Source organism: Petaurus breviceps, unplaced genomic scaffold, assembly GCF_028583685.1.
Source record: "Petaurus breviceps papuanus isolate PSGF00001 unplaced genomic scaffold, PetGlider_PUasm1.0 90579, whole genome shotgun sequence".
NCBI classification, from domain to species: domain Eukaryota; kingdom Metazoa; phylum Chordata; class Mammalia; order Diprotodontia; family Petauridae; genus Petaurus; species Petaurus breviceps.
Window position 1 is genome coordinate 1,433,793 of NW_027187278.1, and position 72,089 is coordinate 1,505,881.

The window sequence follows — 72,089 nt, forward strand, 5'->3', positions numbered from 1 at the left end:
AATCAACAAGCATGTTTAAATACCTGTTATGTTCCAGGTACAGTGCTTCCACTAAAAACAAAAACAAAACAAAAATAGAAACAGATCCTATTTTCAATAAGATTCAAAATCTAATAGGTGGACAACATGCAAACCAGTATGCAGTATATGCAAGATACATTAGAGATAATCAAAGAGTGAAGGTTCTAACATTAAGGAGGACCAAGAAAGGCTTTTTTGTGGTTGCATTTTATCTGAGACTTGAAGCAAGCAAGAGAAGTCCTGGGATAGAGATGAGAAGTGAGAGAATTCCAGGCAGGTACCGGAGTGAGTGAAAATACTCAGAGTTTATAGAAGCTGAACCAAGATAGCAGGATAGAGGGAGCATGCAATCAAACTCTCTCATTTCCCTCCAAACAACTTTAAAATGATGTGTTAAATTATATTCCCAAACAACACAAACAGCAAAAGATCAGAGTAAGACTTTTTTTTTTAGCATATGACAACGTAGGGGGCTAGAAGGAGAGATCTGTAGCTCTGGGGGCAGAGGGTAGCCAAGAGGGCAGCATGGCTGTGACACCAACTGTAGGCCTTAAAGGTCGCTGCAGAGAGAGAAGCTGCAGCAGAACCTGAAGTTCTCACTGCCCAGAAATGGTAAGAAAATTTGATACGTGGTTAAAAAGAGATTAAAGGGGATGACTATGCTGTAACTAAGGACAGGACTGGCTGCCATTTGGCAACTCCAGAGTCTATTACCTAGTTCTGAGGTCTCAATTCCAGACCTGAGAGGAACACTTAATAGTCACAAGGTAGTAGGGTCCTTACGTGCATACAGGTCACCATTCCAAGGAGCACAGAAGTTGTAATTGTGAGAGACTGAGATGCTACCTCAGTAAGAACAAGAATATAAGCTGGAAGAGAAGTTACCACACCTCTTCTTGGATCACACACTTTGGAAGCAATGAAAATTTACAGGTACACAGAGCTATCTATGACAACTGCAAGGTGAGAAGGTCTTAATTTTGGTAGAGTGATAACCCTTTACCCCCATGTAGCAGCAGAACCCACAAAAGGATGAGGTGAAATAATTTTCCAGCCAAAGACAACTTAGACAGTAAGCAGGAAAGGTATGTCACATCCAGGTGAAAGTGGAGCACAGTACAACACAGGCTGTCCCAATGTAGACCTAGCCCTAGCAAACACGGAGCAGGTCTTTGGAGCCTGTGAATCAATAGCACCAACAACTACTTCCAGAGTTCTCAGAAAACAGATGGTAAGAGAGTAAAAACTGGTCACAAGCAGATTACAAGATTTTCTTTGCTGGCACTGGGGGAAGGATGCTGTTGTTTTACCAATACACAGATCTGGGTGGCAATCACAGAGAAAGGAGGAGCACAGGCACACCAGAGCATGTGGTAGCAGTGGATTAGGGCAGAAAACAGTGCTTGTGGTCATTCAAGGATCAGAGCACAGGCCAGGAAAATAGAAAATGCACCTCTAATTAGATCATACCACTTTGGAAGAACTGAAGGCTTAAAGGTTCCTAAAAGTGTCTCTGAAAACAGCTTCACACAACCCTTGAAGCTTGGGATATTGTGCCTCCACTCTGGAAGCAGAATCCCACTTGATAAAGAGTTAAATGTAAAGCAATATGATGGAAAAAATAAGCAAACATAAGGAAAAAAAAATATCTGATCATAGAAAGTTACTTTGGTGACAAGGAAGATCAAAACACACACTTAGAAGAAGATAACAAAATCATAGCTCTGACATCCATAGCCTCTAAAAAATATGACTTGGTCTCAGGACCATGAAGGATTTTGAAAATCAACTAACAGAGGGAGTAGAAAAATTGGAAACAGAAATGAGAGTGATACTAAAAAATTATGAAAAAAACAGTGAAGAGTTTGGTAAAGGAATTATAAAAAAATACTGAAGAAAATAACACCTTAAAAACAGACTAGGCCAAATGGTAAAAGAAGTACAAAAAGCCAAGGAGGAGAAGACTTTAGAAAGCAGAATTAACCAGAGGAAAAAAGAAGCACAAAAATTCACTGGAAATAAAAACTCCTTAAAAACTAGAATTTGCCAAATGGAAAAAAAGGTACAAAAGCTCATTGCAGAAAATAATTCCTTAAAAATTAGAAGGGAACAATTGGAAACTAATGACTCTATGAAAAATCAAGAAACAGTGAAACAAAACAAAAAGAATGAAAAAAAAGAAGACAGTGTGAAATACATGATTAGAAAAACAGCTGACCTGGAAAATAGATCCAGGAGAGATAATTAAAAAAAATTGGATTCCCAGAAAGACATGATCAAAATAAAAAAAGGCTAGCCATCATCTTTCAAAAGAAATTATCAAGGAACATCACCCTGATATTCTAGAACCAGAGTGTAAAATAGAAAAACTGATCCATTCCTGAATGAGAGCACCAAATGAAAACTACCAGAAATATTATTGCCAAATTCCAAAGTTCAAGGAGAGAATATTGAAAACAGTTAAAAAAAAAAACAAAAAGAATTGGGGTGGCTAAGGTGATGGAGTGAATAGAGCACTGGCCCTGGAGTCAGGAGGACCTGAGTTCAAATTCGACCTCAGACACTTAACACTTACTAGCAGTGTGACCTTGGGCAAGTCACTTAACCCCAATTGCCCTGCCCTCCCCCTTCCAAAAAGCAAAAACAAAATAAATTAAAGTATCATGGAGCCATAGTATGACACAAGATTGAGCATCTTCTACATTAAAGATTCAGAGAATTTGGAATATGATGTTCTGGAAGGCAGGGGACCTAGGATTACAACAAGAATCACCCGCCCAGCAAAACTGAGCATAATCCTTCAGGAGAAAAAATATATATTCAATGAAATAGAGGACTTTCAAACATTCTTGATGAAAAGACCAGAGCTGAATAGAAACTTTGACTTTAAATACAAGACTCAAGAGAAACACAAAAAAGGAAATGGGAAAAGGAAATCATAAGAAACTTAGTAAGGTTATATTGTTTACATTCTTACATGGAAGATGATACTTGTAATTCATAAAACCTCTCATTATTAAGGCATTTAGTAGTCTATATAGAAAGAGGGCACAGGTGTGAGTTAAATATGAAGGGCTGATATCTTAAAAAATAAAATTAAGGGGTAAGAAAGAAGAATGCACTGAGAGAAAATAAAAGGGAGAGCAAGAATGGGGAAAATGATCTTAGAGAAAAGAAGCAAGAAAAAGTTGTTACTAGTCCCAAACATAGTGGTTTCCTTATTTATGTGCATCCCTCATAGCTTTTTGTGTGTGTACCTATTCTCCCTTCACAGATAATGAAGGCATTGATGAGAAAATGTAACCCACCTTATCTGTGGACTGTTTATTTTGATTATTACTAATTTTGTTGTCTATTAAGTAAATATTATTGTTATTACTTTTGCTTTTTTGCCTTATTGTTTAGCAAATATAACATGTTTGAAAGCCAAAAGACAAACATATCAAGCCAAAACAAAAATCCACAATGCCCATTTTTATTAGTAATACTAGAAAGTACAAGAATAAATGGAACTCTTCTTAAAATGATATGTAGTATCTATTTAAAAGATGTAACAGGCATTATCTGTAATGAAGATAAGCAATGTTGCAGTATATAAAATAAACACACATAAATCTTCAGTATTTTTATATATTGCCAAGAAATCCCAGAATGAAGAGATAGAAAGGGAAATTCCATTTAAAATAAATGTAAACTTTCTAAAACCTTTGACAGTCTGCTGCCACAATTCACACAGGTACGATCTGAACACAATTACAAAACATTTTTTATGGAAATAAATACATATAAATATCTGGAGAAATATTAATTATTCATGAATAGAATGAGCCAATATAATAGAAATGATAGTGCTACTTAAATTAGTTTATATGTGCTAAACACACTAAAAAAGAGAGATAGCTAGGAAAAATAATAAACCTTATGTAGAAGAACAAAAGGTCAAGTACATCAAGGAAATCAGCAAAAAAATAATTTCAGCAGTCACTAGCAAACCAATATAGCACAGTAGAAGAAATAGAAATCAGTGGAACAGGTTAGGTAAACAATATATAGAAGCACACCGCCATAGAAATCTTGTGTTTGATAAAACGAAATATCTAAGTTTTTGGCATAAGAACTCACTATTCAGCTATTGTTGAGAAAAGTAAAAAAAGAATCTGGCAGAAACCAAGCCTAGACTAAAGTCTCACACCATGTAACAAGATAAATTCAAAATAGGTACCAAATTTAGACATAATGGGTGATATTGTTAGCAAAGTAAGTTAGGTTAAAAAAAAATCTGTTAGATCTATGGGTAAGGCAAGAATTTATGACCAAACAAGGCATACAAAAAACCAGGGGAGGCAAAACTTATAATTTTCATTACATTAAATTAAAAAGGTTTTGTACAAACAAAACCAATGTAGCCAAAATTAGAAGAAAAGCAAGAAACTGGGGGGAAATTACCTTCAATTTCTCTGAGAAATGTCACATTTCTCAATTATATACTTAGTATGGAACTGAGCCAAATTTGTAAAAAATAACAGTCATTCCCAAATTGATATGATTAAAGGATAAAAACAGCTTTCAGAAGAGCAAAGCTATCGGTAGGCACATTTAAAAAAATGCTTGAAATCACTATTGATCAGAGAAATGCAAATTAAAACAACTCTGAGGTACCACCTCATATCTATTAGATTGTCTAACATGACAGTAAAGAAAAATCACAAATTCTTGAGGGGATGTGGAAAAATAGGTACACTAATGCATTGTTGGTGGAGTTGTGAACTGGTCCAACTCTCTGGAGAACAATTTGGAACTAGGCCTAAAAAGCTAAAAATGTGGGTATATTTTTTGATACAGTAATGCTACTACTTGGTCTATATTCAAAATAGATCAAAGAAAAATATAAAAGATTCATACATACAAAAATATTTGTAGCAGCTCTTTTGGGGATGGTAAATTATTTAATTGGAAAATTTGGGGCTCCCCATCAATTAGGGAATGGGTAAAGAAGTTGTCTTACATGATTGTGATCAAATGCTACAAAAAATTTTTATACAAAAAATAAGAGTATTTTCAGAAAATCCTGAGAAGACTTATATGAACTGAGCAATGAAGTATACAGAACCAGAAAAATGTTGTCCACAGCAATGGAAATATTGTAAAAATTATCAGCTGTGAAAGACTTAACTACTTTGAATTATAAAATGATCCAAGACAATTCCTGAGAGAAAAGATTATTGATAACCAATTGATATTGGGAGATCCAGATGTTTTTCCCCTTTTTCATTTTCTCATTCAGAAACTACCCCCTGTCAGTCATTCAGTCCAGTTTCTGAAGGACAGAGCTAATGAGGAGATTGGGTAAATATTCTCCCCGATCTTGGGCAGGACCCCTTTCAATTGGGAAAGTTTATTTCTAATCAAATGGTAAAGAAGAATCTAATCTAATTGAATTCTTACTGTTGTTCAACTGCATAAATGATCTGGGTGGAGTTGGATTCCTTTGAGGTGGGTATAGTCTACATGGAAATTAGTTTCTTTGTCCAGGAGTGACATAATCAGAGTAACCAGCCCCTCATTATAATAAGCTCACTTCTCATTACAGTATTCATTCTCTCATTAGTTGGTAAAGAATAGGAGTTGATTTTTGTTTAATGGGAACACCTACTCTTCCAAAGGCATTTAAAAGTTCAGTGGCTCCTAAGGTTTGTCTTTTCCTTTACAAGAGAAATACAATAGCCTCAATTTATTTCATCATCATCATCATCATCATCATCATCATCATCATGCTATGTACCTGCACAAAGAGACCTAACAATCTCTGAGTGTAGATTGAAACATACTTTTTTTTTACTTTCTTTATATTTCTTGCTTTTTATTTTTTTTTACGACATTGCTAATATTGAAATATATTTTACATGAATGCACATGTGTAATGTGTATCACATTGTCTATTTCTTGTCTTCTCAATTGGTGGGAGGGCTAGAGAGGGAAAAAATTTGGAACTCAAAATTTAAAAAAAGAACATTAAGAAAAAAGAAAAGAAAATACTTAGAGTCAGGAGACAACAAATCTTGTATGAGATAAAGTAAAGAGGCCAGAGTTACTGAATAGTAAAGTACATGGTTGTGAGTAAAATTTAAAAATACTAAAAATGTAAAAAATGGCTAGTTTATGAAGGACTTTAAATGCAAGCAGTGGATTTTATAATGGATCCTGAAGGCATAAGGGAACCACTGAGATCTCTTGACTAGGAGAGTGCATTTGAATGTACTTTTATAGTGCAAAGGAAGATGGACTAGAAAGGATTGATATTTGAGGCAGGGAAGCAGACCAGAAAGCCACTAAAGCAGCTTAACTATGACATAATAAGGGCCTGCACCAGGTTATTGGCAGTGTCAGGGGTGAAAAGGATATATATGAGAAATGTTGTGAAGACAAAATCTGGTATTCTCTATTCCCATAGTAATTTTCTGAGATGGGGTTCTTTCTCCTTTGTCTACTCATTAAATATGTGTGTGTGAGCTTATTATTTGTGTGTGTGTGTGTGTGTGTGTGTGTGAGCTTGTTATTGTAATCATCTCTAAATCAAGGGGCTGGAGAATGGTGCCATTGACCTCAAGAACCCATTTAGCTCTTTGCCTTCTGCAAGTGTCCACAGCTATCAGTGTTCCTGCCCCACTACTTCTGCATTCTGTGGGCTTTCATGTACTGGTTTCTTCTTGCCTAGGACTGAGTCTCAACAGCAGAGTTGGGTATGGAGTCCCTTATGAACAGAAGTTTCCTCCATCTTTCCCTGCTCAGATGCTGGCTTTCCCACACTGTCCATGAGATGAAAATTTATCGGTGGGGGTGAGACTATATCCAACCCAGCTAGCCCCAGGGTTTGCTACTTGCTATTTCAGTGGAACCAACCTGGAGGTGCTTAGAATTCATAGAGACCAAACCTCAATCCTAGCTTTTTTTCTTCTATTCTCCATTTGTCCTAGGAGGACTACTGTTCTGTTCTAACTTTTATTTACTTTTGCTGCTCTATGTTCACCCTGCGATGCTATTTTTTCTTGTTTGTGGGGAGAAATCTGGAGAACTTGAAATATTCTGACCTACTCTATCATTTTCCCAGAATTCTTTCCTTAATTTTGTATTCAGCTCTGGTCTTTTCATCAAGAATGCTTGATAGTCCTCAATTTCATTGAATATCCATTTTTTTCCCTGAAGGAGTATACTCAGTTTTGCTGGGTAGATGATTCTTGGCTCCTTTTCCCCACAGAATATCATAATCCAAGACCTCCAAACTTTTAATTTAGAAGCTACTAAATCTTCTATTATCCTGAATATGGCTCCATAATACTTGCAATGTTTCTCTCTGGTTGCTTGCAGTATTTTCTCCCTGAGGTGGGGTCTCTGAAAGTTGGCTATAATATTCCTAAGAATTTTCATTTTGACATCTTTTTCAGGAGGTTATCTTTCAATTTCTATTGATTCTTTCAATTTCTGTTTTACACTCTGGTTCTAGAATATCAGGGCTGTTTTCATTGATTTCTGAAAGATGATGTCTAGGCTCTTTTTTTTGATCAAGGCTTTCCAGTAGTCCAAATGTATTTCAAATTGTCTTCCATTTTTTTTCTTTCTTTTGGTTTTGTTTTATTGTTTCTTGATTTTTCAAAAAGTCATTAGCTTCCATTTGCTACATTCTAATTTTTAAGGAATCATTTCCTTCAATGAGTTTTTGTACCTTTTTTCCATTTGACCAATTCTAGTTTTTAAGGAGTATTTTTTTTCCCCAGTGAATTTTTGTGTCTCTTTATCCATTTGGTCAGTTCTGCTTGTTAAGGCCTTCTTCTACTCATTGATTTTTTTGTACTTCTTTTACCATTTTGCCTAGTTTGTTTTTTTTTTAAGGAATTATTTTCTTCAGTTTTGTGTGTGTGTATGTGTGTTTACTGAGCTGTTGACTCATAGTTCATGATTTTCTTGTATCACTTCCATTTCCTTTCCTAATTTTTCTGCTAACTCTCTTAGTTGATTTTCAAAATCCTTTTTGAGCCCTTTCATGGCCCGAGACCAAGTTATATTTTTTTCTTGGAGACTTTGGAAGTCAGAGCTTTGACTTTGTTATCTTCTTCTGAGTATGTGTTTTGATCTTCCTTGTCAGTATAGTAACTTCTATTGTTAGACACTTTTTTTCTGATGTTTCCTCATTTTTTCCAGCCTACTGCTTGAATTTTAACTCTTTGTCAAAGTGGGGCTCTGCTTCCAGGGTGGTGGGTATACTGTGCCAAACTTCAGGAGTTTTGTGCAGCTATTCCCAGAGATACTTGTAAGGATTTGCAAGTTTTCAGTTCTTCCAAAGTGGTATGATCTAAGTAGAGGTGCATTTACAACTCTCTTGGCCTGGGACCTAGTCTTTGCTGGTGCAACCAGTGATGCACTGTTCTCCTCTCTCAACTGATTGCAACAGACCTTTACTGCTGACCTTCCAAGTTGTCTTGGACTTGAAAATTTTTTCATTCCATCTTTTTTATGGATTCTATGACTCTACAATTTGTTTAGAGTCATAATTTAAATGTATTTTGAGAGGTTTGATGGAAAGCTCAGGCAAGTCCCTACCTTTACTCCACCATCTTGGCTCTGCCTCTACGCCTTAATTTAAGCCCTTATTACTTCTTTTTTTTTTAAGCAATCGGGGTTAAGTAACTTGCTCAAGGTTACCCAGCCAGTTATTTCTGGGTGTGGTGCTGAGTATCTGAGCTCAGATTTGATCCCCAGGTCATCCTAACACTGGAGCCAGTGCTCTTACTCACTGAGCCACCTAGCCACCCCTAAGCAATTGGGATTAAGTAACTGTTACACAGCCAGTAATTTATGGGTGTGGTGCAAAGTATCTGAGCCCGGATTCGATCTCCAGGTCATCCCGACACTGGAGCCGGTGCTCTTCCTTGCTGTGCTACCTGGCCACCCCAACCCTTATTACTTCTTGATTATTTCAACAGGCTCCTAAAGGATTTCCATCCTTCACATCTCTCACCACTGTAGTCCTTTCTAGAAGCTACTACCTAAATAATTTTCCTTCAGTTAATATCTAATCATGTGACCCTACTTTTCAACCAATTCAAAAGTCTTTCTATCACTCTATGACAAAATATAAACTTCTCTGTTTAGCTTTAAATACCCTTCAAAACTTGGCCCAATTCTACATTCCAAACCTTAATTAATATTTTTACCTTTCCCACAGTTCATCATACAGACAAGTTGGCCTTCTTACTATTTTTCACCCATGGCAATCCATTTCACATTCCCATGCATTTATGGACATTTCCCTTTCATCTAATATACAACCTTGTAGTCATTTAATAAATGTTTATCAATTGATTCTAATTTTAAGATTGTAGATGTTGAACCAAATGGGCAGTAAAGACTATATAGTCTCCCTGATTTTACAAATGAAGAATCTGTAGTCCAGAGAGTTGATTTCCTCAAGGTCACACAGATAATAATCCTAACAAGTATTTGAACTAGACTCCTTTGATTCCAGAGTCAATGATCCTTCCACTGGACTGTGTTTGTTGACAGAGGTAAATCAGCCAGTAGAGAGAGGAGAGTGAATATAAGATATTTTGCTGTTATTTTATTTATATGGCATGTATCACTTAAGAGTCTCTGTTATGAGTTCTCTATCAGTGTCCCTTATGTTAAGTTAACTGTTTTCCTTGGCAATAAGTGTTTTCAAAGTTGCTCATTTAAAATATATACATTGACAATCAAATTTCTATGTGGTAATTCTATTAAAAACACTAGGGCCTTATGTTCATCTTATGTAGTAAAAAGAACAGTGTACTAAGTATACTTCATCCTCCCACTAACTTTCTGTGTGATCTTGGGTGGTTCCTTGACTCTAAAATGATATACTTCTATGTTTTCCTAAACCCTATGTTTTCCTATGTGTTTATAAATGCTTTTCATAGGGGGGTCAGAGAGGCTTATAAACATGTAGAAGGAACTAATACATTAGTTAAGAATTTATAATACAAGATAACCTCTAAGATCCATTAAACTTATGTAGTTCTCTGGTCTTATGGTCCATTAATTGATATTTATAAATAATGAATAATGGGTCGTGTTTAACTTGGAAGATTTTTCTCACTCAATGAATTACTTTTCTGTTTTTTACTTAACTTTTTTTAAAAGGTAGAATTCAATGTTTTTTTTCAAATATCCATTAGTTCTGGATGATATTTAAGTTTATTTTTAATACTGTAATGACAGCAAAGGGCAAGGAAGGATGCTTTTAAATAACCATTAGCTATTTGTGAGAACATTTGTGTGAAATTGGTTGTCTCATCTTTCTTCATCTTTTCATTTGTCATCTCTTACTTTTAATGTAGCTTAGTAGGATTTGATAAATATTTTATCCAGTTTTTAGAAGATATATTTATAGACTATTTATTATCATTCCAGAGAAACATTGTGGAGCTTTCATTTTTCAAGACTTATGTCTTAACATGATCTTATTTCTATTTCCAAGGGTAGTATGTTTAAAAAAATTATATAAAACTAATCCCATGGGATCATCCAAACCCAGTCATTCTCTCTACTATGCCTCTCCTACCATGGAGACCATGAGGAAATGGGACTGGGGTGGAATGAAAGATTCTGCTTTCTAATTTCCTAAATCTTTTAGTCATCAAATGGTAACTTTGCCAATTCAGACTTTGCTCACCTTGGTGAACCATTTCTCCCTTTCCTCCCAAACAACTTTTTCTTTCTTTAATAATTTTCTGCCCTCACATATTCTTAGATTTACTGGGATATCATAGCTCTTCAGGATAAAAAGAACTCTCAGACAAGACAAAAGCAGATTGTATGAGCTTCTGGGCTTTTAAAAAAGAGATTAACTTGATTTCTTTAGAATTCTGTATTTTCCATCTTTTCTTCCATTTTTGTTATATAAATTTGTAGAGTGCTCTTTCTACTTCCATAGCACACCCAAGGTCCAAGTTTCAGTGATTTGATTATTATTTTTTTTCTTCTTTATAGCAGAAGTAGGAATGTAGATATGAGAATTTGTGTTTTCTAACAATATTTGAAATCGATGGAGAATTTGAGGCATAGGAATATCAGAAAGATTTTTGCTAATTTTAAGGACTGTGTGGAAAAAAGTTCTCTTCTACTTCTGCAGCATGCTCCTGAATAAATATGTGACTTTTGTCTCTGTTGTATTTTGTTTTTTCTTTTATTTCTTTTCTAATGCTGTTATTTTCTTTTCAATAATTCAATAGAGGATATTCTGAACAGAATTCAAGTAAAGTGAATTATTCCCTATATATAGAAAGGTCATTAATATATTTGTTTGTAGAATATATTTTAGTGGTTATAATAAGCAATGAAATATTGTAGAAGTTTTTAAATGAGATTCATAATCTCACTGAAAAAATTTCCCAACTATCCACATAGAAAAACAAAGAAGTTGCCAATTTTTCAGAATATAGTTGTATTTTAGAGGATTGTTTGCAGAATTTGTAAAAAAATATATTTCTAAATACATACATATGCATGCTTATAAACAATTATATACATAAATGTATTTATGCATGCAAATGCATAGAGTAGCAAGTATTAATTGAGTGTAAATTTCTAAGGGAAATTACAAATTTTTTAATACCTGGAATCATTCCCTTAGGGGGGAAATATTATCTTTTTAAATGCCAATATTCTTTATAGAATCTCCAAAGAACTGAATTTGAGAATCATACAAAGGAAGAGGTATATGGTTGGTATGGCTAAGCTGTATAATATTATGAAAAAAAAAGCATCATGAAAGAGAAATAGAATGAAGGTTGTCATCTAAATAATATATGAATAAAAAAGGAGATAATGTTGTCACATGAGAGAAGAACAATAGAGAAGGATAGTAGATGAATAGTTTGTATGCTGCATTTTATATTGGAAATAATGAGAGGAAACAAGGAGAACCACTACCATATTTGTGGAATCTTTTCTGGAGAATTTACGGGAGAAAATAAGCAAGTATTTTATAAGATGAATAGAAGTGGGTAGGTTGTGATATCCAATACTGGAAGGAGGATCTACATTGATGAAAGCACAGATCCATTCAAGTATTTAGGTATCAAATATCTATATTTCTATAATACTAGACTGGGCTCTGATAGAGATAGTGTAGATAAGACATAACCCCTGCCCATATGGAGCTCAGGTTCTTATAATAGAATATGGATGTTTATAAAACATAGTTCACCACAAAATAAGAGATGATGGGTGCTTCATAGCTATGAAAAAAAATGGTAAATGAAGTCCAAGGGTCAACATATCATTACTTATTGCTGGGATAAGGGAAAGATATTTAGTTGATCTTTTAAAAGGAGATAAAAATTCAACAGGTGATGAACAGATCCACTTCTTTTCTAAACTCACCACCAGACTAAATATCATAGTTATGCAAAGATCTGATTCTTTCGAACAGTCCCAAGGTTTTTACAGTGAAGTACATCTGTCTTCATGGAATGATCAAAAGCACTTTAATCCTTCCAAATATTCATACCTATTTCCCACTGTTGGTTAATTAAACTAAGGTGTCAGGGCCTTCTGGAATTAATTGGTGTTGGTTATGGAATCTAACCTTTGCAGACTAAATGGAGAATGGGAAAAAAGGAGGTAGGAAGACTCTTTGTAGACTCTTTCAATAGTAGAGAATACTATCTGGTTAGTAATGGGTCCTATGTGAGTGTAGTAGCAGTAGGAATTGAAAGGAACAGATGTAAGAGAATGTGGAGGTGGAAATGACAGGACTTAGTAACTGATAGAAAAGGTTTAAGCATTCCATTAGAAATGGAACTTGACGAGAGAGTTATGCAAATATGCTTTGACAAGTAAAGAACTTGCTTGAAATGTTTGGGTTTATCGTTTCAAAACAAATAACTTCAATGGAATAAATTTATTCTCACTTGTTAGATAAGAATGAATATGATTCTTATGAAAGTGATCCTTAGGTTGTCCAACATTATTGTATTTTTAAACTTGACAATTCCCAGGAGAAAATATTCTTACACGTTCCTAAAATGTGGAAAATCATAAACTGGGTACTTGGTATAATAACTATAAGATGTAATTACATACACAAAAAAGCTTCTTAAATTAAAAACAAAAAAAAAACCCTTTTTTCTTATGTTATCTCAAATAATAAATCTATCCTCTTCCTATCTAAATTCCAACTACTAAGCTCCAAAGTCTTTGCATTTCATCTTTAATTTTCAGTTATAAAAAATATAATAAAAATACCCACCCTGACCATTTTCCACTGAGAAGTCATGATTGCAAGGTATCATGTAAAAAGTGCTTTGGTTTCTTTGGCTGAAATGTAATGTATATGCATGGCATTGTTTTTAATAATAATCAAGCTTTTTACTTCATTGTTCCAAAGAGGTTTAATTTTATAGTTATAAATATTCTCTCTTCCAGACACAGGTCACTACCCCACTGTGATTAAGCAGATCGTCTCTTTTGTGGCTACAACTGATCTTATGATAAACCTATAGATGAATGTCTCTCAACATAAATACCTTTTGTCCTTAACTGGCACTTAGCACAAAACCTGGAACATAGTAAGCACTTAATAAATGTGTTATCTGTTTCAGCAAATATCTCTGGAGCTTGTCACCTAACCTCATGCTTGAAACCCTTCACTCTAGCTGGGTATGATCTTTTAGTTAAACATCCCAACAGTGAAGCCTTTTGGTGCTCAGGGTCATCATTTCACTACAGCAGTGCTTCAGATCAGGCCTTTTTTTTAGATGATTAATAATAACAAGGGTAGCTGAAGATTTCAAAATTATCTAGTCTTTATTCAATTCAATGAAAATATGTACTGAAAATATTCAGGCACTATTTAATGTCCTGCAGGTAATGCAGAGTAATTTGGGAGGGGGGATTAATATAGTCAGTTAAAGAGACTGTTATATACTTGGGGAATTTACAATATTAAACTACTGCACCACTTATTAAATAAATACTGTAAAGTTACCCAGCTTCCACATTTAGCAGAACTGTCAAAGCAGAGTGTACAACTTAGATAATTCCTTTACAATCTTATTGAAAGAAACACCAGGAAAGCCAGTATCCAAAAAGGTCTCTCACTAATGCTGACTGAAATAAAACCTTTCCTCTTTCAGTTTCTTTGCCTGCAAGTAGCCTTAGTTGAAAGAAAAAAAATATTTAGGTCTTTTTAATTTATAGAAGTAGAATAGCTTTATAACTATAATTCCATTTCATTTTTAATTTATTAAATTTGGAATGGTATGTGTTTTGTCTATATTTTTAAATTTGTTACTATGACTTTCTCAGTATATACTGTAGCAACTATTTTCTATATTTCTCAGTATATTTTGTAGCAACTATCTTCTATTTTCTAAAGATTAGATTCTTATGTTTATGTATATAACTCTAGGTCAGTTTATTTAATAATTCATGTTTGTGAGATAATTGCTATTTACCATAGTGATACCTTCTCTTACCTTCCACTTATACAAATACTACACATTTCTAAGGTATAATTTAAATATAAACTTCTCCATGAGTCATCCCTGACCATTCGAGTCCAGAATGACTGCAAATCACTGTTGAATTCATAACAAATTCTCCTGCCCTGTAACATTTGTTACATATTGCATGCTTTATAAATTTATTTGACTACATATATGTACATACATATATTATATATATGAATGTTATATATGCAATATATATATAAAACATCTGTACTCACATTTTCTACTTTAAATTGACTTGTATAAATATATCTATAGAGAAGTAAAATCTGAAAAGAATTTGGTTCAAGACACAGGAGTGGGGAACCCACAGCCTTGAGGCCATATGTGGTCCTCTAGATCCTCAAGTGGGGACCTTGGACTGAATCCAAACTTTACAGAGAAAAGTTTGTGGATATGACCTGGAGATTGTGGGTTTCCTACCCCTGGTTTAAGTCCTGCTGCTGACACAGAATGTCTCCGTGACCCTGAAGAACTCCTGCCAATATTCACTGGTAAAGAAAGTTCCTCCCTGAAATTCCCTATTTGAAAGAAATCACAACTCAGGACAAAACAAAACAAAATTTAAAAAACTGCTTAGCTGTAGAGATGCAGTAAAGCATAATAGGTCAGCAGTTGTAGAGAATTTCCTTCACTGGTGTTATCTATACCAAATAAATGGATGAGGTTAAAATATGGGTTGTAAAAAAAAATAAAACAAGGCAAAAACAAAAATGCAATAAAACAACACTTCTATTCTAGCTGCATACATAGTATATAGCTCCTAGTACAATGTAAGATATTAAAACATACATTTATCTCCTATACTACCTTGCACAGAATAGGTACTTGATAAATATTTGTCGATTGATTGGTTTCTGTAGCAAAATTATTACTTAAAATTTTGCGTTTGCCTATTTTTATCTGGTTTCCAAGTCAATGTTTTTTGAAAGAACTCTAATTTTTACTTCAATTCAAACAACGTCATTAAGTCAATGGGGATCATCCAGGGGAGCCAGCACCAGAAAGTCTATTTTTTAATTGATTTCCTATTCATTATATATCTCATGTCTTATGATCAATAAAGTTTTCCTTTGACATACTTACTAAGACATGATATGAGCTCCAGTCTTCATCATCATCAATGTTAGTATGTAATTTGGTATGTTCTCCTCAGAATTCAAATATTTCTGATAATGTTTAAATCCTTTCATTTTCAGGATCTTTTAAAACTCCTTTCTAAACAGGGAGCATTCTAGTCTCATTCTCCAGGCCTAGGGTCTTTATCAAGAGCTCCTTGCTGTGATATTTCATAACAATTTTTCCCTTCATGTATTTCTCAAAGTACTTAGCATTCCAAGGCTTTGATCTCCTTCAATGGCTTCTTGATTTTTTGATGTGCCAACTATGCCTATAGATTTTGTCTGAAACACCCAACATAATACACAGGTTTCTTTTTTTTTTTTTTGGACTGGTTGGATTATATGTGTGTCATTTCCATTGGCTTGCTAATTTATCCTGCATTGTCTTAGGGCACCTTTTTTGTCTTTATTGATTTGTTTGTTTACTTTCAGTTTATACGATTCAGTTCCACAATCCCCCAAGTTTCAAATTTTCTCCCCTCCTTCTCTTCCCCCCTACCTCCACCCCATGGCAGCATGCATTAAAGTATAGGATCTACAAATACTTTCACGTTAGACATTAGTCAGGTCATAAAGAAGGATTGTACCCAAAGGAATGTACAATGGGAAATATGAAACAAAATCAAACAAGAAAAAAGGAAAGCAGGTAGTTTGCATCAGTCTGCATTCAAACTGTTCTTTCTAGTTCTTTCTCTGAATGTAGACATCTCCTTCCATCATGAGTCTTTTGGCGTTGTCTTATAACCTTGTACTGCTGAGAAGAGTCCAGTCCATCAAAGCTGGTCACCACACCTACATTGTTTCTGTAATTGTGTACAAATTTCTCCTGGTTCTGCTCTTCTCACTTCACATCAGTTTGTATAAATCTCTCTAGGTAAATACAAAGTCCATTTGTTCCTCATTTCTTATAGCATAATAGTATTCCATTATATTCATATACCATAACTTGTTTAGCCTTTCCCCAAATGATGGGCATCCCTTTAATTTCCAATTATTTTCCACCACAAGAAGAGCTGCAATAAATATTTTTTGTACATATGGGTCTTCCTTCCATTTCTATGATCTCTTTGGGATACAATCCTAGAAATGGTATTATTGAGTCAAAGGGTATGCAATTATTTATACCCTTTGGAAATAGTTCCAGATTGCTCTCCAGAATGGTTGAATCAGTTCACACCTCCACCAACAATGCATTAATGTTCCAATTTTTACACATCCTCTCCAGCATTTGTCATTTTCCTGTTTTGTCATGTTAGCCAATCTGACCTGTGAGATAATAAAACATATCACATAAACTTTTAAAAAAAAATTATTTTATTTTTATTTAGCTTTTTGAAGGGGGGAGAGCAGGGCATTTGGGGTTAAGTGACTTGGCTAAGGTCACATGGCTAGCAAGTGTTAAGTGTCTGAGGCTGGATTTGAACCCCAGGTACTCCTGACTCCAGGGCTGGTGCTCTATTCACTGTGCCACCTACCCACCCTATATCACATAAACTTTTGAAGACTACAAAGCACTTTCTGTATACCTATCCCATGAGGTGGTATATTTTAGTTCAATTTTATAGATGAGGAAACAGGATTTATACAAGCTATTTACAGGATAAATTGGAAATAACCAAGAGACTGAACTAGAGTTAAGGGGCATCAGGAAAGTATTCCTATTGAAAATGAAATTTTAACTGAGACTTTGAGGAAGCTAAGGAAGTCTGGAGATGGATATATGAGGAGGGGAAACATTCTGTTACACAGCTAATAAGTTAAGAAAAATACAGAAGGAATATGATCTTACATTTACTATCTGACATGAATTATTATTTAATGATTACAACACATTGTATTTATAATCTTGTTTGATCTTTACCACAGCCTTACAAAGTAGTTAGAGAAAGCAAGATGAGTAAACTGAGCATTGGACAAATTAAATAATTTGCCTAAGGAAATACCACTAATAAATGATGAATTTGGAATGAAATTAAGCTCTTTTACCTGAAAGTCTAATCAGAGAAAAATCCTCAGTCTCTAAGTCATCATATTGTAGTGGTACTTTCTAAATGAATTGGTTTTGGAGTTAGAAAGCCTAGTTCAAGCCTTACCTCTGCCATGTTTTCCTTTTATCATAGTGGTGAAATCCTATCTTTACACCTCAATTTTGTCTCTTGTAAATGATAGGATTGTGCTAAATGGACTTGGGATTCTTCCAGCTATAGAGTTATTATCCATTAAGCATCTAAACTGAAAGAAATCCAAAGCTTAAAGAGAATCCTTTCTTTTTTTTGGTGTTTAATAAGTTTATTGTCTTCATCTGAAAATATAGAAAATGTTGACGATTTTATAGAAAGATTTTGACATTTTAAATATCAGCTGTCTGCTCCTGGGTTCTGAGAAAACTTGCCTTCTTCTGAGCAACCCAGACTCTCTTCTGACAAGGGACATTTTGGGGGTGGTTCTATCTTTTCTTTTTAACTTCCCCATTGTGTGTCTTTTCATGTACTAGATTCTTCTGTATACCAGTATGAACTGTTTTGTGCATTTCGTCCTTCATGTTGGTTGTTATATTGTTTTTTATGCACTGTGATAATTATTTTTTATAAGCATATTCATCTTCTTCCATGGGATAATGCATATAATCTGCAACATTTTGACCCATGATATGTTTTGATGTACCTCATCACTAAATTCCTTGCTTTCTAAAACATACCCAGGGGAGCAGTTGGTACTGTGAAGAATAGACAGACAGCCATCCACAGCTCCCTTAAGGGCCCCAAAGACTTTGTTTTCAATGGTAGTTCTAGGAAGATCTGTATCGAGGTAGCTAGTAAAAGCAACAAGCTGACCATCAATGCTTTCCACATTGTCTGTACTTATCTCCAGTCACTTCCACCTCACTTTCATAGATCTTCTTCATGCCAAATCTGTTAAGAAGCCTGAGGGCAGCAGCAGGCCTATGTAGTAAGCAGCAGTATAATTTGTCAGGCCAACCTTCACACCATACTTTGGTGATGCATTGGCAGAAACTGCACAGACAATTATATCCTTTCTATATGGGCATAAGCAGTCTGGCAGATGATCACTCCGTTGGTGACCTGGACTATCATCCTATATTTTGTTGGTCCATACATGTATTTTATCCAGGATTACTAAACATTTCCACCCATAATAATGTTCTTTTCCCTTCTCACCTTCTCTGGAATTTCACACACACACACACACACACACACACACACACACACACACATATATATATATATATACATATACATATGTTGACTAGTAATTTCTGACTCTTTGTAACTCCATTTGGATTTTCTTGGCAAAGACATTGAACTGGTTTGCTATTTTCTTCTTGAGCTCATTTCGTAAGTGAGGAAACTGAGGCAAATAGGGTTAAGTGATTTGCCCATAGTCATATAGCTGATAAGTGTGGGAGACTGTATTTGAACTCTGGAAGAGGAATCTTCCTAACTCCAGGTCCAATGCCCTATCCATTGCACCAACTAGTTACCACTCCCTCCCTCCCCCATGGCAGCATTTGCATGTGAAATATTCCATAGTAGGGGTTCTTAGGCTTCTGCCAAATCTTTTTGTACTTACTCAGTCATATCCTATGGTCTCTCATATCCTTTGTCCTTATTAATTCTGATCTGAATCTGAATCTAATCCTCCTTATAGTGGCCTTAAAAGCCTGGTTACCTGTAAGAATTCAGTTTTCAGTCAATGAGTAGCTACTGAATATCTATTGCCTGTGATATATGTATCTATATATCTATATCTCTATCTATATTGATAGACAGACAGACAGACAGATAGATAGATAGATAGATAGATAGATAGATAGATAGATAGATAGATAGATAGATAGATAGATAGATAGATAGATATTTGATTTTTGGAGGGCAATTGGGGTTAAGTGACTTGCCCAAGGTCACACGGCTATTTTTTTGTGTTAAGTGTCTGAGGCTGGATCTGAACCCAGATCCTCCTGACTCCAGGGCTGGTGCTGCCTGTGATATATTTTCTAACAAAACCATCTCAGTGCACAGCCATGCTTGTACTTACAATCCAAGATTGTATTTCCTCTGGAACAAGGAATTTGCTTGATTCTTTTTATTCCCAATATCTAACAGTACCAGTGGAGGGGCCGCTGTCTCTTCACCAGTGCCATGCCCTCCCTCAGACCCCTTGTGAAGCCTAAAATCATCAAGAAGAGGACAAAGAAGTTCATCCGCCACCAGTCCGACAGATATGTCAAGATGAAGAGAAACTGGCGTAAACCAAGAGGCATTGACAACAGTGTGTGAAGGTGATACAAGGGCCAGATCTTGATGCCCAATATTGATTATGGAAGCAATAAGAAGACAAAACACATGCTGCCAAGTGGATTCAGGAAGTTTTTGGTGCACAATGTCAAACAGCTACAAGTGCTCTTGATGTGCAACAAATCTCATTGTGCTGAGATTGCTCAGAATATTTCCTCTAAGAATGGGAAAGTTACTGCTGAGAGAGCAGCTCAGCTAGCCATCAAGATCACCAATCCAAACGCTAGACTGAGAAGTGGAGAAAATGAGTAAAAAGCTTTGTACATTTTTATTTGTGTTAAATAAACCCAGAAACTACTACCAATAAATAAATAAATATCTAACAGTACCTAACACAATGCCTTACCTAAACTCTGCCTCCTAATATAATTATTTCTTTCACTGCCACTGCCTTTCAATATATTTGCTCAACCTATAACTTTGGAATTTTCTTGTACTCTTCCGAATTACTTCTTCTACACAATTAATTATCATATTCTATTAAATCTGCCTCCTGCAATGTCTCTCACACCTGTCTCTGCCTTCCTAGTCTCACTGCCCCTACTGTAGTATACAAATTCTTATTATTGCAGACCTAGACTTTTCAATAGCCTCCTAGATTTCATTGTGTTACCTCTAAAATCATCAGTCACAGTGCTTCAAGAATAACTTTTCTCATTCAGTGATTTGATCATATTTTTCCTCTGCTCTAAAATCTCAATATAGTACATTTCCCCTGAAGAGTAAAATCACCAATCCCTTGGGTCCAAATCTCCCCTAGTCTAATCCTAAGCAACCTTTTCAGCCCCATGACATATAGCTATTGTTTAAACCAGAGGGGTCAAACAAATGGCCAGCCAGTTACATCTCCCTCAACACTCTAGAGTGAGGTCAAACCAGATTAAAATGTAATTGGGAAATATTTTAATAAATAAAAACACAACAGAACAGAGATAATGTTAATATGTGATTTTCTAAATCAATATTCAGCCTACTGGTTTCCTCATATATGGCTTATTGAACCCCATTTCTATCTGAGTTTGACACCCACCACTGCATAGACAAATTGGTCTTCTCTCTATCCTCCACCTTCATGCATTTTTTGCTGTTCTTGCCCATGTCTAGAATGTTATCCTTTCCTCTTTAATAGTTGAGATGCTTCTTTTTACATGAAGCTTTTCCTGACATCCTAGGCCTCACTCCCAAGCTTAATAATAAACTTTCACCTTGGATGTAACGTCACTATATTTTGTATTTCTGTAATGCATTTCTCATGCACTGTTGTATCTTATAATTATTTATGTCTGTGAATTATCCCCCTATTATAATGTTGGCTCCAAGAGGGACAAGACTGGGTTTTATCTGAACTTGATATGTTCTACAGAGCCAAGCAAGGAGCAAATGAATGGATTTCTTGAATGAAATATGTATTGAAACTGACACAGGTGAGAAAGATGCTACAGAGTAAGGTGTTAAATGGTGCAGAACAGAGTGATATGGAGAATTGAGATAAGGTCCATGGGAGAGGAACGTAGATAACTAAAGGGTTGGAGAGTATGAATAAAAACAATACAAACTTTATCTCTCCTAATTATTCCTAAAAATAAATCTAATATAGATTAGTTTAAAATGCACTTCAAATGGATGTTCTGCATGTTGGATTAGTTTCTCCAAAGTGTTTTACAATTGGTTAGTGAAAGGTGTCATGTAATACAAACTGGTAGCATTACTACAGTGACATATCACAAAATAATAGCTACATTTAGTTTGGTTTCCATTAGTAACACAGTTATTCTTTTCAGGAGCAGTGATGGGCACATTTAAAAATCAAATAATGCCTCATCCATTTTCAAATGCATGGGGATGAAATTCAATAGACAGGATAGACAAAATGCATGGTTCTTTTGGTGCATAATAGAAAGCAACAGTTATATTTTTGCCTGCCTGCCTTTTTGCAGAGCTGGATATAATAACCATATAAATGAATGATATCTAAGTTTTGAAGAAACTAGGAAGCCAATTTTAAGTCCTTATCAATAAAAAGAAAATGAAGCCATTTCTTCAATTTTTTACCACAGGATTTATTTTATAAACTTATACATCAATCTAATTAAAAGTGTTGGGTTAGCATTTCAACAAAGGAATTCCATCAGTAAAATAACATATCTTTTCAGTCATTTCCTGTGAAGTTATACCAGAATATTTTTGTCCATTCATCCCCATTTTTATGTGGTCATAGTGTATAATCTGTTCTTCTCATTCTCCTTTTTCACTTTATTTCATAAAGTTCCTTCCAGATTTCTTGAAATTTCTTACACTTTTCCATTTAATTTAATTTTAAAATTCTATTACATTAATATGCCCCAATTTGCTTAATCATTCCAAAACTCTTGTATTTTAGGGTACTTCTAATGGTCCATCATATATAGTTCTAATCCATTGGTGGTATTTTATGACAGTGAGTCAAAAACACTATAGTAACTGTCAAAATTAAAATGAATATCATGCTCACGCTGACAAGGCAAAGAACAGGCATATTGTGGGTATTAGAACACTGGTACATGTAAGAAATAGGATCTTTGGATTCTTATTTGCATTGCTAAAAGATATTATTATGAAAATATACAAGCAAAAAACGATGGATGGATCACAGAATTATAGAATTTCAGAGTTGGAAGGAACTTTAGTAGTTCTCTAGTCCAACCTATATGTGAAACGAGCACCCATTGTAGCAGTGCCTTTTGTGTCTAGTTTCTATCTGAAGACATCTCAGAAGGCAGATAGGTGACTCAGTGGAGAAAATTCTGGGCCTGGAGTCAGGAAGACTCATCTTCCCGAGTTCATATCCAGCCTCGGACACTTACGGGCAAGTCACTTAACTCTTTTTGCCTCAGTTTCCTCAAGGATAAAATTAATTGGAGAAAGAATGGCAAACCATGCCAATATCTTTGCCAAGAAAACCTCAAATTGGGTCAAGAAAAGTCTACATGAATCATCAAAAACAAAAGAGGATGACTCCATCACCTCTTGATCAGCCCATTCCACTTATTAGACAGGTCTAAGTAAAGGTTTTTAAATATATATATATATTTTAGATTCAAAGGCCAGAATACAAATACATAATAAAGACAAGAAACAAAAACATAACAAAATCTTAAATATTACAACTTAAATACAAAGCAAGCAAGGAAAAAGAGCATGCTGTATGCATAGCAGAGCATGAGAGGATTCAAAATATTTAACAATAAATTTTCATTTCAAGAAAGCCTGTTTGATAAATAATGCATATTGTTCTGAGAATTGTCCATTTTTTCTTTGCTTCCTTGTGAGTTTTCTTTTGTGCTATGCTGTGTACTTTGTTCTTTTCTTTCTCCCCCGACCCCAGAAGGCTACAATAAGGATTAGATATGTTTCTCTATAGTTATAAATATATGCACACACATACATATCTACATACATATATAGACATATACTTTCCCAAACATATTCTACTCTTGATATTTGTTTTTATGTTTGTGCATATCTCTTGTTTCTTATACTTCCTCCTCTACTTTAATTCAACCCACCACCTTGCTCTCTATTATTTGCCTACTCCCCTCTAAGGATCCCTCCCCTATTCTACAGTTCTCATAAATCTAAAGGCCCTTCTAATACCCACTTTTTACCTATTCCCTCATTCTCTCCTCTAAAGATCCCCCTTGTCCTCTCTTCCTTCCCTATGTCCCTACTGCTTAATTTCTTCTGAATTATGAAGAATCTTATACTCTTCTAAATATATATCTATTTTCCCCTCTTAATCACATTCTTGATGAAAGTAGGTTACCAGAACTACCAGCCCTGCCTCCCCATTTAATTCCTCTCTATCAATTCTTCCTCTTGTACCTCATTTGTATAATATAATTACTCTTTTCAACTGTTCTTAAGTGATTTTAATTTTTAAATTCATATCATGCTCAGGTTTATCCCAAAATTTCTTATGAGCTACCCAATTAATAAGAATCTTAGACATACATTTTGCATATGTAAAAAGTAAACAGTCTGTCCTTATGAATCCCTTACAACCAGTCTTTGGTGTGTACCTTATATTTTTCTTGACTCTTGTATGTTGAATCTTCTATTAAGTTCAGGCTTTTTTTTAAATGAAGTCTGAAAGTTGGAGAGTGTATCAAATGAGCACTAAGTTCAGGCTTTTTTTTAAATGAAGTCTGAAAGTTGGAGAGTGTATCAAATGAGCATTTTTTAAAAATTTTAGAAAATACTTAACTTTATAAAGTATGATATTTTAGGCCAGAGCCCCAGTTCTTTTGTTCTTTGATATATTGTGTTCCAAGACCTGTGACCCTTTAATATCTCTCCTGCTAGGTCTTGTGTGATTCGAATTGTGACACCATCATATTTAAATGGTTTTAATTTTGATACTTTTAATATTTTTATCCTGGAGCTGTGGGTTTTCAGAATTTGACTATGATATTCCTGACTTTTCCTCATAGGATCTCTTTTAAATGATGATTGATGAATTTTTTTCTGTTTCTACTTTCCCCTCTTGTTCTAATGCTTCAGAAAAATTTTCTTTAACCATTTCTTGTATTTTTGTATCAAGATTTTTTTATCATAACTTTCAGTTAGTCCAATTATTTTTTTATATTTTCTCATCTTGATCTATTCTCCAAATCTCTTGTCTTTCTTTTAAGATGTTTCACTTTCTCTTCTATTTTTTTCTTTATTCATATTTTTGTTTAATTATTTCTTGATCTCTTATCATTTTGCTGTCTTCACTTTGCCCAATTCTAATTTTCAAGGTGTCATTTTCTTCCTTAAGATTCTGGTTCTCGGAGAGGCTAAGTGGTAGCAGTGAATAGAGCACTGGCCCTGGAGTCAGAAGGATCTCAGTTCAAATCCCTCCTCAGATGCTTGACACACTTATTAGCCATGTGACCTTGGGCAAGTAACTTAACCCCAATTTCCCTGTCTCCCCCGCCAAAAAAAAAAAAAGGTTCTGGTTCTCCTTTTCTTACTGGTTGACTTTCCAGTTGTTTTTTTTGGATTCTTCTTTTTAAAAAATATGCTATCTTTGTCCTTTGACTTTTAAAATCTTTTTTTAAGGTTTTCTGTGAATTCTTTTGGGGGCAAGTAACCATTTTACATTACTCTTTGGAGGTTTCTTTACTTCTGTATCCTCCTCTGAAGATTAATCCCAGTCATCTCTATCTCCATAATAACTTTCTATGGTTGGATTCTTCTTTGCCTGAGCATTTTTTTTTGTGGTAATAGCTTAATTTTTGTAATCACCTCCAGTCCTGGGGCTTGGGGGATGATACCTCTTGCCCTAGATATTCAGTTCTCCCCTATATCCTGGAGCCAAAGACAAACTTCCAACCTCCTGTAAGTACTTACAGCCTGCGGCTTTCTGCCCCACTACTTCTACACTCACTGGGGAGGTGCTGGTACCTTTTCACCCCTGCAGCTCTTCACTGCACAACTGGGTCTGGCACTCCTTATCAGAAGAGGTTCCCTCAATCTTCCTGGGCTAAAACTCCCAACTCTCTACTATCAGGGGTAAAAGTTCCTGTAACTGGTGCTGAGGTAGCCTCTCAATCCAACTAACCCTAGGATTTACTGCTTGTTGTTTAACGAACTTGCTGCTTGCTCTTAAAAGAGATTTAGCCTGGAGGTGTTTATTCTTCAGAGGGACCAACCATTATCCTGGGATTTTTCTTCTGATCTTCTCAAATTGTCACAGGAAGACTCTGGTTATGCCCCTATTCTTATTTATCTCCACTCACACTTTGCTCACCCTAAAGTTTTTAACACTTTTATGGGGGAATATCTTTAGAGATTGGAATTTTCTCACCTATTCTACCATCTTCCCAGAATCTTCTACATAAAGATTTTTTTTTCATGCCATTTCGCAGCAATAGCCTATGGTAGGCACTTAATAGATACTTGTCCATTGACCTATTCTTTTTGCTTCTCTCTCTGGGGCAAAACTGGTTAAATTTAATCCTTATTCATTTGGCAGTACTGAAAATACTTATACATAGTTATCATGCCCCTAGCTTATGTTCTTTACCCAGTTCCTTTAATCAATTCTCATAAGACATGGATCCAAAGCCCTTCACCAGCTTATTTGTCTTCCTCTAAAAGAAAAGAAAAAAAACAACAACTTATGAATGTCCTTTAAAAATGTAGCATTAATAACTGAAAATAATAACCCAGCTGTGGTCATATAAAGACAAAAGAGGACATTGGGATAATCACCTTCTATTCCTAGAAGTTTTACCTATCTTAAGGAAGCCCAAGATTGAATTCTGTTGATTGACCTGTAACATACAGTTAAAACTCCCATTCTCTTTCATAGCCATTGATGGCTAATCATCTTTCTCCATCTTCTCCTTATGAAGAAGTTTTGTTTCTTTGTTTTTGGTATCCAAGTGTATGATTTAGTATTTTTCCCTATTGAATTTCATCTTCTTAGATTCAGTCCAGCATGCTAGGCTGTCAGTGTTTTATTGGACCATAATTTGTCATTTGTTTTACTTGCTTTATTTCCCAGCTTTATATCATTTGCAAATTGGATGAAAATGCCATCTACACCTTATTCTAAATGATGAATGAAAATGATAAAAAACAAAGTCAAGCCATACGTTCTTAGGGATTGCACTAGAACCTCCTTGCAACACAGACATTAGCTATTACTAACTACTATTTGAGTCTGACCATTCAAGTAACTCTGAATTCATCAAATTGTATCCTCATCTCAATCCATCTTTCCACCTCCATAAGATTATGAGATATTTGGTGGCATGCAGGTGTACTAGAGCCAGGCAGGGGCTCCTGGGGTGAAGACAGTTCTAAATGGCAGCCTTGTCTGAAATGAATATTATTCCTGAGATCTCTCAACTATGGAGGAGATGGATTTGCTTTTCCCAACTAATATCCAGACTGAGTCCATCCCATTGATTCCAGGAGGAGGTGATGTGCTTATGGCCACAGAAACAGGAAGTGAAGAGACTGGTGCCTTCAGTATCCTTGTCATCCAGATAGTTTATGAGACCCTGAAAGAGTAGCAGGAGGACAAGTAAGAGAGGACCTCTGTGAAAACTGGCACTACAGTGTTCAACAAATGGCAGATGAACCCATATGACAGAAGATTAACTTTTGCAATTAGATTGCATGGTCTTTGTTTCCAGAGCCAAGAAGTGAAGTAATGGTACAGGTGTTTGTTGATGAAAGGAAAACACTACTACAAAGTGTCCTGTCATAACCAAGACTTGTGCAGAGTTTACTGGTCAACTTCCTGGGCTTCTCTATATTTGGATACCAACAAATTTGGCTTTGCCTTTGGTGGAAGTGGGGAAAAAAATTCCATAACAAACAGTTTGACAATTATGGATAAAAATCCACTATGCATGATATAGTTGGATGTTACCTGGGTATTGACAAAGGGAAGGTCAAGTTCTCAAAAAATGCAAAAGCCTTGGTATAGCTTTTGAAATACTGGCTCAGCTTAAGAGCCAAGCATTCTTTGTTGCTTGTTTATTAAAGAATGATAAATTAAAAATTAACTTTGGTGAAGAAGAATTTAAAATTTCCCAACAAAGACAGATTTGCTGATCTCTGCAAGGCTTCTGATGGCCATGTTGTGAAATCTCAACATGCAGGAAGTGCACAGGTGGTACAGACAAAGTTTATTCTCAGTAGTCCCAAGGCTATCATTGTGGAGCCATTTGACAGAGCAGACTGTGGACAACGTCAAGTAGTTTAAGAAATATGTGGATAACCTAAAGCTGAGAGAGCTTCTGGTAATTGGTAGTGTGGCAGCACAGGATCAGCTATCTGTCCTGGAGCAGGGGGTGGATATTGTGGTCGATACTCCAGGAAGACTGAATGACCTAGAGCCACTGGGAAGCTTAACTTATCCCAGATTTGATTCTTCATTCTAGATGAGGCGGACAGGTTCCTTCCCAGGGCCATTCTGACTTCATCAATAGGATTCACAGTCAGATTCCTCACACTACTTCTGATAGAAAAAGACTTCAGGTAATTGTCTGCTCAGCCACTCTCCACTCTTTTGATGTCAAGAAGCTTTCAGAAAAGATCATGCATTTCCCTATCTGGGTTGATTTGAAAGGAGAAGATTCAGCCCCAAAACCATGCACCATGTTGTTGTTTCTGTGAATCTCAAAATGGACAGACTGGGAGAGGTTGGGCAAAGTCTACTACTCAACTGAGGAATTTCATGCAAAAGATAACACCAGACTTGGCACCAACAGCCCCAAGATATGGTCTGAAGCCATAAAGATGCTGAAGGGGAACTACACTGTCAGGGAAATCAAGGAGCACAAGATGGCTCAAGCAATTATCTTCTGTAGGATAAAGATAGACTGTGATAACTTGCAGCAGTATCTCATGCAGCAAGCAGAAGGTCCAGACAAGAAAGGACAGCAGTTCTCCTGTGTTTGCCTCATAGAGGAAGTAACTCTTGGAGAGATTTAAGAAAGGAGATATACAGTTTCTGATTAGCACTCATGTCGCTGCCAGAGGGATTGACATCCACAGGGTTCCTTATGTCATAAATCTCACCCTGGCCAATGAAAACTAGAACTACTTTCAACAGATTGTCCAGGATGACAAAGCAAAAAGAATGGGTATCAGGGTGGCTAGGTGGCGCAGTGAATAGAGTACCAGCCCTGGAGTCAGGAGGACCTGAGTTCAGGTCCAGCCTCAGACACTTAACACAGAAACTAGCCATGTGACCTTGGGCAAGTCACTTAACCCCAATTGCCCTCCAAAGAAAAGCAAAAAAAAAAAAAAAAGAATGGGTATGACTGTGTCCCTGGTAGTGACCAAAAAGGAAGTTTCATACCACATGTGCAGCAGTCAGGGGAAGGGATGCTGTAACACAAGGCTAAAGGAAGATGGTGGCTGTACCATCTGGTACAATGAGATTGCAGCTGCTCTCTGAGATTGAGGAACACTTGAACTGCACCATCTCTCAAGTTGAACCAGACATCAAAATCCCTGTGGATGAATTTGATGGGAAGGTGATCTAAGGGCAGAAGATAGCAGCTGGAGACAACACCTGCCTATAGTAAAAGAGCTTACTGCCCTTGAAAAGGAGGATCAGACTTCGTTCTTACAGCTTCGTTGGGAAGCAACCTTCCCAACCAGTTTTCTGGGCCTTCTGATGGGAATGATACACACATGTGTCTACAATTCTGGGGATGCTGGGCCCAGGCTCCAAAGACCACTCCACTAGCACTGGCCTTTCTGGTAGTAATAATAACCTTACTACATGTCAAGGAACTTGCATCTAAATTCTCTACAATGATTGTCTGAAATAAAAATGGCCAGCCTGATGATACTTTGAAAAAAAGAGAGAGAAAATAAGATACTTTAAATCTGATCATCTCTGAAGTATGAGGGATAACAGGTGGAATGTTCAATTGTTCCACTGGGAGCAAATAAATTCCCTAGTATGATGGGTGGGTCCTTGGAGAAAACTTATGACATGTCATAATTAAGAGTTGCATAGAATGGTCACAGTTGCAACTGAATTAAATTGTTAGAGGGAATATCCATATTAAATACATTTCAGATCCATTTGAGTGCTTAAGTAAGGTGATTACAGATTCTTTTAAAAATTTTAAATAACAAATAGCAGTACTTTTTAAAATCTAGATTTTTGCCGTCACCTTTGTCCATTTATTTATACTTTGAGAATACATTCCGTAAACGAACTCCCTGGGACAAAAAAATATATTAAAAATATTGAAAACTGATAGATAGCTTTCAAAAAGATAGATTGTAATTCCCTCAACAGTTGCTATGTATGTCATCTCCAAAAACTCATTAATATTGAGTTTTCTTGCTTTTAATTATTTTTGCTGATTGAATGGAAAAAAGTATGCTAATCTCTGATTATTGGTGAGTTGGAGTATTTTTTCAAGTTATTAATAATCTGTCTTTTTATTTATTCCACTTTATGATTCATTTATCCATTGTTAACATTGTGATTTTTGTTGTACATAATTTACATGTCCAGTTTAAATTTGTCATGTTTGTCATAAATATTTTCCCAATATGTTTATTTTTTCTATTAATATTTCTTGGTATTCTGATTGATATTATAGCGTATTGCTAATACCTCCACTCAGACAAAGGATCAACAAAAGGCTAGTATAATTTTTGCAGAAAGCCTGAAGTAGACAAGTCAGAGTTGGAAGGAAGTGTGGCATAAAGCAGATCTGGAGAAGCAGGAGAGAGATTGTAGGCATCCCAGAGCCAAAGCAATGTCTGACATGAGGCTTGGAGGGCCTGTGCCTAGACAGACACTGTCCCTAGGACAAGGGCTTATGGCAAAGATAGACAAAGGACAACCCAAAGCTCTGTAGCAAAGGTCCAATATGTGACACTTCCTGAGTCCAGCAGCCAGAGGGAAAACCCTCAGGCAGAGCCTAAGTAAGAGATGCCTGAGAGTCCCATAGCAAAATGGAACCCAATGTAAGTGAAACCTTTTTAGCCCTGAAAGGTGGTGGTGGGATATTGCAATGGCATTCTGCCTATTTTTTTAATGGGAGAAAAGGAGTTTTTTATGGAATAAAAATGGATTATTATGTTTCAGTCATGTCAGACTTGTTCTGTCTCTTTTTGGTATTTCCCTGGCAAAGATAATGTTATGGTTTGCCCTTTCTATCTCCACCTCATTTCACAAATGAGGAAAATGAGGAAAAGAGGATTAAATGACTTGACCAGAGTCACACAGAAAGTATGGGTCTGAAACTGGATTTGAACTTAGGTCCCCCTGACTACACGGTCACTAACCTATCCACTGTGCCACCTAGCTGCTTTTGCATCACTTAGCTGTCCTGAATAAAGGGATTGTTGGAAACTTTTTTGCCCTTTAGTTGAAAATCAAAAGTCCTGTTTAGAATGTACAGAGAACTTCTTTTTGAAAATGAGAGATTGTCTCTACTGACTCAATTGGATTGTTACCATGTGTATTAGAGGAAAGTATGCTAGAAACAGTGTTTGGCATTTTCTAATAGCTATATAAAAGCTGTAGTGTCAGTGTAAGGAGAATCAAAAATGTCTTTAAGATTAATACTTGATTTAATCTTTTAGTTAGAGATAAATGAGTTTTTATTTTTTTTATTCCTTAAAATGAACTGATGTCATACAACCACCAAATATTTTTATTCACTAGCCAGACAAAAAGGTAAATTTTAATGTAGGCAATGACTAAAATATTGCCTAGAGATGGAAAACTTTCTGATTTTTGACATAGACTTTTGTCTGGAGAATGCTTTGAACTCTAAAGACCTGAGGGTTATAAAAGTCATTCATTCAGTCAATAAAAAAGTATTATGCTCCTACTACGTACCAGACACTTTTAGAAGGACTAGAAATACCAAGAAAAGATACAATCCCTGCCCTCAAGGAGCTCACAATCTAATGTGGGGGACAACAAAACAAAAATATATACCAAAAATCTACATACAGGATGAATAGGAAATAATTAAAAAAGAAATCATTAGAATTAAAAGAAATTGGAAAAGAGTTACTACAGAAAATGGGATTTTCATTGGATTTTAAGGAAGTCACAGTAGTCAATAGGAAGAAGTGAGGAAGAAGGGTATTCCAGATATGTGGGTCAGCCAAAGAAAATAGTTAGTTAGAACTGAGAGAGATGAATTGTCTTCTTCAGCGTAAAGTAAGGGGGCAAAGTCACTGGAGTGAAGAGTATTTTGTGTAGAGAAAAGTGTAAGAAAAATGGAAAAGGAGAAAAGGATAGGTTATGAAGTACTTTGGATGCCAAAAAGAGATTTTGCATTTGTTCTTGGAAACGATAGGAAGCCAGTGGGGTTTATCAAATAGGAGAGTGACATGGTTGGATCTTTGTTTTAGGGAAATCGCTTTGGTGGCTGATCGGTGGATGAATTAGAGTTGGGGGAGGCTTGAGATAGGCAGACACACCATTATGTTATTGCAGTAGTCTAGGCATAAGATGAAGAGGACCTGTTCTTCAATTTCAGCAGGGTCAGAAGAGAGAAGGGGAGAGTTTTTGGAAAGGTGAAATCAATGGGCCTTAGAAACAGATTGGATGGAGAGAGATGGTGATGAGTTAAGGATAATACCCTAGGTTGCAAGCCTAAGGATTCGGGAGGATGATAACATCCTCTACAATAACAGGTAAGGTAGGATGATAATAGGGATAATTTTGATTGGAAATAAGAGCATTTGGTTAACAGAACCACAAACTTATACTATTACTATACCCTTATGCCACTTTCTGGGGAGTATATTTTAACATGAGGAAGAAGAAAGTGGGCAACGTCCATCAAGGAACATGGAGTGTTGCAAGAGAAATTTAAAGAAATCAGTGAAGCTTTAGACATATGAGAAATGACAGTGTGGTCAAATCAAGGTAATGTATAGCTTTTGCCAATTGCACAATTACATAGATTGAGTGAACTTAGTGATGATATTTTTTTTAATCAGTTGAATCAGAGGTCCTAGATGAGGAGGACCCTTTCTGCCTTTTTAATTGAAGAAATTGAGGAATTATGTACCCTTTGCTCAAAAAAGATTAATTCTTTCTGTAGCCAGTTCTTTGGCAGATGATAGCAAGGTAGAGGAGGAAATTCTTTAAAGAGATGGTTTTAGGGTATTATTTAAATCCTCCCTTTCCGCCATTTCATATCTATAGGTGCAATTTAGATCATGTATTTTAATAGTATTTTTTCCCAATTAGAGATCAAGAAAATTTTAGCACATAATTTTTACAAGATTTTGGGTTTCCATTTTACTTCTTCCCTCACTTATTTCCCCTCTTCTGAAGATGGTAGGCAGTATGATTTATTTTATACAAGTGCAATCACATGAAAAATATTTTCTTATTCATAACAGTTATGGAAAAAAAGACCAAGAGAAAAAAAACATAAGAAAGAATGAAGTAAGTGAAAAAAATATGATTCCATCTGCATTCAGAGGCTGTCAGTTCTTTATCTGGATATGGATAGCATTTTCCTCCATGAGTCCTTTGTACTTGTCTTAGATCATTGTGTTGCTAAGAAGAGCTGAGTCACACACAGTGTTGTTGATACTAAGTATAATGCTTTCTTGACTCTGCTCATTTCACTTTGCATCAGTTTGTACAAGTCTTTCCAGGTTTTTTTTCTGAAATTTGCCTGTTCATAATTTTTTATTGCACAATAGTATTTCATTATATTCTTATTTCACAGCTTGTTCAGGCATTACCCAATTGATGGGCATCCCCTCAAATTCCAATATTTTGCCACCATGAAAAGTACTGCTAAACATTGTTTTGCACATGTAGGTCTTTTCCCTTTTTTATGATCACTTTGGGATACAGTCCTAGTTGTGGTATTTCTGGATCAAAATGTATAAATAGTTTGATTGCACCTTTAGTTACAGTTCGAGTGCTCTCCAGAGTGCTTGGATCAGTTCACAACTGAACCAAGAGTGCATTAGCATCCCAATCGTGCTACCTATTCTCCAATATTTATCATTTTCCTTTTTTTGTCACATTAGCTAATCTAATTGGTGTGGGGTGGTATCTCAGAATTGTTTTAATGTGCATTTCCCTAATCAAAAGAGAGCTAGAGCACTTCTTTGTAATGCCAATAGATAGCTTTAATTTCTTCATCTGAAAATTGATTTTATATCTTTTGACCATTTATCAATTGGGGAATGGTTTGTATTCTTGGGAATTTGACTCCTTTATATACTTGAGAAATGAGGTCTTTATCAGAGATACTTGCTGACTATTTCCCTTGTTTCTGCTTTCCTTCTGATCTTGATTGCATTGGTTTTATTTGAACAAAATCTTTTTAATTTAATATGGTCAAAATGATCTATTTTACATTACGTAATGCTCTCTTTCTCTTGTTTGGTCATAATAAGTCCCACCCCTTAGATTTAACAGGTAGACTATTCCTTGTTTTTCTAATTTGATTGTTTCATTGTCTATAATGTCTTTTAGCAAGATGCAGTTTCCCTCCTTATCTCTTTTAATTAGGTCTATTTTTACTTTTATGTTGTCTAAGATTGGGATTGTTATCCCTACTTTTTTCTTTACCTCAGCTGAAGAGTAATAGATTCTGCACCAGCTCTTTACCTTTGCTCTCTCTGTGTGTTTCTTCTTCAAATGTGTGTTTCATAAGCCCAAGATTTTAGGATTCTGGTTTTTGCCCCGATTTCCTATCCACTTCTGTTTTGGGGGAGAGTTCATCCCATTCACATTTACAGTTATGATTATTAACTTTGTATTTCCCTCTACTAAATTCTTCCTCCTATTTCTCTCTCCTTTTGCCCTTTCCTTCCTTGCCAGTGTTTTGGTGTTGTCTATACCCTCTCCTGATCTGCCCTTTCTTCTGTCAGTTTACCCAACCCCCTTTACTTAATGTCCTCCTCTCCTGCTTCCCTGTTGGGTAAGATATATTTCTATATTCAACAGATTTTGTATCTTATGCTGTCTGTGAACCAATACTGATGAGGGTAAGATTCAGATGATGCCCATGTCCCACGCTTTCATCTTTCTGTCCACAAGAGGTCTTTGGTGCTTCTCCATGTGAGATTATTTGCACAGTCATACCTCTCTCTTCCTTGTGCACCCATTGTACTCCTCTTTCTCATTCCTAAATTATTATGTCATTCCTTGAAATTCACATTATACCCATATCCTATGTCTGCTCTTTTTATCTGTACTGTTATTGATATACTACTTAAGAGTTACATGTATCTGGTGGCAGAGCCAAGATGGTGGCATAGAAGCACAAACTTCACATGAGCTCCTGCTCCATTCATTTCCAATACATGTAAAAAATTACTCTAAACAAACCGTAGAGCTACAGAACCCACAAAGTGACAGAGAGTAACACATATGCCACTGAAAGCAGCTCAGCAGATGGATAGGAAGAGTTTATCGCAGTGCCCCGGGAGCCAAGTACAGTCCTACCCTGCATGGTTATGGACCCAAGGTGGACCCAATCAGAAATGACCAGAGAAGACTTCAGGAGAGTGAATCACCAGCACCTGTGTTGTTCTCCAGATTTCTCAACCCATAAACACCAAAGATAATGTAAAAGGTCAGTGTGGAACTCTGTTGGAAGGGGGTGGGGAATGGAAGAGCATGGTCCAGCTGCTACCCCTGGGGTAAGAAGCAGCAGAGGCATGGTGGCTGTGCCACACGGCTGCCTCAGGAGCTCCTGGTCTGCAGATCATACGGGGATCAAGCAACCATTCAAAGGGTAATTTCTCTTGCTTTAACTTGCTTGGATCTTGCTCTCAGTGTTGGGTGGTGGTCCTGGGGTGTCTGGCTGGTGAGCCAGAGCTTGTGGGAGCTGTAGAGAGGGCACCCTCTTAATAGCTCTGGCAGCTGCAAAATCCCCAGGAATTTGGGACAAAGCTCTCTGCATTCTGGAAGCAGAGTTCTACCATGGCATAGAGCTCAAAAGTCAAGTAATTGGCTGGAACTATGAGGAAGCACAAATGGACCATACAATCCTTTTTGGGGGACAAAAAGGATCAAGTCATGGAAAGGGAGGAAGACAGCAAAGTCAGAACGTGTGCATCAAAAGTCTCCAAGAAAAATCTGGACTGGTTACAGAACATGGAAGAGCTCAAGAAGGATTTTGAAAATCAAGTAAGAGAAGTGGAGGAAAAATTGGGAAGAGAAATGAGAATGATGCAAGAAATCATGAAAAGATAGTCAACAGTCTGCTGAAGGAGACCCAAAAATACACTGAAGAAAGTAACACCTTAAAAATAGACTAACCAAAATGGCAAAAGAGGCCAAAAAAAAAAAAAGCCAATTAGGAGAATGCCTTAAAAAGCTGAATTGCACAGATGGAAAAGGAATTTCAAAAACTCACTGAAGATAATAATTCCTTCAAAATTAGACTGGAGTAAATGGAAGCTAATGACTTTATGAGAAATCAAGATACCATAAAACAGATACAAATACATGAAAAAATAGAAGGCATCATTGGAAAAACCACTGACCTGGAAAATAGATCCAGGAGAGATAATTTAAAATTTTTTGGACTACCTGAATGCCACAATCTAAAAAAGGTGCCTAGCCACCATCTTTCAAGAAATTCTCAAGGAAAATTGCCCTGATATTCTAGAACCAGAGGGCAAAATAGAAATTGAAAGAATTCACTGATCACCTCTTGAAAAAAAGATCCCCAAAAGAAAACTCCTAGGAATATTATAGCCAAATTCCAGAGTTCCAAGGTCAAGGAAAAAATACTGCAAGCAGTCAGGAAGAAACAATTTGAGTATTGTGGAAACAGTCAGGATAACACAAGACCTAGCAGCTTCTATATTAAGGGAGCGATGGACTTGTCATATGATATTCTGGAGGTCAAAGGTGCTGGCATTAAAATCAAGAATCACCTACCCATAAAAACTGAGTATCACGTTTAAGGGGAAAATATGGTCATTCAATAAAATAGAGGATTTTCAATCATTCTTGATGAAAACAACAGAGCTGAACAGAAATTTTGACTTTCAAATACAAGAAGCAAGACAAGCATGAGAAGGCAAACAGGAAAAAGAAATCATAAAGTTAAACTATTTAAATTCCTACATGGAAAAATGATCATTGTAACTCATAAGACTTTTCTCAGTGTGAGGAATGTTGAACAGAATATGTATGTGTGTGTTTATATATGTATAGGAAGGTATGTGTGTGTGTATTTATGTGAGTGCCAACATACGTATATTTGTGTATACATAGACAGAGAGCACAGGATGAGTTGAATATGAAGGGATGATATCTAAAAAATAAAATTATGAGGTGAAAGAGGAATTTATTTGGAGAAGCAGAAAGGGAGAGATAGATAAGAGTAAATTATCTCATATAAAATAAGCAAGACAAAACTGTTACTATGGAGGGGAAGAACAGGCAGATGAAAGGGAATGGGACAACCTTATTCTCTTTGAGTTTGGCTTAAGGAGGGAATAACATACACACTCAATTAGGTGTCTTACCCTACAGGAAAATAGGGAGGTAGGGGATAAGAGTGGGGATGATAGAAGGGAGGGCAGATTGGGGGAGAGAGTATTTAAAAGCAAACATTTTTGAAAAGGCATACTGTCAAAGGAGAAAATAGAACAAATGGGAGAGGTGGGATAGGATGGAGGGTAATATAGTTAGTTTTTCACAATATAACTACTATGGAAATGATTTGGTTATTTACACATTCACAACCTCTATTGAATTGCTTATCTTCCCAGTGGGGGTGGGTGAGGAGGGAAGAAGGGAAAAAAATCTGGAACTCAAAGTTTTAAAAATAAATATTAAAAAAATTTTTTTACATGTAACTGGGAAATAAGATATACAGGCACTGGGGTATAGAAATTAATCTTGCCCTACTAGGATGTTGGGGGGAGGTTAATGAGGGAGCATATAAGAGAGAAAAATTGAGGAAAGGCGTATTCGGTAGGTTTGTCATTTTGGGGTGGGAGTAGGGGAAAGATGGGGAGAAAAATTGCGACTCAAAATCTAATGGAAATGAATGTTGAAAACTAAAAACAAACAAAAACCAGCAAACAAACAAATAAATAAATGGGAAAAAAGAGTTACATATATCATCTTCCTGTGAAGGGATATAAACTGCATATCTATATTGAATACCTTATGTTTTCTTTTCCCTTTTTACCTGTTCATACTTCTCTTGGGTCTTTATATTGGAAGGCAAATTTTTAATTTAGTTTTGGTCTTCTCCTTATGAAAGCTTAAAATCCCTCTAATTAGTTGAATGACCAGTTTTTCTTGCTGTATTATGCTTAATTAACTAAGTGATTCTTGATTGTAGTCCTAGTTCCTTTGCATTCCAAAATATAATGTTCCATGGCCTTTGATTCTTTAATGTTGTTGTTGCCAAGTCTTATGTAATGCTGATTATGGCTCCCTGATATTTGAATTATTTCTTTCTGGCCACTTGCAGTATTTTTTTTTTTGCATTATTATTTCTTGAAAGATGCTGTCCTGGTCCTCCTTCTGATTATGGTTTTTAAGTAGCCCAGTGATTCTGATGTCTCTCTGGAATCTATTCTCCAGGGCAGTTTTTTTTTTTTTCAATGAGGTAATTTACATTTTCTTCCATGTTCTCATTCTTTTGAATTTGATTGATTCTTGATGTCTCATAGTGTCATTATCTTCCACTTACCCTATTCTAAATTTAAAAGTGTTGTTTTTCTCAGTTAGCTCTTGTACTTTGTTTTCCATTTGGCCAATGGTACTCTTTAAGATGTTTTCTTCTGTCGATTTTTTGTATCACCTTTTCCATTTGGCCAATTCTACTTGGTAAGCAGTTTTCCAAGCTGTTGACTCTAATTTTTTTCAAAATTTTCTTAAATCACTCTAATTTATTTTCCCAATTTTTCTTCTATCTTTCTTCTTTGATTTTTAAGCTCCTTTTTAAGTTCTTCCATGAATTCTTTCTGGGCTTGAGACCATTTCCCATTTTGGGGGGAAGGGAGAGTGCGGGGGGTGTTGTTCATAGGTGTTTTGACATCGTTATCCTCTTCTTAGTTTGTGTCTTGGTCTTCCCTGTCCCTATGATAACTGTTTATGATCAATTTTTTTTCTGTTTTTTTTAATCTTTTCTCTTTCTTTTAAATTTGAACATTGCTCACAGGGTGAAAGGGGCACTGTGTCAGTCTTCTTCTGCTAGAGACCAGAGGCCCTTGCTATTTACCTAGTGCTGTGTTGGTGTTACTCTGAGGCCCACAGCGGACCCTCATGTCTTGTGCTCTGCTGAGGGGGTAGCATGGCAGGGGGGGGGGAGTTGACTGGTCTCACTGGAGTCTGTAGGGGCTACACAGATTACCTAGTACTGAGCCACTTTCCTAGTGGTGGTATCTGGCATGCACTGAGGCCTAGCGAGCTATTTTTGCACTTCTCTCTGGCTACTCTGAAGCACATGACAGTATGGCTTCTGGAAGCTTCCAGTTTGCCTGGGGCTACACAGCATGTGGTGGGGCAGTGCTGACTGGAAGTTTCATCTTTGCTTAGGCATCCATAGGTTTGGCATCTACCAATTTACCTATGACTATGCTGAAGCATGTATAGGTCTGGCCACTAGAGGATCCCTGTTTGCCTGGGGTTACACTGAAGCACATGATGGTTCACAGAGTGGGAGTCTACCCATTATCCTGGCTATACTAAGGCATGTGGGTGATCCTGGTGTTGGCATTTGCCTGCTCTACACTGGAACTCAAGATATACCCCTGGTTTGCTGAGGTGGGGCTTGCTGCTGGATTACTGGGACACTTCTCATCCTCTACTATGCTCCCCTTTCACCCATATGAGATGGAAATTTCTTGCTGACGATACAAGTGTTTTTGACTAAAAGATTGTTTTACCCCCTATTTTTTTCTGTTTCTGCTGTTGCAGGATTTGTTTTGAGGCTATATTTTATCATTATTTGGAGGTGAGTATGGAAGAGTTACAGTGATTCATTGCTTACTCCGCTGTCTTGGTTCCCAGAAGTCAATTTTACTCTAGATCAGGTCTTTTGAGTAGAGCTTCCCTAAATATGGGTCTTCACTTCCAAATGATCATATAGAAGTTCAAAAAATGTTACATATCAGTCAAAAAAAAAGACATTTAGAGATTTGGGGCATTTGCATTTTATCGCATTCTCCCTTCTCTCTCTCAGCTCCTATACAAAACTCAACACCCAAATCTTTCTCCCCTACCGAAAGTTTTTTTTTGTTGTTGTTGTTTTTGATTGTTTTTTAAGAGACTTAATCAGATGATTCTCTGATGCTCTTAAACACTTTCCCCTTTGACTCAAACAATAGATTTTATTATCATGGGGACATCTAATTTCAGGAGCACCTAAAATCTTGATCAAACATCAAGATCAGATTGAGGGTTTTTTTTGTTGGTTTTTTTTTTTTTTGTATAAAGGAAACTGCTTGACATGAGATTTAAAGTGATTCTTCTTTCAAAGACCCTAAAACTTATTTGCATAATAATTCAGGCATAATGCCTGAATTTAGGAGCTGGGTATCTAAATCTGAGATGTATTATATGCCATGTTTCTATGTATTAAGGTGTGCAAGGATTCCTCACAAAAAGTCTGTGAAGTGGTTATTATTATCATCCCTATTTTATTGATGAGGAAACTGTTAAGGAACTTGTTCTGGTTCATGCAACTATTACATGTTTGAAGTGGGATTCCTACACACACAGTTTATATAGCTGTATGTGGTGAATATTTTCAAGGTATTTAGAGACACCCTATTTCCCAGAGGTATAGGCCAGCAAGTAGACTGTGTCTTGAGTTTGGGATAACTATAATCCTTTGCACTGTGGATGATCTCACTGTCCAGGCAAGCATATTGCTTTGACCAGACCTAGGTATTCATTGAGGGATTTATCCTAAAGCCATCCATCACGTGGTGTCCTCACAGTCTCTGTTTCTTATAAAAGTAAAGTGAACCAAACCAGGTACTACACTCCTGTCCCTGCCTCTCTAACTAGTCCTATACCCCCCACTGAATAGTGACAAAGTTGAACATCCTTTAAGACTTAAGACAATCAACTGAAGAACTATTCATACAATATTTAGGATCACCTGTATCATCCACACATGGGAAGTACTAAGAATTATTGTATCATGATCCAGCCCACTTGTGTTTTTTTTTTTAATTTACATAAAACCTGCCTTTACCCCAGCATGTTATACAGCCTGTTTATTGGGGGTGGGAGGTGGGGAAGGAGGGAAAATTCTGCTTGCAAGCATTTTACTCACTCAGAAATTAAACTTCTATTTAATCCCTGAGACACCTGTCTCTGGACCACTCTTTTCAGCTCTAGTCATTTTGCACTCAGAGACCAATTTCACTCAAATTGATAATATATAGATATATACACATACACATATACATACACACATACAATACATATACACAAATATCATTGTTATTGAGTCATTTCAATCATCTCTGACTCTTCTTGACCCATGTGGGATTTTCTTGCAAAGACACTGAGTTGATTTGCCATTTCCTTCTCCACTTCATTTTACAGATGGAAAATGAAAATTTCCTTACTGAGGAAAGAGGGTGAAGTGACTTGTGCAGGGTCACAAATCTGGTGTGACTTGAGGCCAGATCTAAACTCAGGAAAATGAGTCTTCCTGATTCTAGTCCCAGCACTCTATCTACTGCATCACTTAACTTTGTGTATTACACACATACAAACACAACATAACACATGCATATATACACATGTCTAGGTATTGTAGCAGCAAGCACCCCAGCGTTCCCAGGGTGGCTGCCAGCACAAGTTCTTGGATCTGCTTTGATAAAAGAAAGCAACTCAAAATGGGTTAACAAGCTTACTTTAATCAGTCAGACATATATTGTTTACCTTGTTCAGGGGAAAAGGGTCAGCACCCCGAACTTCAAAGTATACAGGCAGAATTATCAAGACAGAAACATATCAAGTAGACAGCTTTCCAAACTGTCCAACCATTACATCCATACCAAATCAACATCTGGGTTTTTCAAAGCCGGGGGGCTCTGGACAACGGCTTCCCAGAATCCAGATCAAATCACAGAACACTTCTCAAAGTGAGCCCCAAAACAAAGCTACACATCAGGGCTTATATAGCGTTCTCCTGGCTCAGAGAATGTAACAACCTTATTGACTCATTGGCCAATCAAGAAGTATCTACTGAAAAACAAGCCTCCCACCCCAGGCTCCAGGTGCACTTTAGCCTAGGGGCAGGGAAGATCTTCAAATTTACATTCCCATTACAGGTATGTATATATAGACATATATGCATGTGTGTATTTATGTATATGTTGGAATATGTATATATGAATGTGTATATGTGTGTATATTTCTATCTAAATTATATGTGTATACATGTAAATGCATGTGTATTTGTACATGTATATATATACATGCATATATGTGTGTATATATGTATATCTGTGTGTAAATATAGTGAAAATACAATTGTACTGAAATATTGAAGTCTCTGGTAGCTAGAGTTAAACATTGTAGATTAATTTGCTCAGAAATCATTCACAGCAATACCTCCTGGGTGTCCAGTCATCTGCATTTTTATTTGGGATAGAATAACATAAACTACACAGGGCCAGTTGAGCATTCATGGTAATTATGTGGCAAATAGTCATGTTTAGCCATCCTTTCCAACTCAAGGGATTAAGAGAAGATTCTCTAGGCTATAAGATCTAAAAGTCATAATCAACAGAGAAAAAATAAACTTTGGAGCTCAGCTTTCCAACTGAGAAGTAAAGATTGATTCTAGGAAATATTGCAGTCATTCCTGTTAAGAAGCAGCTGCAGTTTCTTAGTTGCGCTTTGGGGCATTTGGAACAATAAGACCTTCCTTTTGGTAGGAAAAAAACAGTTAAGTTATCAAATTATCTCTTAGGAAAGGGGAGAACTAGAATGTGTTGAAAAAACTTGAATACTAAGGTTTCAGATGCTTATCCAGAGTGGGAAGGGGCATTTTAGCATTATAGCTTTGATTAATTTCCCTTTTTTAAAGATAGAATTTGTCCCCAATTACATATCAAGACAATTTTTAGCCCTAATTTTTATAAGATTTTGAATTCCAAATTTTTTTCTCCCCCTTCCCTCTCTTCCCCTCTTCCAAAAATGGGAGCAATTTCATATTGCTTATTCATGGCTATCATCTAAAACATATTTCCTTATTCATCCCAGTTGTGGAAGAAAACCAGATCAAAAGAAAAAAAAACACAAAAAAATAAAGTAGAAAAAATGCTTTGATCTGTATTCAGATTCCATCAGTTCTTTATCTGATTATGGATAGCATTTTCCTTCCCAAGTCTTTTTCACTTGTCTTATATCATTGTGTTGCTGTGAAGCACTGAATCATTCACAGTTCATCATATAATGTTGTTGATACTATGTACAGTATTTTCCTCGTCCTGCTCATTTCAATTTGTATTCACTTGTACAAGTCTTTTCCAGGTTTCTCTGAAATCTGACTGTTCTTACATTCTTATTACACAATTGTAATCCATTATATTCATATTTCACAGCTTGTTCAGGCATTCCCCAATTGATGGGCGTCCCTCAATTTCCCCACCACAAAAAGAGCTGATATAAATAGTTTTCCTGTGTAGGTCCTTTTCCCTTTTTAATAATCTCTTTGGAATACAGACCAAGTAGTAATATTACTGGATCAAAGTGTATTTACAGTTTGTATGAACCTTTGGGTGTAGTTCCAAGTTGCTTTTCAGAAGGGTTGAATTACTTCATACCTTCACCAATAGTGCATTGGTGTACCAATTTTCTCACATCTTCTCCAATATTTGTCATTTTCCTCATTTTTGTCATATTAGCCAATTTGATAGATATTACATGATACCTGAAAGTTGTTTTAATTTATAAAAGCAATTTAAAGCATTCCTTTTTAATGACTATAAATAGATTTCATTTCCTTCATCTGAAAACTGTCTGTTCATATCCTTTAACCATTTATCAATTGGGGAATGACTTGTATTCACCAAAATTTGACTCAGTTCTCTATCTATTTAAGAAAGGAGGCTTTTGTCAGAGACACTTGCTGTAAAGACTGCTTCTTAGGTTTCTGCTTTCCTTCTAATTTTGTTTGCATTGGTTTTATTTGTACAAAAGTTTTTTTTTACTTTAATATAATAAAAATTATCTGTTTTATATTTCATAATGCTCTCTATGTCTTGTTTGGTGTTGAATTCTTCCCTTCTCCATAGATTTGACTGCTAGACTATCCCTTGTTCTTCTAATTTGCTTATAGTGTCACCCTTTATGTCTAAATCATGTACCCATTTTGACCTTATCTTCAGATACAGTGTGAAATGTTGGTCTGTATGTATTTTGTGTCCTCTTGTTTTCCAGTTTTCCCAAAAATATTGTCAAGTAGTGAGTTTTTATCCTAAAGGCTGGGTTTTTTGGGTTTGTCAGATACTGGGTTGCTATAGCCATTGACTACTGTGTCTTATGTACCTAATCTATTCCACTGATCAACCACTCTACTTTTTGTCCTTCATTCTGAGAGAGGACTGAAATGCCATCATTAAGCTAGAGTCAAGTGTGTCAGACTGTGGCTGATCAGACCAATATAAGCTTGGAATATTCTACCACAGGTCAGGCACAAATACTCCATGTTAATATTTGGGGTGGATTCTTTAAATTTGAGTGTCCTTGTATTTGTTCTTCTGAACACCATATGAGCTCTTATTCTGTGAGAGTTCTCCATAAAATAGTCTTTTTGGCAAGCATATACTTGGCATTCTAAAAACATCGACAGCCCATTAGAACTGTGCTCTCTGTAGTAGAGTTTGAATGATTCATGGATAGTTTGAGAAAGAACCTGTGTTTGGTACCATATCCTGCCATGTGACCTTCAGACTCTCCCTAAGACAACCAAGACCTTTGATTTGGTCAGTCATGAGAGTTTATGGAAAATCATGTCAAAATTTGGTTGCCTGCTTAAGTTCATCAGCATTGTTCGTCAATTCCACAAAGGTATGCTTGCCCAGGTTCTGGATAATGGGCGACTCTCTTGTGCTTGCCTAGTCACTGATGGCATTAAACAAAGCTGTGTGCTTGCTTCCATGCTTTTTAGCACGGTGTTTTCAGCCTTCAGTGAGGATCAACATGTCATCAAGGTCAGTTACCACATTAATAGTAAATTTTTCAGCTTGAGAAGGCTACAAACCATGACCAAAGTGGAAGGAGTATTGGAGTATGATTTTCTGTTTTTAGATGATTATGCACTCATTACAGCCTCTGAAGCTGAGAGGCAATAAAGCATGGATCAATTATCTGCTGCAGGTGCAATTTTGGCTTAACAAAATTAACACTAAGAAAGCACAGGGGTGGCTAGGTGGCACAGTAAATAGAGCATCGGCTCTGGAGTCAGGAGGATCAAATTGGGCCTCAGACACTTAACACTTGCTAACTGTGTGACCTTGAGCAAGTAAGTCACTTAACCCCAATTGCCCTGAATTCCTACCACTACCCCCCAAATAAAAGCAAAATCATTTTTTTAAAGTACAGGCACTTCATCAGCTACCATATCATCCATACCATTGGTTACAACAAATGGAGTAATTTTGAGTGCTAAGAATAAGTTCACTTACCTTGGTAGGGTATTTTTCCAGTTCTATGTACACATTGATAATGAGGTTTACACATGCATTGCCAGAGCTAGGTTAATGTTTGGGAGGCACCAAAAGAAGGTGTGGGAGAGAAGAGGGAATAACCTGACCACCAAATTGAAGTCCTACAGAGTTGTTGTGCTGACCTCATTGTATGTCTGTGAAACCTGTACAATATAAAGGTGCCAGGGGAGGCTAGGTGGCACAGTGAATAGAGCACCAGCCCTAGAGTCAGGAGGACCTGAATTCAAATCCAGCCTCAGACACTTAGCACATACACACTCACACACAAACTAGTTGTGTGACCTTGAACAAGTCACTTAACACCAATTGCCCTACCTTCTCCCCTCCAAAACAAAATCAAATATATATATAAAGGTGCCAAGAAACTGAATTACTTTCATTTGAATTGTCTTAGGAAGTTTCTGAAGATCATCTGTCAGGATAAGATACCAGACACTGAGGTCCATCACACTATTTCTTATCCAGAACCAGATAGTTTTGATGATGACTACTTTATAATATAGTTTGGGATCTTGTATTTTTTTTTTCATTTATCCCCTTTATATTCTTGAACTTTTTTTTCTTTAGAAGAATTTTGTCATATTTTTCTAGCTCTATTAAATTGTTTTTTTGGCAGTTTGATTGGTATAGCACTAAATAAGTAATTTTAGCTTAGCGAGAATTGTCATTTTTATTATGTTTACATGGCCTGCCCATGAGCATTTAATATTTCTTCCAACTGTTTAACTCTGTCTTTATTTGTGTGAAATGTGTTTGTAATTTTGTTCATAGACATCCTGGGTTTGTCTTTGCAGGTAGACTACCAAGTATGTAATATAACAGATATTTTATAATTTAATGTTAATGTTACTTAATAACAGCTATTTTAAATGGAGTTTCTCTTTCTATCTCTTGCTGCTAGGCTTTATTGTTCATATAAAGAAATGCTGATGACTTGTGTTAGTTTATTTTATATCCTACAACTTTGCTTTAGTAGTTAATTATTTCAAGTAATTTTTAAAACTTATTCTCTAGGGTTCCCTAAGTATACCATTGTATCATCTGCAAAGAACAATAATTTTGTTTCCTCATTGCCTGCTCTAATTATTTCTATTTCTTTTTTTCTTCTTACTGCTATAGCAACATTTCCAGTACTATACCGAATAATAGTGGTGATAAAGGACATCCTTGTTTCACCATTGCTTTTATTGGGAAGATTTCTAGCTTATCTCCATTACAAATAATGCTTCTTGATGGTTTTATATAGATACTGCTTATCATCTTAAGGAATGCACCCTTTATTCTTATGCTCCCTAGTATTTTTAAAAGGAATGGGTACTGTATTTTGTTGAAAAGATTTTTCAGCCTCTATTGAGATAATCATATGATTTCTGTTGGTTTTATCATTGATATGGTCAATTATGTTGATGGTTTTCCTAATATTTATTCAACCCTGCATTCCTGGTATAAATTCCACCTGGTCATAATATAAAATCCTTGTGATGTATTGTTATACTTGCCTTGCTAGTATTGTTTTTAAAATTGTTTTTGCATTGATATTCATTAGGGGAATTGATCTATCATTTTCTTTCTCTGTTTTACCTCTTCATGGTTTAGGTGTCAGCACCATATTTGTGTCAAAAAAGGGAGTTTGGTAGTACTCTGCCTATTTTTAAAATAGTTTATAAAATATTGGGATTAATTGTTTGAATGTTTGATAGAATTTCCTTGTCAACCTCTATGTTCTTGTGTTTTTTTTTTCCTGAGGGATCTCAATAATGAACTGTTCAATTTATTTTTTCTAAGATGAGATTATTTAGGCATTCTATTTCCTGAACTGTTAATCTTGGTAATTTATATTTTTGTAAATATTCATTGATTTTCCTCAGGTCATCATTTATTGGTGTATGATTTGGCAAAATATTTCCTAATGATTATTTTAATTTCTTCGTCATTGGTGGTGATTTCATCCTTTTCATTTTTGATACTGGATATTTGGTTTTCTCTTCTTATTTTTAATCAAATTGACCAGTGGCTTATCTACGTTATTTTTTTCCCAATAAAACCAGCTCCTATATTTATTTATTATCTCTCTATTTTTTTTGTTTGTTTTATTCTCAATTTTATTAATCTCACCTTTGATTTCAAGGGTTTCTAGTTTAGGGCTCAATTGGGTATTTTTAATTTGTTCTCTAATTGCACGCACAATTCATTGATCTCTTCTTTTACTATTTTGTTGATGTAAAAATTTAAATAAGTGAATTTTCCCCTAAGTACTACTTTGCCTGCACCCCATAAATTTAGGGATATTGTCTCATTATTGTCACTCTCTTTGATAAAATTATTGATTGTTTCTTTGATTTGTGGTTTGATTCACTTATTCTTTAGGATTAGATTATTTAGTTTCTAATTAATTTTTAAATCTATATTTCCACTATATTCCTTTCTTGAATGTAATTTTTGTTATATTATGATCCAAAAAGAATACCTTTAATATTTTTGCCTTTTTATTTATACTTTTGAGCAGTTTATGCCCTAATACATGGTCAGGTTTTGTGTAGTACTGAGCTGCTGAGAAGAAGAGTTAGGGGCTATAACCATACCTATTCCTTTCTGTTCCCATTCAGTTTTCTCCAAAGGTGTATCATATCTAACTTTTCCCATATTCTATTCTACTTTTTAAGCAGTTGTTTTCCTTTTTCAAGCTATTTTCTCTTTTTTCATTATTCTCTTGCATCACTCTCACTCCTTTCCCCAATTATTCTTTTGCCTCTCTTCTATGACTTTTAAGTTTCTTTTTTAGCTCTTTTAAGTGTTCTTTTGGAGTTTGAAACCATTTCCCTTTTCCATTTGTTTGTTTTGGTATTTTGCCCTTAGGTCTTCTGACATTGTCTTCCTCTTCTTAATTTTTGTCCTGATCTTCCTTCTTGACATAATATCTTTCTATGGTCCGATTCTTTTTCTTTCTTTCTTTTTTTTTTGCTTGTCTTTTTGGCCTGCTTCCTTTCCTTTAAATTTGTGCTCTGCTCCCACGGTGGTAGGGGTACTTTCTCAAGCTTCTTGTGTCTGGGGCTACAGGTCCTAGCTCTTTATCTGGAACTGCACTTATGTTGTCCTGAGGCCCACAAGGACCCTGGTATCTGGTGCACTTAGGTGGGGCAGACTGGAGACTGTAGGAGTCTGGCAGCTTACCTGGTACAGAATCAGTGTCCTGGTGGTAGCGTCTGGTCTGTGCTGATGCCAGTGGGGTGTTCCTCCATTTCCCTGGGATTACACTGAAGTACTTGGCAGTCTGGCTCCTGGAGGCTGCCTGTTTGCCTGAGACACATGGTAATTCTTAGAGCTGGAGTCTGCCCATTCCCTTGAATATGCTGGGCCAAGTAGGAGTTCCTAATGTTGGCCTGCTCCACCACACTGAAGCTCAGGATGTTCTACTGGTTTGCTGATGTATGGCTTGCTGCTGGTTTTCTGGGATGCTTCCTGTTCTGGACTGTGTTCTCCTGTATCCTGAATGAGACACATCTTTCCTACTGATCTTCCAGGTTTCTTGTTCACAAAGATTGCCACATCCTTATCTTTTTGCTGATTTCGCTATTCCAGGATTTGTTTACAGGTGCTATTTTTTGTTGTTTTGAGGTGAATATGGGAGAGTTATGGGGATTTATACCTTATAATTTAATCCTGGCTCCTGGAAGTGACTTCTTATTTATGTATACATTGTTATACTGTAAATTGTTACACTTTCTGGGAATTTGCAAATCCTGAACCATTTTTCTAAACTCTAAGTTTAGTGAAACCAAGTAGAAAGCACTGGACCCAGGTATCATATGGGAGTGTGTACTTGATTCTTGTTACCTTTCTGCTCCTGCTATTATGATTAAAGGACTAGATATACCAAGAAAGGGAAGAGACAGTCCCTATCCTCAAGTAGCTCACAATCTAATATACGAGTAAGCAAAGCAAACAAATATGTTCAAACCATCTATAATATAGGATAAGTAGGATTTTCAACTCTTGGGGACTCTCATATAAATGACATCACAATACTAATTTACTCCCCCTAAAAAAGAGAAAGGGAACAATGATGTCTTCATACTGTTACTATTAAATATCTAAAAGTAATGTTAGGTAAGTATCATGCTTTTATTCCCTAATATATATATATATATATATATATATATATATGTGTGTGTGTGTGTGTGTGAAGTATTTATATTTATTATATATAATTATATTCTTTTCTCTCATCCTTTTCTTTTGGTTTTGACCAAAAAAATCATATGGTTAACAAGAAAAGAATAGTTCTTTGATAGATGTTTGAAAGTAATTCCCAAATTTTACTTTTCCTATATTGTTAATCTTTTTGGAAATAGTGACATTTTACAAAAGTTCTAACTAAGGACTTAAAATGGCTAACATATAGGAAGAGAGTACTTGTTTCAGGTAAATGAAATAACCTTAAAGAAAAAAAAGAATTTTTAAAAAGAAAACAAAAAGGTGCCATGGTCTTAGAGTAAAAGAAACAAAATGTCAGGGGCGGCCAGGTAGCACAGCAAGTAAGAGCACCGGCTCCAGTGTTGAGAAGACCTGGAGATCGACTCCCAGGCTCAAAGGCTCAGCACCACACCCAGAAATAACTGGCCGTGTAACCTTGAGCAAGTTACTTAACCCCGATTGCTTTAAAAAAAAAAAAAAGAAACAAAACGTCAGAAAACATTGTGGTATATTGAAAAATATATTGATGTCAAAATGAAGAGAAGCATGCTTGAAATATGGTTCCAGTTTTTAATAGCTGTCAGGGCTTGGGAGGCTGGGGGGCAGGGGAGGGGAAGGTGTTTACCTTTTCTATGTATCAGTTTCCTTATCTGTAAGATAGGATTGTTGAGGGGAAAACAAGTTATAAACCTAAAAAAATTGCAAGATATTATCTATTACACAATATTATTGTGAGGAAAATATACTTTAATTTACATAAAAATTCTTTATAGCTTTTCATGGTAGACTATTATCGTTGTTGCTGTTATTATTGCTGTTATTACTATTACTATAGTTATTATTCCAATGTATTCTTTGAAGCAGGGAAAGTAAACATATTGATAGTCCCATTTGGTTGTTTTATGTAATCACATAGTATTTTTCATTTAAATAACTATTCTGCTTAAATTTCTTAATGAGTTATAAAAATGGAACTTGTCTATCTCTTTTAGTGTTTTCACCTTAGTGTGGACACCTATCATCTTTTCCTGAGTTTTAATGTCATAGAGCTAGCCTACTATAAAGTAGAAATAGAAAGAAAAAGATCAGTTGGGAGAAAGAAATGCTGTACCCTTGAAATACATTTCATAATTTCTGGTATGTTTGTTCTTAAACTTAGTGTCATTGACCTTGGTTTCAAGCATTTAGGTAATATTTAGACAGTTGTACCATACCTTCCATTTGTTTGCTCTGGAGACCAAAGGGAGAACTTGTCATTTCCTTTCATGTAATTGTTCATTATTACCCACCATTAAGACCCTTCTGTTACAATATTTGCAGGTGGAGATGAGGGCTGTTGAGAATGTATTTTTTTTCCAGCACACAGATTAAAAGCACTAGTACACTAATTTGGGGATCATTCATCTTGATTTCTGGACTAACCTACAGGGGTAGTCATTTTAAGTGATAAATTAAAATCACCTCAGTGTTGTAGTTTCAAATATACATAAAAATTATAATGACATGACAATCCAGTTTTATTTAACAGTAAGATTTCTCATTAAGTTCAGCACATTACTGTAGGTAATTTATTTCTACCAGCTTTAGGTGCCCTTCCAGAAATACTTATTAGGAAGTAAACCTTTACCTCTTCTTTGCAGAGGTGAGGAAGTAAAGGGATGAAAATGTTGCATATACTTTTAGACTTTCATAAAATGTTTTATTAGGTTTGTTGGACTATTTTCTCTTTCTTTTTTTGCCTTCTTTATTATGAGATGATATCTATTTGGAAATGCAGATGATGCTAATACATAAAGATCCATAAAATTATTTAAAACAAAAATAATTGATGGGAAGGGTATTGAGGTGGCAAGATAGTAGGCTAAGAGGTATAATGACTCATAACTTAAAAGTTCCTTAAGTCTGCAATCTCTTCTCTATCCTTGGTGGCCAACTTTCTAAGCACTTTAGTAAAATAAGGTGCTTAAAACTGAATCTAATAAATGAAATGTTGTGTAATCAAAAGAGAGAATTCTGTTTAGCATTCCTTTCCCTCATTCTGGACACTATACCTCTATTTATTTAAACTAGAATAGCATTCCATTTCTTGGCTTCAATGCTACTATAAAATTCAGAAATAGTCTCATTTTTGATGTGACATCCTAGATGAGCCTTGAAAGAAGCTTAAGCTTGATATTCTATGAAATCCAGGTGAGGAGGGAGAGCCTTCCATACATGTGATGACATATTTTGAGACTACATTGTACTACAATTCTTAGGATATTTTCTTTCTTGAAATATCTTCATATATAGATAGATATATACATATCTATCTATCTATCTATCTATCTATCTATCTATCTATCTATCTATCTATATCATGCTTTGCAAATGAAGACAATCATTTTGAATGCAAGTGAAGGAATTTACATTTTGTCTTTTACATTATGTTTTTCACTTCTGAACTAAAGGTTCACAAACAATATTCTGGGCCCCATTTTAAGAGCACTGATTAGAAATAAAATGGATATTCATCAGTTAGGGACTGGATGGACAAATTGTTTTATATGTTTTTATATGTTTTATATATATATATATACTTTATAAAAAGTAACTGAATTAAATATTATTGTAATGTAAGAGTTGTGAATAAAGGATTTCAGAGAAATATGGGAAATTATAGACAGAATGAGAAAAACAATGTTCATTATGGCACTAACAATATAAATGAAAACAGAAATAAGACCAAACTGAGCATTGACTTATATAATTATATTGAACAAGCTTGACTTGGAAGAAAAGGTGGAGAAATTTAATTTTCCTCATTTAATGGAGGAAGTGGAAAGTGGCTTGAAATATGTGAAATAATGAGAAATCCAGAGTCATATTTATGAAGTGAAAAAAATTCTCAAAAGTTTGTTAAGTATTCTATTTGGTCAGCTGACAAGCACTACTTTCAAAGTTTGAAATATTGAGATATATTTTTCCAATCCTGAAACTTCAAATTATTTATAGTTTTTCATAATTCAAGCTTTTGTGTTTGAAATATTTGAATGCAAAACAAAATTCATGTCTACCAAATTACAGATAAATATTTAGAATACAATTTGATATAATTATATGTCTCCTTTGGGAGAACATATGTATGCTACAAAAGTGTGTCGGCAATCATTTTCAGTGTTATGATTATACCCTTTATGATATTTCTTCCAATTCAGAGATTAGACTTTTTTTGGTAATTGGTTCCTTTTTGCCAATCCAGATGTTTTGTTTGTGTAATTTATGCATTCCTGTTGACTTTTTAGTAATGGGATTAATTTGATTCATTCTCATCCTCTTAGCTCAGCTGTGTATTTCTATGTATTCTACAAAGATTGTGAAAAACCTTTCTTCCATCATCTGTCTTGATTCACCATGCAAATTATATATATTACTCCTTCAAGGATACCAAAAGACCTGGATTTAAATATTTCTTCTGTTATCCAAATAGATAAAATTTTAAAAGAGCTTAGCAAAATACCTGAAACATAGTAGGTACTATAAAAAATGTCTTTTGCCTTCCCTCCTCACCATTTCTGGGACCTTGAGCAAATAACCTAACTTTTCTGTACCTGAATCCTCTTTATGAAATAAATGAGTGGAACTAGATGCTCCTAAGGTCCCTTCACTTCAAATATTTATGCCTTTAATACATGAATTTGAGAATTACATTCAATGATAATAAAAATAAAGAATTCTGAAGTAGTGAAAACTTTTTTTAATGATACTGTAAATAGGGAGTAGTATCCACCACAGTTACTAGGGTAGCTAGGAGTCAAGAAGACCTGAGTTTGAATTCTGCTTCTGACACTTACTAGCTGTGTGACCCAGGGTAAGTTATTTTAAATCTCTTGGCCTCAGGTTCCTCATTTGTATTTCCTATACCTCAAAGTGCTGTTGTGAAAACCAAATGAGATAACAGGTATAAAACTCTTGGCAAACTTTAAAGCCATATATAAACACTGGCTATTATCATTCATTTTACTCATCTTCAAAATATCTGAGAAAATAAGCAATTTTTTTTTCGCTTTACCAAAGAGACATTACAAAGTGGAAAAACAGAAAAACAAAGGAACAAAAACTCAGGCTGGATTACTTCTAAGAAACATTATAATCTTTGGTGACATTCAACCTCATGCTTAGATGTAAATAGGGTCAATCTTTTGATAGCTTCTCTCAATTCATCCAAATACCAGTGGGAAGAGATCTAGGAAATAAACTTAGCCCTGAGGCTAAAGGGGGAGGTGGGAGCTTTGCCTGAATCTCATTGGCACATCCCATAACTTGTCTCATTGCTACCTCCAAGTATTTATTTTTCTGCTTTCTACCAAAGAGCACCTTGTTCTCTGCTGGCTCAACAGGAGAGTCATGGGGGATCAGTTAATGATGCACTCACATAGTCCTCATTTCCATCTCCAGTATCTCTCTGAATTCCTTCTTGGCATCTCTCAGGGCTTCTCAAATGACAATGATGATAATCTTAAATCAATAAGCCGGAGACTTTTAGGGGACTCTGGGTAAAATGTACATGCAACACTCACCCAATCCCATCAAATCACTATGGAAACATCTCAGGAGAGGGGTTACATGCGTTGCTTCCAACCCATTGATTCACCACTTACTTGAGAAATCAGGCAAAATATAATGGCTTACACGTTAGAGTTGGAAGCGAGGTTAACAATTATCTACTAGAGGTCCACAGCATTAAATATAAGGAAAATGGGGCTCAAGAAGATGATTTCCTCAAGGTCACACAAGTGCAAAAGCAGAACTGAAATTATGGCCTATGTTTTCTAATTCCAAATGCAGGGCTCTTGCCACTAGACCACAACTGATCCCCCAATTTAAGGAAGCAAGTACATAAGCACAGGGAAAGAAATACAGTGAAATCAGGCTTGCCTTCCAGTGATAGAAACCCCACTAATTATATGATAGAAGAGGCTGGTATGTAGAGCAAAATTATAATGCTCTAATTCTAAAGAAGTGATAACTAGCAAAAGCTCATGTAAAAAATATCATTGTAATGTCTAGACCCTACTTGGACTAGTGGAATAACTTCCTAATAGTTCTTTCCTTTTCATTCTCTTCAACCTCTAGCCAATCTTTAATATTCATGACAGGATAGTCTTTTATCTCTGATTGTGTCATTCCTTTGACTCTAAAACCTACAAGGACTTCTCATTGTCTACAGGTAAAGGTCACATGTTTTTGCTTGTCTTTCCATTCTCTCCACAATTTAGCAGTGCTCCACTTTGTACTCTCATTTCACATGAATTGGCTCCATCCGTCCTGTTTCAGTTAAATTGAATCATACTCTCTGCTCCCTAACTATATGCTGAATAATATTTAACAGCAACAATAGGGTTTTTCTGGAAGTGTCACAGGTCTAGGCAGCACACTCACAAACGTTTATGTGATAAAGCATAAAGGGTGCATTGCCTCCTCTGAGAGCTGGACCCATCATTTAATCTTTTATGACCTTTTTGACCTTTATCTTCATGTATAAATGACAGAATTGGTCAAGGTGACCTGTGAGTTCCTTTCTAGCTATATATCCGTGATTGTATTAACAGTGGATCAGTGTGTAGATAAATATTGGTGGTTGAAAACTCCTCCCAATCCTGTTACCATTCAGCATAAGCATTGCCCATAACAATTCCTAGATTCCCCAAATTTACAAATTCTTGTCCTAGTTTTCTACAGTGGGACTGAATTATGTGGTATATTGAACTGGATGAGCATTTTCCCTCTATCCTTATCTAAATAAATTCTTTAGTCGTTACATATAAACTTATTAATTATATTTACTTAAATGAGACAAAAGTTGAACATAACAAAATCATGTATCATGCTGCTGAAAACCTCCCTCCAGGTTTTCTTAAAGCTACTTAATTATAATATCATCATTTCTGTCTGCAAGAATATCATGAAGAAATTTGTTAATGACTCCTAGAAATAAAAGTATACTATGGTGTGACATTCCCCTGATCTAAGTTTCTGAGGGTTTTTTTTTTGACAAATTTGTTAGAGCCCTCTCAGGAACAAGAACTTTGATTATTTTAATACGACTTTTTGTTTAAGGAATGTTCACTTTGTGATCAGAATTTTATTTTTATTCCAAATGCTCACAAACCATTTGTTTAATAATTCTACTAGAATTTTGCTAACAACAAATGCCAAGCTTATAGTTTGCAGAAAATATGATTTTTATCTTTTTGGCAATCAGGACATGTGCCCAACCAGAGTTCCCTAGCAACTTCCTTATTGTTGATGATTTCTCAAATGTTTATATCAGTGATTACACAATATGATCTACAAGTTAATTTACCATGGATGCTATTTATCAAAGCCTGATACCTAAACTCAATAAATGAGCAATGTACTTTCTTGCTCACTTATCTCTGATTTTGTTTTCTTCTAAATTTTAATTTGAAGTTCATTCTTCTCTGTTGACAGGAACTCATATTCATGTGAGACCCCCTTGGAAAGTCTGAAGGAGAGGCCCTTGTCATCCTTCAGAGCAGGTAAAGATATTCACTGACCGCTTCCTGTAAGCCAGACGCCCCTGTAGATAAACTAAAGGGGAGTTCCTGACTCGCCAGATTCTTTCTTCCTGCTAACTCTCTGAACTTCAGATGGTCAGTGAGGTCTACATCCTGGACCACGAGATGTGAGCTCCAGACTTCCTAAACTAGCCTGTGTCTGGGATAGAACCTTCTCCTATGTGCATTTTCTTTGAAACAGGGTCTTGTGAGTTCTTGAAAGGAATTCTGTGTGTTCTTCCCAGGTACACATGTAGTGTAGCATAGTGTCTACTGGAATAATTTCAGGCGGAACAATAGCACAGAAAAACTAGCCAAACATGAGAGAGAGAAAGAGAGACATAGAAAACAGGGAAAGTTAGAGACAGAGATAGAGACATTGAGATGGAAAGAGAGGCAGACATAAAGATCAAGAAACAAAGAGAGAGAGACAGAAAAATGAGGCACACAGAGGGAAACAAAAGCAGAGAGAGACTAAGAAAGACAGAGGCAGAAGAGAAAGATACAGACAAACAGAGACAATGAAATAAAAAATAAATATAGAGATTTAGGCAGAGAGAGAAAGGGATAGAGATAGAAAGGCAGAAACAGAGAGACAGAGATTGAGATAGAGATGGACACAGAAGCAGAGAAAGACAAATAGAAGCAGAGACACAAAAAGAAAGACAAAAAAGCACATTTTCCTCTAGAATCTCAAATATCTTTCCTGTCATCTGGATTTTAAAAATATGTATTTTCCAGCATAGAGATTTCCTTGCATTGGGTTGGAATCTTGCCTCTGGCCTTCATTACCTGTAATCTTGGATGTTCTAGTAATCCTTTCTAGGCTTCAGTTCCTTCATCTGTCAAATGAGGAGTTCAGATCAGATAACTCTTTACTTGTGATCATTAGTTTAGTTTTTTGACTTATTCCACACATTACCAATCATTAAGAACCCAGGTATAATATGGTAATCTTCTCCAAGGTTCCTATCGCTTTCACATCATCGTTTTTTGCTGTTGTTGCTGCTCAAGTGAAATTGCCCTCTTTTCCTCAACCTTTGTAATATGAAATTGTAAGCAAAGCAATTCCAGAATATATCAGATATTTGACTTTTGCCAAAAATGAGATTCTCAGTCTCTTATTGAGACAGTTGACATCCCCTATCACCATTATATCTTAACCTTTGTGTCTGTTTTATAATTTGTATTAGGAAAATATCAATTTCCTTTATCTCTTTTGGTAGTGTGCAAATCAGTGACATGCATATTCTTTCTTTTTGTACTCACTTGTTCATCCACTATTATGCTTTTATACTAGGCATCCTATATTTTCATAGAGGTATAGATTCCCATGACATATTTTCTTATTCTCCCCATTCTTTCTTGTTGACCTAGTTGTTTTGAATAAATTAAACAATGAAAAGACATCAGTTATTCGAAAGAAAATAAGGTATGCACTTCTGTTCTTATTTTAATAATAAGTTTTCCCTATATGATTCAGGAAGTTCTGAGTTCTTATCTCTGGAACTCACTGGCTATGTGACCCTGGGCAACTTACAAATTTTGTTAACCTCAATTTTCTTATCGGTAAAATGGAAATAATAATAGCACATACCTTACAGGGTGGTTGTGAGGCTCATATAAGATAGCACATAGAAAGCATTCCACATACTTTAAATTACTATATAATTGTTACCTATTATTGTCATCATTATCATTGCCACTTTCCACCTGCTGTTTCAAGCTCATAATTGTATACAATACTCCCCTGTATCCTTTTTAAACAAAAATTAAGTAGATCTGGTCCTAGCCATCTTCTAATTTGTAAGCCAAGGGTGACATACCAAAGTAGATGTAAGTTTATAGAACATATTATTTATAGGGGAGAAACTGTGTGTACACACATATGTATACATGAATGTATGTGTGTGTAGATATATATATATATATATATATTTAAATATACTTAAGTAAAAATTAATGTCATTCTAGGATGTGACAGAACTGGCATCTCCCTGATATATCTTATCTCTCACCCACATCGTGGGGAGGCATTACTTAAAAGAGGATAAAGAGACCACTGGATCTGATTGGTCTCACCTTCCCTGATGCAGTCTTCTCCCTGTTCCTCCTCCTGCTCCTCATCCTCCTTTTTCTCTTTTTCTTCCTCCTCTTCATTTCCACTCTTCACAATCAACATGAACCTCTGTCTTGCTTGGCCTTAGTTTCCCTGTCACCTTCCTAGATATATTGGTGGGGATTAAAAAATCTGAATCACAAGCCTTCTGTGCCTTTCACACTTAGTGGTTGCCAGTTGCCTTACCCTGATGACCTTGTCCAGATGAATTTCCAGGTAGAGACAAAAAGCTGAAGTGCTGCTGTATCCTTGTTGCATATTTGTACTGTGTCAGAGCAAAGTAAACCTTCTTTGACAAATCTTGAATGACTTTCTAATGTTTAATTTCATCTGAACATTGAACGTGATCTGGGAGTGATAGCTTTAAAACAGTGTCTCTTGGATTTGAGTGAGTTCTTCTCAAAATTTACACATAAAATAGGAAAAACAGGAACAAAGTAGGAATACCTTACAAATACAACTTCAAGAGTTGATCTGTGAATTGGTGCAATTATTCTGGAAAGCAACTTGAAATTAGTGAATAAATAGCCATACCTTTTGATCCAGAGTACACCTTGTTAGGGAAGGAAAATCCCCAATATACACCAAAATAATTATATCAGCATTTTTTTGTAGCAGGAGAGAAGTATAAAAACAATTCGTTTCCATCTATTGGGTCATGGCAAAAATAAAAATGTGATCCATAAGTGAAATGGGTTATTACTGCTTTATAAGAAAAGAAAAAAATGAATAATTCAGAGAAACATGGGAAGACAAAGAAAACTTGTAGAAAGAAGTGAGCAGAGTAGAAAAAGCAACATATAGAATCACTGTAACAATATAAACAGAAATATAAACAGTAATAAAAAAGGAAACTAAATGGTGTAATCATAGTAATTGGATTTAAATTTAGATAAAATGTGAGAAAATGTACAACTTCCCTTTTGTTACAGAAGTCGGGGCTATGGGTAGGGAATATTACATACATGGTCAAATACATTAAATGTACTAATTAGCTTTCCTGAACTATTTTTCCTCTTTTAAGAATCTTTGTTACAAGAGAAGTATTTCTGGGTGGGTGGGGATGGGGGAGCCATATATTCTGATAGAAAGTTAGTCATGTAGCTAAGTAATATCCTTAATAGAGCTTTGGATTTGAAATCATGAAGTCTTGGTTTTGAATCTGGTATCCCATACTTACTTGGTGATATGACCCTGTACAAATCAGTAAACTTCTGTCAGCCTCAGTTCACTCATCCTCAAAATAAACAAACACAGTAATAATAGCACTTTCCTTACCATGCTTTTGTAGGTATCACATGTGATTATACACACATATGTGCATATATACATATATGTATGTGTATATACGCATTTATATCTAGATATAAAGTTTAAAGTACTAGACATGCATCATCATCATCATTATTAGTTATTTCATAAGAGCAGCTAGGTGGTACAGTAGCTAGAGTGCTGGGCCAGGAGTCAGGAAGTATTCAATTCAAATGCGGCTTTAGAAACTTACTATCTGTATGGCTCTAGGCAACTTACTAAACCCTTTTTGCCTTATATAAAATGAGCTAGAGATAGAAATGGCAAATGACTCTAATATATTTTTCAAGAAAATCCAAAATGGGGCCATGAAAAGTTGGACATGACTGAAAAACAAAAACATTATTTAATGTAAAAACTAAGGACCTTTTCTTAAAAGGAAAATTTTTAGAAAGAAGGAATGCGTGAGGATTCTATCAAGATAGATGACTTAGTAATGGTGTCTCAGGCCAGCTCCCTTCATTATCTATATCTATCAAGAAATCCATAAAGTCAAACAGCACATGTGTGCATGCACAGACACTCACACACATACATGCACACACACACACACGAGGAGGGGATGAAGGGAGAAAAAAAATCTTCAGTTGAAAAAACTGCACAGAAACAAACACTTGCAGAAAACTGAAGAAATGGGGACGGCTAGGTGGTGCAGTGAATAGAGCATAGGCACTGGTGTCAGACCTGAGTTCAAATCCAGCCTCAGCCATTTAACACTTAGTAGCCCTGTGACCTTGGGCAAGCCACTTAACCCCAGTTGCCCTGCCTTCCCCCCTCCAAAAAGCAAAAACAAACAAACAAAAACAAACTGAAGAAATAAGCAGACAAACATGTGTCCTAATACGGTGGAGAAATACTATCATGTCAAAGAATATAGAGAAAAATTTCTATAAATGAGAATAATACTGTAATAACTATAACTCAAATCCCAAAAATGAGAATGGAAAACTGTAAAAACAAACATTAAATAAGAGCGACAAAAACAGAGCATTTGAAAATTTTAATAAAGAAAGAAACTGAAAGGCAGAGCCAAGATGTGAAAGCAAGAGTGAAAGCAGGAACTCATCTGAGCTTCAGTGTAACCCAAAGGAAACATCAAAAGTCCTGGCCTTGCCCTCAGTGTAGGCATTCAGAGGCCATAGCACAAAATAGCAATAACCAATCCCCTAACTTCCAGTTTAAGAATTGTGGGTCAGAATCTTCTATACCCCAGAAGCAGAGATTCATTTTAAAAATCAGAAAATAGGTGGTAAAGAGAATCCTCAGTGGGTCAGTGTGTCTCTGTTCTGCTTCCCCGGGGTGTTCTCCCTCCTCAGTCCAGAAGCCGGTGGTGCTATGTCCTCCATTCTCTGCAGGACCCTCCCAAGACCATGGTGGGAGTGAAAGTGGTTGCCCTGGATTTCCAGTCAGGTGCTGGCTCTAGATTCTCTGTGGTCAAGTTCACCATGAGAGGCTGTGCACCATCTTTATGGATAGCACCAGCTTTCAATGGACTGAGCAATAAGTATCCATAGGCAGCTTTTTGGATGTGGATGTACATCAGTGGCAGGGGACAGCTGTCACCAATAATATATCAGCAACACCCACATTTCTCTTTTTTGGAAATAAAGTGAGGGTCGATCACTATCAAGGAGCAGATGCTGTGGGATTGGAAGAAAAGATTAAGCAACACTTAGAAAACATCACTGGAAACAATAAAGACACAGATATCCCCAAAGGCTATATGGATTTAATATCCTTTATTAACAAAGCTGGATGTGAATGTTATAATGAAAGAGATGAGCATGGATTTGATAACTTATTGCAAAGACTCTTCCTTCTTGGAATCTGACTGTGATGAACAGCTGTTTATTGCTGTGGCTTTCAATCAGCCTGTTAAGCTTTATTCCATTAAATTTCAAGGACCAGATAATGTTCAGCGTCCTAAATATACAAAAAAACTTTACCAATCTGCCCTGGTCTATGGATTTTGAAGAGGCAGAAAGAAGTGAACCAACTCGAGCCCTGGAAGTAACACAAGATGATATTAAAGAAGATGGTATTGTCCAACTTCCTTATTTTAAATTCCAAAAATGTAAACAGTTTAACTTAATTTGTTCAGTCCAAACAAGGTGAAGCAGAAACCACATGAATTTTATAATTTAAATTTATTGGTACTCTAGTTCAAGCAACAAATATGAATGTCTTCAAACAAATAGTTGGTAAGAAAGGAGAAAGCCATTGAGGTGCAGAAGACACTGGAAAGACCTTATTGCAATGAAAATGAATCTTAACTTTATCTATGGCTCCTGTATAATTGCTTGACCCTAGCCAGAGATTGTCAATGTTTCCTTTAATGCTATTACCAATAAATCATTGCTTTTGTTAAAATAAAAAGACCAGGAAATAGGCCATTAAAATGGGCAAAAAGGAAATTAGAAAACCAAAGACTTTAGAATACTATTATGGTGAAAGAGAAGAATCAAATTCAGAAGATGACAGCATTTATCCTATACAATATGATCAGGGATAAAACAAGGATGTCCACTATCTCCCCTGCCACTCAGTTTCATATTAGAAATGTTAGTTATAGCAATAAAAAGAAAAAGAAGGAATTTGATTAGGCAAAGAAGAGACTAAGTTATTACTCTTTGCAGATGACAATATGATATACTTAGAGAATCAAGTAAAAAACTACTTGAGATAATAAATTGAGCAAAGTTTCAGGATATAAAATAAGCACACAAAAATCCTTTGCATTTCTACATATTTCTAATATTTCTAATAAAACCCAACAGCAAGAAATAGAAAGTGAAATTACATTCAAAGTTACTGCAGATATTAAAAAATATTTGGGAGTCTACTTACCAAAACAAACCCAGGAACTATATAAACACAATTACAAAACATTTTTCACACAAATAAAGTCAGATCTAAATAATTGGGAAAAAATCAGTTGCTTGTGATTAGGTTGAGCTAATATAAGAAAAATGAACTCACTATTTGACAAAAACTGCTGGGAAAACTGGAAAATAGTATGGAAGAAACTGGGCATAGACCAATATCTTACACGGTGTACCAAAATCAAGTCTAAATGGGTTCACAATCTAGACATAAAGACAAATAGTTACAAGTCAAACTTATGGAGAAGCAAAGAATTTGTGACCAAACAAGAGATAGAGAGCATTACAAAATGCAAAATAGATCATTTTGATTACATTAAATTGAAAAGTTTTTGCACAAACAAAGTTAATGTAACCAAGATTAGGAGGAAAACAGGAAATTGGGAAAGAATTTTTACAACCAGTTGCTCTGATAAAGGCCTCCTTTCTAAAATATACAGAGAACTGAGTCAAATATATAAGAATACAAGTCATTCCCCAATTGATAAATGGTCAAAGGATATGAACAGGCATTTTTCAGAGGAAGAAATTAAAGATATCTCTAAGCATATGAAAAAATGCTCTAAATCGGTATTGATTAGAGAAATGCAAATCAAAACAACTCTGAGGTAGTACATCTCACTACTCAGATTGGCTAACATCACAAAACAGGAAAATGATCAATGCTGGCAAGAATGTGAAAAAATTGGAACACTGATGCATTGTTGGTGGAGTTTTGAACTGGTTCAACCATTCTGGATAGCAATTTGGAGCTATGTCCAAATGGCTATAAAAATGTTCATACCCTTTAACCCACCAATACCACTTGTAAGGCTATATCCCAAAGAGATCATACAAGTAGAAAAAAGACCCATATGTACAAAAATATTTATTGCATCTTTTTTTTCTGGTGGCAAAGAATTGGAAATCAAGGGGATGCCCATCAATTGGGGAATGGCTAAACAAGTTGTGGTATAGGAATGTAATGGAATACTATTGTGGTATAATAAATGAGGAGCAGACAAACTTCATAATAACCTGGAGAGACATATATAAACTGATGCTGAGTGAGAGGAGCAGAACCAGGAGAACATTATACACAGTTACAGACACATAGTATCTGTGATGACTAATTCTCATAGACTGGGTTGCTTAAAGCAATGCAAGGCTATAATATAAGACAACTCCAAAAGACTCATGATGGAAAGGATTATCCACATCCAGAGAAATATTTAAGGAAACTGAATGTAGATTGAAGCAAACTACTTGCTCTCTCTTTTTTGTTTTGTTTTCTTCCTTCTTTCTCTTTGTTCACTCCATTGGTTGTAATCCTTCTTTACAACTTGACTAATGTTTAATGTGAAGGTATTTATTTGTACCCATATCGAATTGCATTCTGCCATGGGAGGGAGGGGGAAGGAGATGTAGGGAGAAAAAATTTGAAACTCACAAGCTTGTGGAACTGAATGTTGTTAACTAAAAGTAAATTAACTATTTTTTTTATAAAGGGGGGAGAAAAATATCCTTTGAACAAAGAAAGAAACTAACACTCTGAGAGAATAAATTGAAAAGATAAATGAGAAATAAGGATTTTGAACGAGGGTTATGAAAAGACAGCTTGTGAAGTTGCAAATTAATAGTAATTCTGGAAAACAACTTAGACTTGGGCCACTCTGACTGGTTGCTACTATTAACAGCTCTTTTAACCTCAACTATTAGATTGATATAAATGTTTCCACCAATGGGAACAAGAGATTATAGAAGATGGTGCTTACTCAGCTCATGAAAATATAGGTATCAAACACAAGAAAAGAATACACAATGATAGTTCTAATTCTGGTCCTGGTTCTAACATTGAGTTTGAACACCAAGATCTTCCCTTTTTCAAATTTTTCTTCATGGAGTCAATGCTTAGGTGTCCCATGTGAAATTGGAAATTCTTCAGATCTGAGAGTGCTGTGGGCTGTATGAATGGATGCTTTTTGTACACTAATGGGTCAGTTACGTATTTGTCACATGTACAAAATATTCAGTTGTATATGATATACATGAAATAAACAAGTCTTTGTATTGTAACTGCCTACATGACATGAAATATTGTCTGGCAACATCCTCTGATTTGTATGTGACTTGTAATCTTTCAGTATTTGCCCAATAGTCTAGGGATTTTTTTCCGAAAATCTGAGTCATAGGTCCTGCCCCAATCCAAGTAAGGGATGCAGTTAAGGCCATGGTCTGATTAAAAAATAAATAAGTGAAAAAAAATTTCTTTTTACCCAGCTATGCCACTGCTGTGATGAGACCTGAAAAAAAGCTGTTGCCATGAAGAGAAGATCTTTACATTTATATATATACATATATGTGTGTGTGTATGGTGAGCAACATTAGGTATAAACAGCTTAAAAACAAAACAACAACAAAATCCACTAAGTTATGGTTATGTGGTGACTAAACAAAGAATGAAATATGACTACAGTGTAATACTGTTGAATCTATAAAATATGAAGACAAAAATTATAGGTAAATATGGAAAGACTCTAATAAAAGTAGACAATGCCACAACATGATGTGGAGGAAGTCCTTTAAGTCCAACTTGAAAGGATTGTATGGCCCTGGCCTTGCTTGAAGGTAATTGACACCATACAGAAAACATCATGCGATTTGAGAAAGGACTCAAGACTTATAGAAAAAATGGGCTGCTCAGTGTCCAGCACATAGCATGATTCAGAGACGTGAAAAAGAAATGACCAAGCCATGTGGGTAGTTCGAGGAAGAATGATGAACTCCATTTATTGATTCTCAGGACCAGGTTTTTATAGAGCAAAAGAGACAAAGGAAGAGGACTCAAGGTTTCTAATCATTACCTAGTCTGTTGTATCCTGTAAGCAGCACGGATTAGATAATTTGATAAGGATTTGTTATCTAGGTGACTAAAGTCTTAGAGTAAGACCTTTGACCTAGGCCACAGGTGTCTGCTAATGCAGTCGCAGTCATAAATGGATGGAATTGAGAGCAAACTTCAAAGCCAAAGCTGCAATCCTCCAAAGACATCACGTTTAGAGCTGACAACCCAAGGATACCCGAGTGCTGAATCAAATATTTTAGCTCTTAATAACTAAAATCTTGGGGTATGGCCTATTGATCTCAGAATTCAAACAACATCCATATAAGTGTAACCCATAACAATGAACTGAGGAGCCAACTTGATGAAAAGTTGCTTCTCAAAGAGGTCTTTCATATTCGGGTCCACTGATATCAAGGTAATTATCTAAAGTCCTGGCTCAGGCCTCTTTGGCTCCCAACAGAAAGCAATCGAGTAGTTGGGGAACCACTAGTCATCAATAGAGTAGGTGTCCCATCTGGGAGAGGAAATCATTGGGCTTAAAGAGGAAGATAACTTCCCACCCCTGCCTTTTTTACACCATTGTTCATGGTGATTTGAATCAGAACTAGTCAACCAGAAAGAGAAACTGCATTCAGCAGGGAGGAGATAGGGAGATAGAGAAACAGTCAATTGGAAGAGGAAGTAGCTTCTAGGGGGAGGACCACATGTAGCATAGAAAGGAGCCAGCTATGGATTCAGTTAAAGGCTAACCCTGACAATTGAGACTTGGAAACAACTGCACATAGGGTAAAAGAGTTCCAAGCCTTATGATTCCTAAGCTGTGTGTTATTTTGACACAGGTTTCCTTGTGCTTTAATTCTAAATTTGTGCCCACTCTTTCCATAGATACTCTGTATATTTGTGGGAGTATGCACCCTAGATTTAATTGGGAAGGGTATGATTTATAACTACTCTTCTTATTTTGTCATCATAAGTAAATACATTTGCTAAGAGTCAATTATGTTTTCTGACTGATTTTTTAATGAGAATATTGCATGGCTATTGTGAATTATAGTAGTCAGAAAAGCCCTATATAAGATACTCTAAAACATGAAGAGGCAGCTGCCCTATGAACATGTTCCACCTTGGGGAATATCTCTTTGTTATTTGTGTATAAAGTGAGGTAAAGTGAAGAATACAGTCCCCACCCAAAATGTTCAATTTCTAGACAGAGCACATAAAAGGAACAAAAAGAATGATGTAGTCATAGTTCTATGTATGAATGGTAAAAATAAAAATTGACATATGAAAGATTTTGTCTTAGGTGATTTTGCTATTTTTAAAAATTCTGAAATATACTTGAGAGAAAGAGGTATTATTTTGTTATTCATTGGGAAACATGCTGTGTCCACAAAAAAATGTATTTTTGAAAGGAAAAAAATAAAAAAGAGGAAAAAAAGGAATACTTTCCTGAAATTTAATACTATATGTCAGTTTTCTTTAGGTGGAGTGGGGTGTCTAAACCCATTTTTAAGACATCTATCCATCCATCTATCTATCTAGAAAAATACAGATATAGACATAGATACATACCTACACACACACACACACACACACATATATATATATATATATGTATATATGTATATAAATCTGAAGAGTATATCTTCATATAGTAGACCTACACAACCTGTCACCCACAGGCAGCTTATGGCTCATGCCCCTTGGCCCCTTGCTGCACACCAAAGGATTTCAGGCTACCCACAAAAATGTAGAGGGAAATATACTTTTTATGTAGAAGAAATCATTTGGTGTGTGGCAAGCAGCTTTCCTGACCCTAAGCAACTTGGAGGCTGCAGATTGTGTAGGCCCGGTATAGAGCATATATGTATATGTATCAATGTTTTACGTATACACACATAACTTAACATGATGATCTAAAAAATAGGAATGTTTTATTTCTAAAGTTTCTGATTCTTTGTACTGGGCACATACACACAGAAAATAAGCTTTCATTTCCTTGTCAAAATTCCATTAGTCCTGGGTGATTTCAAATAATCTCAAATGAATCATATAAATAATTTTTTCCTCATGCCCTTTGTCTCTAGGACTGGTTTGCTGTCATTCTTGATGCAGAATTTATCAGCAAATCTTGATTATATGAGTAATAATGTCTAATAAAGTCCTAGTTTTAAAGTTTGTCCCCTCCTTTTAGAAGTGCTATGCATTAACGTCTCATTGAATGTCAACTTTATAAAAAGCTTTCTCATAATTACTCTCCTCTAGCATATCTGCCTATATTTTTTTAAAAAATGAAAAAAAAGTTTTTAAAATGAAAGAATTCATTGTCATGCTGGGATTTGTTCAGACTAAGAAAAAAGCTTTAAATATAATTTATCATTATTTATTAAATGCCTATTATTACTGGAGATATAAACCAGTAGTAGGCCTTAAATATTTTAAGTGACAAAGATTTAAAGAAAGAAAACAAAACTGACCCTGTCTTTAATTAGCTTGCATTCTACTGGGGATAGAATGTGCATAGCACAAAGAAGGACAGTAAAAGTAAATTGAGGTTGGATAGCTTACTAACAAGCAGGGTCAGGTGAGGGGGGACAGGGAAAAGATTAAAAAAGACTTCACAGAGAAGTTATCCTATGAGCTGAGCTTTGAAGGCAGTCAAGTCCATGAAAGGTAAAGATAAAGACGGTTTGTGTTTTAGCTCCTGCCTTTAACAGATGGTATTTTCTTTGTTTTTATATGATTGTCTGATCATTCTCATATAGAGGAGAAATATTTTTACTTTGTACTCTGGCTATTTAAAGGTTTGGGACATAAGGAAGAGAAAGAGGGGGAAAAAAAACATAACCAAACCAAGGGCAACAATTAGTTGTCAACATTATATGAACTGAGGCCCAGAGAAGAAAAGACCTATTTGCTTGCTGTTTACATTGAATTAGGGAGGAGAATCATAGGCTCAAAAACCCTCAGAAGTCAAAGGCAACTAGGAGGTCTTACAGATGACACTCTACTTCAATAGCAATCTCTGCTGAAATTTGTGCAAATAGAAGTTATCCAGAGTCCATCTGAACAGTTCAAAAGCCCACTCCTTCCTAAGACAAACTCTTGGCAAGTTCTAATTGCATTCTGCCTAAATCTTCATCTCTGCAAATTATAGCTACTTTGCCTAGTTCTTCCCTCTAGCTGTTCAGTCATTTCAGTTGTATCTGACTTTTCATGACTCCATTTGAGGTTTTTGTTTGTTTGTTTTTTGTTTTGTTTTGGCAAAGATACGGAAGTTAGGGGGTGGCCAGGTGGTTCAGCAAGTAAGAGTACTGGCCCCAGTGTCGGGATGACCTAGGGACCAAATCCGGGCTCATATACTTAGCAACTCACCCAGAAATAACTGGCTGTGAAACCTTGAGCAAGTTACTTAACCCCAATTGCTTAAAAAAAAGATGCAGAAGTTATTGGCTATTTTCTTCTGTAGCTCACTTTACAAATGAGGAAACTGAGGCAAACAGCGTTAAGTAACTTGCCCCATGTTAAACAGCCAATGTGTTTGAAGCTGTATTTTAATTCAAGAAGGTAAGTCTTCCTGACTCCAATCCCTGTGCTCTATCCACTGAGCCATCTAGCCAGCCATTCCCTCTAAAAAATAAGTCTAATTTCTCTTTTACATGGCAGTCCTTTTTAAATTGGAAATACCTAATATGTCCTTCAAGATATCGTTTCCAGAATAAACATCCCACTTTCATGTATGACAAAAAAATTCTCATTGCTCATTTCCATACATTTTGAAGTTTATCAATGTTTTTCCGCTAATGGGGTCCTCCCCCCCCAAAAAATATAACACTCCAGATGTAGTTTGATTAGGAAAGAGTACAGGGACACATACAAATTCTTGAGTAGGCCTCATCTATAGCTCTACCTATTTGAATTTTGCCCTTGCCTCTTCTTCAAGTTGGGAAGTTATTTAAGAAACTTTTCCTGATTAACCTTGTCAATGCTCAGCTAAAAGTTACCCTTACGTTCTTTATTCTATCAATTCATTTTGTTTTAATTATATTATGCTTTTATAGTTTGATTTGTATTATAGCTATCTTTGTATAATATCTGAGATAGGGAAATTTTTTCTTTATCTCTAACTCTATATAACTAGATTCTAGCACAATGTCTTACACATAATTGATACTTAATATTTATTTTTTATATTTGAATGTCATTGAAATATATTTTATTGATAGTATAGCATAATCTTGTGATACAGTCATCCTTATGATTATTTGACCACACAAGTTAGAATAAAGATAAAAATAGAAATAAAAATTAAATGAATGTATATGAAACTCTTATATGTGAACCTTTGTTTATATGTTAACCTTTGGTTCACACAATTTCATAAACTACAAAAATAAAACAAAGAATACATTATAAATATGATTATAAATGAAGTTCTAGTAAATAATTGGTATGGACTTTATTTTCAGAATGTAAAAAATAGTATCTTTGTAAACACAGTATACAAGTGCAAGTTCAGGGAATTTCACACATTATATGAACGCTTCATTACTATAGAACAGTGTTTTTTTTTCCTATTTTTTTTCTTCAGACAGAATTACAAATTTGGTGATCTACGAAGACATCTTTTATAGCATAACAACTGATACTTCATGGTAGAAAAAAACAAAATGAAATATCAAATCAGTGCAGTGGCGATTTAGTGAGATTTAAATTTTGTTAAGCCATTTTGATGGCATTTGGGGAAAGCCAGGTGGCACAGTAGATATAAAACATTGAATCTGGAATCAGGAAGACCTGAATTCAAATCCAGCCTCAGACACCTACTAGCTATGTGGCCCTGGGAACGTCACTTAACCTCATTTTCCTCATCTGTAAAATGAACTAAAAAGGAACTGGCAAACCACTCCAATATCTTTGACAAGAAATCCCCAAATGGGTTTGCAAAGAGTTGGACACAATGGTATAGCAATAGTAACAACAATTATATTTATGTCAATTCTTTTAATTTGTTTAGTGGGAGGAAAATAGTAATAGTCTTACATGGGTCTCAGATTCTAGATCCATAAAATGAGATGTTTGGATTAGATGAGGGATCTCAAAGGTCTGTTTTAGTGAGCTCTAAATATTTGATTCATTTTTTTTTCATGGTAATTAGAGTGCTTTATAATTGTAAAATATTTTAGTGGTTTACTTGATCTCAAAGATTACTTCCAGTTCTAGATCCTATACAATAGAACTAGGGGACCTGACTGGTTTTGTTTGACCTAAGCTTTACTGTTTTCGTGGTTGTGAATCGGAAGTAGAGGGAGCTACAGATTAGCTTTTATGCAGTAGTTATGCTGGCAATCTAGTATAATCTGAGCAGCACCAACAAGCTATCAAAGGTTTTGTTTTTGTTTTTGATTTAACCATTCAAACAACTGACAGTGTTAGGAAAATAGTCCTATGAAGTACTGGTTTTCGTCCCCAGAAAGTAGTACCAAGAGTTATGAGGGGAGAACACTTCAGCAGAACCTAGAAGCTGCACGCAGATAGAAAGTTCAAAACTATATTCCTAGTGAATTCTTAACTAGCAACCAATATCAATAAGCCAATAATTCAAGGATTTATAGAGCACTAGCCATCGATGAACACATGAGACCAGAATGCATCAGGCCCAGCATGAGTTAACATAATCAGAATATATAATGAGGTAACATAATCGGAATGCATTGGTGATCCTGGAGTATCAGACATAGGTTTTCTTGTACACATATGTCTTGTTTATGCATATTACCCATTCATATTTATTCTAACTGCACTAGCATTCTTAAGTGTGTATCCTTCAGTGAATATCCTGTAGCCATACACATTAATTGCATGTCTTCTCCTCCACACATATTGCTGAGGTGTCTAGATTTGTGTCAGGATGTGCCCTAGACTTACAGTAAAATCACTTATTGCTGCCTATCTTAGCAAGCTATTTCATTACATATCTCTTCTTTGAACTAAGTATGTTATCAGATTAACTAGTAAAAGTCACCAAATGGTTAGTGGCTCATGAATTATGCCTTGTCGGTGGATGCAGAACTAGAATACCATGAACCTAGGGTGGCTTGTTTGGAGGGACATATGTTTTAGTAATGGCTTCCTCCATTACTATCCTAAGGACCTCTGGGCCCAGTGATAGACCAAAATTATTAATGCATGAAAGAGCCTACAGTCTCTAGCAGAAGAATAAAATCCATTTTAAATACATACATTCTTTAAGTTCTAACACATTGGAAAAACTGATGGTTTTTAAAGAGGCTCTGAGGAATATTGTTGAATATAAAATATGACTCAGCAAAATGAAATATTAGCCCATTGTTATCCACTGGTGGCAACCTGGCTGAAGTATATCTGAATTCCAGGGTAAATCAGGTAAACTAAGAACCAATATAGTTTTGTACAGTAATTTGTCATATGTCTGTCATCAATGTATATTTTCCAAATGATTAGTCTATAAATTGTCAGTAAGATGTCTGTAATTCTAATAAAAGTTGGTGGGAACCTGTTCAATAAAAAGCTTTGGTAAGAATCTTGTGTTCAGGTGTCTCTGATAAAATCTTCATGTGTAGATGTCTCTGTTAGATATCTGTGTATGTGCCTCTGTATTAATCACCTACTGTTTCTCGTATATAGCCTAAGTTAAGAACTTTTTCCCCCTGCAGTCTATTTTAATTATGAGAATAATCTTTTAGTCCAACAGGCTCTCCCTGTAAAATGTCTTTTAAGCGACACTGTTATCTTTATCAGAATGAAGAACTAAAACCAGAGCTATTATCACAAGGTTTCAGAAACATTGACAGTTGGTAACTAGAGGGAGATTATATTAATTTGCTTGCCGTAGGCTTTTGACATAACTATTTCTTTAGCATTTTTCTTCTTATTAAAAGTAAGGGAAGGCAAAGAAGGATAATAGAACATTCATTAGTTTCCTCTCCAAGGCCAATGTCAAAGGCTCCTATGGTAATTTCTCCAGA

General features: G+C 35.6%; 4 pseudogenes; 3 read left to right on the forward strand and 1 right to left on the reverse strand.

Annotated features, from left to right (window-relative positions):
* Positions 1-18,038: 18,038 nt before the first annotated feature.
* LOC138142448 (large ribosomal subunit protein uL18-like) lies at positions 18,039-18,783 on the reverse strand (annotated as a pseudogene).
* Positions 18,784-19,848: 1,065 nt separating this feature from the next.
* LOC138142414 (large ribosomal subunit protein eL32 pseudogene) lies at positions 19,849-20,281 on the forward strand (annotated as a pseudogene).
* A 6,557-nt stretch (positions 20,282-26,838) lies between these two features.
* LOC138142449 (ATP-dependent RNA helicase DDX1 pseudogene) lies at positions 26,839-44,817 on the forward strand (annotated as a pseudogene).
* Positions 44,818-60,746: 15,929 nt separating this feature from the next.
* Positions 60,747-61,680, forward strand: LOC138142415 (thioredoxin-like protein 1 pseudogene; annotated as a pseudogene).
* The last annotated feature ends 10,409 nt before the right edge of the window (positions 61,681-72,089 follow it).